At 40.7% G+C, this 63,379-nt stretch overlaps 1 protein-coding gene across 1 annotated transcript; it reads left to right on the top strand.

The window, feature by feature from the left end:
* Positions 1-13,829: 13,829 nt before the first annotated feature.
* FBLN5 (fibulin 5) lies at positions 13,830-56,357 on the top strand. The gene is made up of 10 exons (XM_066552354.1): positions 13,830-13,872; positions 16,259-16,310; positions 17,592-17,834; positions 43,181-43,303; positions 46,074-46,190; positions 47,121-47,240; positions 49,999-50,121; positions 50,668-50,794; positions 53,651-53,846; positions 55,669-56,357. The coding sequence occupies exons 3-10, from the start codon at positions 17,636-17,638 to the stop codon at positions 55,828-55,830; spliced, it is 1,167 nt and encodes a 388-aa protein (XP_066408451.1). The 5' UTR covers positions 13,830-13,872; positions 16,259-16,310; positions 17,592-17,635; the 3' UTR covers positions 55,831-56,357.
* The last annotated feature ends 7,022 nt before the right edge of the window (positions 56,358-63,379 follow it).

Here is a 63,379-nt window from a genome sequence, read left to right as displayed (position 1 = left end):
CTTCTTTTCTAGGGCTCATTCTACAGGGATATTGGTGAGGTTTGATGCTGGGTTACAAATCACCTGGGCTCTGTGTTCCAGGCAAGTACTTTTGTGCAGAAAAATATAGAACAACTTCATTATTTTGTTTCTTTCTTCCTTCTGTGAATGTTTCACAGACCATTACAAACATTCAAGCTTTGTTTTCATTGAATGATTAGTAGATATATTTTTTCCTCTAATTTTTCTTCTGTGTTGACTTTGTTCTTGATAACCGTTCCATATATAGTTGCCTTACCAGTTTCCCACATGAACATACGTGACTCATGTAGTCTGTCCTGTTGATTGTGTGGGTTTTTCACACAGCAGCATGAGGAAAAAAAATCTTTGGAATTTATGAACAAGGTGCAGCAGCTGAAATTTTTCATTCTTTCATTTAACGTAATTGTTTTCTGTGGCTTTTGCAATGAGAAAAAGGTGTCTGATTCTCCTAGTTTTGGTCTAACAAGCTGTCAGTTATCTTTAGTTGTAAGGTTACAAAATTCTAGTAATAGATTTATTTTGCAAGCTTGATGTAAGGGGGGAAAAATGAAGGTTAGGGTTTTCCATTCTTCTCTTTAGACTTCCTAATTTTTTTGCTGTTCTTTGCTTATCCCACATTCCATGCACAGAGAAGGAAATAACTGCTTGATCTTTCTAGTTGCCACTGTAAAGGAATGCACAGTGTGGGGTTTGGGGGTTTTTAAACTTTCCTGCATCACACCAGCCAGTCACCACAATAGAAATTCACACATTGTAAGGACCAGTGTAGAAATAACTGCGTTTTTTACCAAGTGCCAGTCCCCTGCATTTTATTATTGTTTCTTTTTGTCATTCTTGACTGTTTTGCATAAGTAGTTACCACTAAGGCAGGCACTCTGGACTATGTGTTGGAGTGACTGATGGCTAAAGCAGAAGAGACAGAATGGAAGATGCTTGCCTTGTAAGTATTTCACATTATTACATATCTCATGAAGACTTTTCAGTTAATTAAGGTCTTATTGTTTGTGCTGATATACTGCTGGGTTTTTGGTATTTTCATAGAATCATGAAAGGGCCTGGTTTGGGAGGGACCTTCAAGATCATCCAGTTCCAGCTCCCCTGTCCCCTTTCACTAGACCAGGTTTTTCAAAGCCCCATCCAGCCTGGCCTTGACCACTTCAGTGAGGGGATCCACAGCTTCTCTGAATAACCTGTTCCAATGTCTCACCACCTGCACATGGAAGAATTTATTTTTAGTATCTAATCAAACCCTACCCTCTTTCAATCTATAGTCTGTGGGAAAAGTGAAAAAATACTATCATATTTGAATTACGGTCAACTATTATTAGAAGTTTTTGCCTGTTTTTGATAGAAGAGAGCTTAGAAGCCATGTGGCATTGCAACAAGCAGTGACAGGCCACAGACCAATGGTATCAGGGAAACAATTTATACCCATGTTTTGTGTTTGTTAACAAAATGAGTGAGCTGACCCTTGTACCAACAAATTGGAATGTTCTGTCTCCCTTAGTGTAAAGGACACTCTTCAGAGAGCTGCCTGGATACTATTTGAATAATCAGCCACATTTGAATATTACCACAAAGGTAAAGGGAATCTTGGCAGTACCCTGTGGTTTACCCCAAGGTTTTCATTTTTGACATCAGATGCTGCCTGCATTTCCCCCCAGTGAATTTCTAGATGGTCATGCAAGGTGGATTGAATTGCAGCATGATCAGATATGGGAGTACAGACCAAGGAGGTTTTACAGATTTGAGGCAGCTAGGAATTATTTATTTCATGTCACTTATGAAATAGTAGCTATCAGCCAGCACTATAGTACAGCCACTTCTTATCTAATTTTTGTTGGAATAGTCCAAGGGGTTAGGAAAAATAAGTGTTTAATATGCTCCAAGTGGTGCATGTTTTGTCATTTGGCAGCTTTCTGCTAAGGCTCTCCTACAAGGTGAGTAAAGTCAGATGGTGGATTTTTAGGTAGTAAAAACTGACCAATGGTATCTCCTGACTCCCTAGAATGGAAGCACTGTTAAACAACCCTCTGAGAACAGAATGCCCAAGAGTTATAATGCTTCAAATCTAACTTTTTGTAAATCAGGGGGTAGAGAGCTAAAGCTGTTTTAAAGTTTTGAAAATTATTTTGACCTTTTTAAGGCTGCAGAGAAAGACAGAAGCCCACATTAAGTTTGGTGGAGGCAGCTGGATTTTTAGAACTAAATAAAGCTACCCTCATTTGTACAACTTAGGTAGCCTGAATCCATGAGTTTCCTGTGCAGGTTGTGTAGTATGACCAAAAAAATATATTTAGCCTAAGCCACAAAGTGGCAACTGGATGTAAATAGAGCAACAGTTAGAGGTAGTAGCAGTTTGAGGAAAATCAGGGATAAGAAGTTGGATAAGAATATTAGTTCCTAAATGGGAGCAAGTATAAGAGATGCAAGCTGCAAACATTATTTCACAGAATCCATTAGGTTGAAAAAGACTTCTGAGATCATTGAGTCCAAGCTTTGACCAAACATATCTTGTCAGCTAGACCATGGCACAGTGTCATTGCTTGACAGCCCTTTCTGTGAAGAAATTCCTCCTGATGTCCATCCTGAACCTTCCCTGGGGCAGCTTGAGGCTGCTGTCCTCTCATCTGGTTGCCTTGGAGAAGAGATGCTGACTCCCAGCTGGCTGCATCCTCCTTTCAGGTAATTGTAGAGAGTAATAATGTCACTTTCTCAGGAGAATAGAGATCATGAGAGTGGTTCCAGACTGTTTGGGGGCAGATGTCCAAGAAGCTGCATAGAGAAAGGGAAATAAGGGATCCAGGTTTCAACTAGTCATGGAGAAAGCCAACCACAGATTGTAAAATTAGCCTTTATGTAAAACTGTTTCCTTATCTCCTGCAGTACTTTTCCTTATTGTTATAAGAAGTCATGCTTTTGTTTGTAATAAAAGGGTATTTTCAGAATTACAAGCAAATTACCAAGTTGATTCTGGTTCACCTATGTGCATGCCATAGCATGGATACAATGCTAAATTGTATTAGGAGTAAAACTATAGTAAGGAAAGTGGTTTGAATGGTAGACTGGAGCATTGAAAAATAGTAATTAAAACTGAAACTTTTTCTGGAAATAGATTTGGAAAATATTTTGACTGCACTTCGCTCTACTCTTAAGTAGTGTGCGCCAATAAAAATGAAGGCAAACAGAACACTGCCTTATTTTTGACAATAGGAGCAGTAACAGATGTAACAGTTTTTCAGCTAACTTAGAGAAGGCTTATTATAAAACTACAAAAATTTGAGGAGTACAGGATTGTAAAGAAAATGAATGAGTCATAACTAGGATTGCCAGATCTGTCTGGACCCAGCTGCAGACTGAATAGCACATTGTCTGCAGAGTGCTCTGGATTAAGGAGCTGCAGAGTGCCACTGCAGGCAGAAGGGATGCAGGTGGTACCTCTGTCCTTACTGACTCTGAACAGAGTGTGCTTCCCAGAGCCTGCCAAGTAGGCAGGGCTGGAGATTCCAGGAGCCTGCTGCACTCTGATGTTCTTCTCCTGAACTGAATCAGTGCTTCCTACTGCCTTGTACTTAAATTGCCTGATGCTTTGCTGGCAACCTGAAGCCTTCACTGTCCTGGCCAAATGGGGCTAGGCAATCTAGTTCATAAAAGGAAAGATTTTCACTGGAAACGCAAATGGAGTTGGCTAGAGCTAGTTTCAAATGCATGGAACTAGAGTAAATGCAAAAATAAATCTCTACACCTCTATATGGAGCAGAGCTATTTTTCTGAGATATGTAGTTCTTAAGGATTTTCTCCAAGAAAATCTATGCCTAAAAGATCACCAAATCATTAAGGTTGGAAAAGACCCTTAAGACCATCAAGTCCAACCTTTGATGGATCATCACCACATCAACTAGACCATAGCACTAATGACACATCCAGTCATTTCTTAAACACCTCCAGGGATGGTGACTCCACCATTGCCCTGGGCAGTCCATTCCAATGCTTAGTAACCTTTTCCATGATGAAATTCTTCCTGAATTTCACTCTGTGCTGTGCTACTGATCTCCAGGTATTTTTGGGCTTACTGTTCTGTATTTTATTGACCATTGTACATAAACTAATGAAATACAGGATTGTATTTGGTACTTTCACTTCTTCTGGCACCAAGGCACTTTTGTGAGAGATTGCAATTCAGATAAACAATTCAGCTGTTGCAAATGGTCATATTAAATTCAGTTAACGATACTTAATTTCTAAATGTCAAGTGAGTTCTGATTAATGGTTTTTCTTCATTTTCTTGATTTGTTCTACAACCTCTCCTGCTGGCATTTCAATTCAGACATATCCTCCCAAACTGGATTTGTTTTTACTTCTTTTTTTTTCCCTTTTTTCCCTTTTTTTTTTCTTTTTATTCCACTTTGGTAATCTCTTGAAGTTTCTCTAGCAAATGCAGATAAAGAAGAAACATTTCACTTTCTACAGTGATTTTATCTTTTCTAAGCACTATTTTTATACCTTGTTCATCTGTTGGCTTTGCAGACTGTTTGGCAGTTTTCCTGCTCTTGGTGTGTCTGAAAAAGAATTTATTATTAGCTTTTATGCTTCTTATGATTTGTTTCTCAAACCTTCTTGGCCTGACTTTCTGTTTTTCACATTTAACCTGTCAGAGTTTTTGGTTTTTTCTGTTTTCTTTATCTGGCACAATTCAACTTCTTGAGTCTTGTTATGGAACTGTAGACTGATTGATTTATCAGGCTCTGGCAATAGACTCCATTTGCAGTGCAAGTGCCTCTGTTGGAAGATGGGTCTAGTTCCACTGACTTTTCATATGGCTGCTTGAGGTTCTGGTACCCGACAATTCCTGAATGGATGGGAGCCCTGGGCATGGCCAGGCTGCTTCTGCATGGGGAACTCCTGGTACTGCTCATTTCCTTCTGCTGTGGCAACCAGTGCAACTGAAGGCAAAAGCCAGCAGATTAAAAAAAAAAAAACAAAACAAAACAAAACAAAAAAACCAAAAACAAAAGACTGTGTTAGAAACTGCATCCTGTTTCAAGACTTTGTAAGTTTTGCAGCACATATAGCACAACTAGGAAATGGGAGTGCCTCCCTGTTCAGTGGAATTTCTGCGTTCAGCATGCTAAATTGCTGCCTTACAGCAGCACTTGTTGCTGCAGAGCAGTGAATAATAAGTCTGAATACAAACAGACAACACACATCATGTTTACCACCCAGTTTCCCAGCCAATTCTTATGAATGGTATGGTTAGGTCACAAAAGTAAACAGGTAATTTGTGAAATGGTGTCATCCCTGCTGTGGGAATAAGTAAATTAAATGTAGTAGTTCTTACATCGAAGAAAAGTTTATAAATGTCTTCTGGGGTTAGGAAAGCAGTTGAGAAAGTATAAAACAGTCAAAATTATTTCTCTCCTTATAGGGAAACTTTCTGTTACTCCTGTGTTTGACTAACATATAACCTCAAAGATCTTAAGATAAGGAAAAGACCCAAACATGTGCCAAGTGTCTTATTGGAAAAAGAAGCCAGGAGTCTTATATTGTATTCATTCACCTATGAGAGTGAAGCATGTTTAAAAAGGGAATGTTTTCCACCACTTGGACAAAGAGAAGCTCTGGAAGAAAGGGTTGATGTCAAATATTTTCTACTCTGGCTTCATCACCAGGGTTCTGGCAGGTGCCCTTAAAAAATAGTGCACATACTTGTGAACATTCAAACACCCCTGTTGAGAGATGGCATTTCCACGGACTTGTTTGGGTTTATTCAGAACCCAAAGTGTTTTAATGGAAAACACAGAATATGCTCAATGCTACTGTGGCTGATCTTTTGCTCTGGATCAAAACAAAGTGAATTGCCAAAGCAGAATAAAAAGAAGAAAGGATGCCCAACTAAATCTGATTTTTAAAGAAACCAACCTCAAACACAAAACCCACCTAAAATATATGTTCCATGTGGTGGAATAAAGTACCTGGGAGCTGAGGAAGCACAGAGGAAGCTGATGTTTTACTGGCACTGATGCCCAGCAGCCAGGGAAATCTGCCAGGTTAACCAGTAAAGGTGAACCACTGTCTCCAGTCAGCTGCTCTAAGATGCCACCTGATCCTGCCAGATGTGCCCAGTGTGGTGCTTGTGTTAGTAAAGGCCTTGGGAAACTGCAAAAGACTCAGCAGTCCTGAGGCATTTTAGCATAAAATAAATCAGTCCAGAATATTTCTAAGGAGGGTTTTAGTACATACTTCTAACTGTCTGGTCGTAATTGGAGCCCAATGGTTTATGTATCCCAGGCACTTGTGAAGACTGAATGTTGGCTTGCTGCAACAGTGAAACAGACTTTAGTCTTGGTCCAAAAGTATTAAGAGTTTTAGGTCTTTATTTATGGAAGGTCATTATTAGCTGAAACAGGCCATAAAGAATTTATGCTTGCTGTTAAAAGGAGCTGGTAAACATTTTGTCACAAGATTAAAGAGCATTGTTTTCAACCACATTGTCTAGACCATTTGACAAAAATGCAGAGAAGGCTACAGCACAGTTTATGTACATGTCAATCTTATAAAATAAACAAAAACAAACTAAAATATCTGTCTAGTTTCAGGCAAAATGTGAACTGCAGTTACCAGAGCTATGCTGAGATTCAACAGAAAAAATAAAATATGAACAGGGGGCTGGGGGACCTTGTTCTTGGATACTCAGAGCAACCAAGGGGGAGATGAGAGTTCTCAAGTGCATCTTTTGTCTTTAGGTAGAGGATGATGTTCCATACACTTTTTACAGGAAAATATTTTAAAAGTACAAATGTCAGTCATCTAAGGATTGAAAACTCAAGAAGAATGTTGCAGGCTGTTGCAGACTACTACCATGAATAATTATTACTCTCTGCTGAGAGTTGTCACATACACCAAAAATGCTGTGAAAAGCTCTGTTTTTTTCCCGAGAAAGTTATGGTAATAATTTAGTTTGCTTGTTTACCTTACTTTTATTTGGTTAAAAACCCCTGAACAATACTGAAGAATTCTTCCAAGAATATTACTCTTTTTTGCCTCAGGCGTCTTCTTAGACTGTCCTAGAAAGTACTACAGCTAAACAGATGGTCATGAACAACAAACCTGATCTCACTAAAGGGAATATTCCTGAAATGGTTCTGTCTTAGTAGATGCAGTTCACTGGGCTGTTTTAAACTGTTTGGGTTTTGGTATGTACCTGCTAGATCCTAATACTCCTTATCCAAAGGGACAAGAAAGGTTTTCAAAGCAGTAAAGTGGAGTCAGATATTAGTCCATGTTTAGAGTAGTTGCATTTCTGAATGGGTACAGCGATGCCTGGGCTTTCCACTGGTGATTTCTATCCTGAAAGAAGCTGGCTGTTAGAAACTGGTATCAGAGTGACCACAGACCTGTAAAGAGAATACAGCTTTGGAGTTGTGTGGTTTAACCCCAGCTGAAGCCAGGACAAAGATGCAGAGTTAGAGTAAACCAAGGATTTTAAGGTTTATTCCAGTGCTTGGGCACTGTGAGACTACCTGGTACAACACTGCAGTGGGGCTCAGCCCGCTGCTCTTTGGAAGCAATGATATCAGCAGTGTGCTGTGCCCAAAGGAGCACTGTGCCTCAGACAGACAGGTGACATCCCTGCACTGGAGGAAGGAGGGGTGCTGTATTGGCTCTGTTTTGCATGGATATCTCGTGCAGGTGGGAGCTGTTGAAGCAGCTGAGCCTCAAGAGATGGCAGCACAACAGGAACTGTTACATTTTCTCCTTCCTCAAAGTTGTACTGTGAGCCGCAGGTCAACACACCACATCTCAGGGATCCTACATTCCCAGTACATTTTAATTAGCACTACTGATGTCTTTACAATGGCATACTATGTTAATTTTCACTGTTAATTCTAGCTTGTGTTATGTTTGGCTAGGAAAGGAAAACATGTGTAGCACTGTGCTTTTGAGCTTCTGGCCTGAGCCATCTGGAACAGGTTATTTCATCAGTCATGTTATGAGATGGCAATTATAATTCAGACAGTGAGCAAAGCAGACCTCAGCTGATAATCTAAGGTAGTCTTTGAAAAATTATAGGCAACCCTCCCCAACACCTGGAGTTTGCAACTGATTCTTTCCTGGGAGGTGAAAGAAATGAGCCCGACTCTTTCTCAGGCAGAATTAGGGTTTGAGACCATGTTTCCCCTGTGGTGCTATTCAAGGGGCAGTAGGGTGAAATGTGTGTGTCAAATCACTGCCTGTGTTGTAACATCAACATGTGACAATATCAAAAGCTTGCTTACTTGGCAGTCTCCAGGAACACTTAGATCAATCTCCACATCAGGCAAAAGCTCAACTTGTGAATCTCATGAAGCTTAGATGCTGTCAAGTTCTGCAAGTGCCAATAAGTTTTGCTGGTTTACCATTTTTGCTGGCAAAAACATTTGGTTCCATAAGATATGGTAGGAGCAAAATGAATGTTTTTAGCATTTAAAGCTTGGACATGTAGGGCCTAAAGTGTCAGTTATTGGAAAATTCCTTTAATGAATTTAGGTCTGTGTGGCTGGGTAAAAGATGTCTATGACTTGGCACGTTGAATGACTTTGGGCTCACAGATCTACCACCATACAGACTTGTATGCTTTGACTCTTCTCACAGTTTGAAAATTTTCTTGAAAATGTTCAGAGTGGAGGAATTTAAAAAAATTACAAGAACATCCAAGAAGGGTGTTTGACAGATATGGTTCTGGAGAAATGTAAGAACAAGATCAGAGTTAAAAAAAGAGATGAAATGTTATGAAACTTAGAGGAAGAAGACTTGTTTCTGCAAGGAAGATTTTCTGTTCAGGGATGCTAAGTCTAATTAACTGTTCCTAAATTCTCTGATCTATTTACAGCTTTTGTCTTAGCATTTAGAATCAGTCAGATTATGTTCTCCAGTGCTGAGGGCTCCTGTTCATCCAGTGCTGTGCTTTATCTGCAGGAGCATAGCTCGATTCACATGTGCAAAGAGAGTAAAGTTATACAATACATTTTATGTCCCCCTTACTATAATATATATTACACAATTTTCAAAATCCAAGTCTTAATTGGAGATATGGTTTCAACCCCAGCTATGCACAAAGCAAACTTTGAGAACATAGTTATTTAACAGAGCCCCATTTTATACTGGGGACAGTTCTGCACCTCCCCATGAAGACAAAGACAATGTCAAGGTAATCTAAATAAAGTCATGGATTTTATAACTCGGGGATATTTGAGACTATTGAAGTGAGAGCACCACTACATATGAAATTTAGCCAACATCTTAAGCATAAATGCTGAAGGTGTCAGCACAGGGTGTTGAAAGGTGCATCAAATTGTTCATTTTTATAGGATGAACAAAAGGGGGCTTATGCACCACAAAATCCTTCCTTTATACAACTCTTCATACAAAACAGAATTATGAAAAGGCTGTGGCTGCATCTGATTGTTTTGTGACTGATGATGGTTACAGAAAGGTACTGTAGAAATTCCACTTAGCCAGAACATCAAATCCTTTTATTTTGGAAAAAAAACAGTCACCAAGCTGTAAACTAGCCCAGGTTGTGGTTTGGTACACTTTTTAATACTCTGGTTTTTATCCACTCCAGCTGTCAGATGGAGACAGGAAAAATCAAAACATTTGTACAGTATTTCTTCTTAAGGGAGCCCCTTAGGTGGTGAGATCTGGATTCACCTCCCGTCTCCAGGGCTGGAGCACCTCTGCCAGTTGGCTGATGGATCAGAACTCTGAGGCAACTATCTGGGAGCAGACTGGTGCTGCACTCATACAGGGATTCTGGCATGCATGCAATGATTTTACCATGTGATTGTAGAAAAATTCAGTGGGTTAGCAAGTGAAGTATTATCAGATGAAGCAAGCTCTTTGTCCACACAACTGGATGCACAGAGCATTTGCTTTCCTGTAAAGCTGTTTCTCATTGCTTCAGTAGATTTTTCACACTTCTAACATACAGTAAGCACTGCTACTCTTAGGTCTGTTAGCTCTCCAGGTTATTGAGTATATCGAGAAACTCTGGTGGTATGGAGCAGTGAGAATACTCAGAGTTAAGCATTTGCTACAATGAAAATTTTCCTGGCCTTTGCTTTCTATCCTCTCTTGTCTGTTCTCTGATCCATGAAAAACTTCACATGTACCCTGCAGCTTCTTCAGAAGTCCCTTGTGCAAGTTTTTGTTAGGCTTTTGGGAACTTTATTAGAAGTAAGTTAATTGGTACTTATCTGCCAGTGTATAGACATTGTTTGAATGATTCCAGGTGAGTGTTTAATTTTCCATGCAGTGCAAGTGATGCAAGCAAGTCACTGAGAGATAAACTGTCAGAAATGGCCTGGAGCCTCTGGTGCTGTCATTTTTGAAAGGTAATTTGGACAATTACAGCCAGTTAACAAGATACAGAGGTCTTGAGCTTCCCTTTGGTTCCAGTACAACTTGTGGGGGCTCAGCACCTCTAAAGCAACTCAGTCCTTGTATCTCAAGCTGGATTTTGAGCCTTAGAGGCAACTTTTATTATTATCTGTTATATCAACTGTAGTTCTGTTTCTCAATCTGTTACACAGAGATGTATGATAATAATTTCAGGTTCCTTAGAAAGAAAGGGTTTTCTCAAATGGGACACTCAACAGAAATTCAAAGTAGTTGTTTAATGTCCTTGTCTGTCTTTCATTTCAGTGTTCATATTTGAATCCACTATAATCTTTGCTGTGTCTGATTGCTTACCTTTCACATCACATAAATGTTCTTCTTGACCTACTAAAGCTCTGCCTGTGGCAAAGTTGCAAAACACCTGAAAAAGTACTTTATTTCCTTCCTCTTCAGTCATAACTGGAGATCTGCAAGTTATGCTTTTCCTGAAGAAATATTTCATATCATAAACTGCTCCCTTAAGCATGGGGTCAGTTTAAAAAGAGCCAGTGTTTGCAGACAAGCCATTTGTTTTCCTTTGAATGTTTAATTTGTTTATTCCTGTTTTCAAATAATCCCCAAGCAATATAGTTCCTGTAGCTGTGATCATCATGAATTCGAGTTATTCACCTCCCAGAGGGTCAGACCTTTCATCAGTATGCCATTGGCACAGAGCAGCGAGTGTTGCATATTCATTGTCCAGGACACCAGCTAGAGGGCCTCCAAAAAACCCTGACGTTTTTTTTTGTTCTCAGAGCAAGGAAAACAATCCCTTCCCTTCTCCAGTCCCTTGATAAGGCTTTCTGTCCAATAACGGTGCTCTCTACTCTGAGGCACATTTAACTGTGAAGTTTGCAGCGGGAGAGGCTTTCCTTCAAGCTGTTAGTGTTTTATCCTGGCAGGCTCCTCGAGGTTGTTGTGAGGAGTCTAGCCAGTTGGTGAGCTTTGTAATCTAAACCAGCTGTCCCAGGCTGAGGCCCCCATTTGCATTGTTTAACATACTTAGAAAATGAAGTGTTCATTTTTAACATTCCTCCTCCAATTGGTTTAATGCTGAATTACAGAAGAGAACTAAGCAAAACCAGGTGCTTTCTCTGTATTCTCTCCAGTGTCTGAGGAGGTACAGACGGCTCCCGATCTTCTCCATTACTTGCCATTTCATTCTTTGGACTATAAATGACAGAGGAACTGAAGTGCTAGCAGAGGGTAATGTTTGGAAAACTTTCTAGTTATTCATCAGCACAGACTCTGGGTTTTTTCCACCTTTCCCCAACGGTTTTGGACATGCAAGGATTAAGAAGGTAAGTGGTATGCATGAAACTTCTTTGCTTACTGACGGGAAACCTGCTTGTGGAAAATAGCTGTGGCAGGGACACGTTATGCCAATACACTTGCAAAAGCCATTTGCAAAGAGATGGGATCTCAATGGTCAGAGGTGGGGAAAGACGATCTGCCTGTTACTAAAGCTGTGCTGTCTCTGACGAGTTCCTTCTTGATCTGTGCTTATACTCTGCGCATCTGCGGGAGTGCTGAACTGCAGCAGCCACGATCCCACTGGCTACAGTGATTGATTATAGTTAATTAGTTACTATTGCAGAAGTTAATTGCTAGTTTAAAATATTTTGCCTGCTGGGCAAGCTACTGTGACCAGCTGCATGTAGTGTTGATTGGTTGTGCTGCATGTCTGTTAATAATTCTTGAGGGGATTTTAGATCTAAAGTAACTAGCAAATTGAGATCATGGGTGCAGACAGAACACGTACGAGGCAGTAAGGTCACTCCCCCACCAAAAGGAAAGAATATATCATCTTGTAGTAAAGGAAACTAAAGACTGTCTAAAAATGTTTGAGTTTTGTCTGGCTGTTTTATGGGGGATTTTGTTATCGTGCACTGTCCTGCAGCAATGTGCAGCACAGCCCAGTTGCTGCATATGTCAGTATTCTGCTATAACCTGTTGTATTCCTTCCCAATGCTTTTTCTCACTCCATGCAAAGTGAGTATGCAGTCTTTATAGAAGTGTACACTTTAAAATCTCTTCAAAGAGATCTGAGGAATCAATAAATTAAATGCAACCTAAATGGACAAAATTGTAGTTTGAATGTTTTACATTGGACTCTAAGGAAAACTCTGTGCAGAATTTGCCTTTTCTTGTCACTCAAAAGTTGCCAATGAGCACAATCTGTCTCCACAGCACTATGAACAACCATTTTAGGGTTTTATGTTTACTTTTCAGAGCTTGTTAAATTTGTTGTAATGCGTCGGTCATTGTGTGTGGTTTTGTCTGATGCATTTGTAGGTCTTGCTCAGCAGCTCAGTTTGCACGCTGGAAATCAGGGACAGCTCTAAGAGAGAAAGTTGGCAGCTCACATGCGTAGCAGAGCTAAGGCTACCTAAAATATCCCCTGCTTCCTGTACTGGTTTTGTGGGAATGTATTGTATCCAACTGCCATTTAGAATTACAATCCAAGATAAGCAAGGTGTGGATCTAATGGTACTAGGAAGTTTTATATAAATCAGCAGCAAAAGAATGAAATCCACAAGACCAGAAAAAAGTAATTTCTGACTGTGCTTTCATGGTTTTCTATCTGTTAGTAAATATTTGGAGGTGGAAGGTTACTTGACCATAATTTTTATGCTCCAGGTAAGGAGCTCCAAAAATAGATGTAGGGCTTTTTTAGTGAGGGGGCCTTGTCTTTCAGTTGCGGTGGAGAGAGACCCAGTAGGGAGCACTAGATGTGAAGATGATGTACCTGGGGAAGGCTCCACTGAAGATAACAGCTTCTGGTTGCTGATGACCTGGCACAGTGTGTCTCCTTCAAGACTGAGCAAAGGGACAGAATCTGGCCCCAAGCAAATGGATTCATCTCAGATAGAGCCTCTGGGGATGAAATGTGGTTTAGCAGTTGGAGCAGCTGGCTTGGATTCAGGACCTCCTGCGTGACATGTCTGCAGCCCTGCCAACACTTCACGCTGTGAGCTTAGGCAGGGCCTTGCTTGGGTTTACCCATCTGTAAAACATGCACAGCGTGCAAGAGAAGCCTTCATTTTTGCAAAAGAAAGGTGTCAGAGAGGGGGAAAACCACTTTATTGAATATTGCACACTTGTTCATTTAACAGCTGCTGCATGGGGTGTCATAAAAATCAGATTAGTCCATAGACATTTGCAGTCTGGTTTCAATCCCAGTACCATCAGAGTCACTGGTCTGAGACCTGAATCTTGCCCACAGTTATATTACTCCTTCTCCAAAGGCCAAATTCACGTTAGCAAAACTGGAATACATTGAAGTGTCACTAGAAATTCATTTGTCCATGTGTATTTAATTCTACGTAACAAGCCTGGATATCTGAAGGTTTTCAGCCTATTTTCTATGCACATTACAGGATACTGGCTGCTTTCACACTGGCTGTCTGCCTTTCAAGCCCTGGAAAAGCACAGGTGAGAGGTGCATGCAGAGATGTGTGTACTGGTTTGTACTGAAGTGCTATATGGCACGAAAGTTAACTGGCTAGCAGGTGGATAGGAAGCTTTGTGGTCTGGGGTTTACATGGAAAGGAAGTTGTGTGGTCTAAGGGTTTAGAGGGGAGAACTTGGAGCCAGCAGGATTCTGGAGTTGAACATGGATTGAGTTATTGACTCATCCTTGCCAGCTCAGCAAAATATCCCTGTAGAAACCTGGACCTCACTGAAAATCTGATTCTGCCTCTAAACTGAACACTTCTGGAACAGGAAATAAGAAAACCTATGCCATGAAACCAGAGACTGCTCAGTTCTATTGTGAGAAACATCCATATTTGGAGAATTCATTCATAGAAATACATCTTTTTTGTGTATAGCAGGATCAAGTCTTAAGACTGTTTCATTTTGGACTGTGATCCTGAATGACTGCATCCCAGTTTTTATTTTCACTTATGCCCAAACCCATTTCTGTTCAAGAGAGTGGATGGAAGTAAAGCAGTCCAGTTCTTGAAATAGCAGAATCATTAGTTCTTTTTATGCTCAGGCTCCAAGTAACTTTAAATTGGTAAAAACTGTTCCTAAATGCATGTTGTTTGGATCTCTAGTTAATAGTCCAGATATATTTGGTATCTAGAGCTGTGTTTCTGAATACCTTTGCCAAAAGCCTCTGAAATGTAGTTGTTTTTCTTCTATTACATTGAAAATTTCCTGCACTGGTCATGCTTATTGATATTTTTGTGATTATTGGATCTGTATGGGAAATGCTTTTCATGCCCCTGGAGAATTTTTGAGATGTCTTTAAAGGTTTGTTGCTATAATTTTTAAAATATTGTTTACATTAGAATTTTTATAAAAACATCTTGTAATATAAATTGATTTTTGAAGTTGCTTTGAAAAAGGAACTTGAAGCTGAAACAACAGCAATGACTTCTTTCTGAAGATACTGAAACTGGTAATTTTGACAATATTGGAATCTTTTCTACAATAAAGTTATAGAAAGCTGTTGAAACCAGTCCAACAATAGTTTCAGTGTTTCTGAATCATCATTTTTTGACCAAAAAAAATGTCTTAACAACTATTTGAGCTTTTCCAGCTAACCAAGGTGTAGCGTATGTACACAAAAAGAAGAACAAAAGGTAGAGTACATACATTCTTTAAAACATGAGGGTGATTATACATTCTCCCATTAGAATATCTTGGCTTTCCACAACATGATACCAAAATATCTTGGAATGCCAAAACAAATGAAGGCAGAATTCCTCCATACTTGTCTGACACTTCTAGCAGGGGTTTTGTGTATTCATATGTGCAAGTGGCAGGTGCAGTCCAAACAGTGCCATGTGTTTCACTTCAGTCCTGTCCCTGGTTCCTGCAATGACCCACTTCCACTGACTCACCCCTTTAACCTTTTGTCTCCCATCTACAACTTACTACTTTTCCAAACATCAATTAAGTACTTTAATCTTCCACTCATAAAGTCCAAAAATAAGTGTCTTTATCATTAAGATATGACAAAAAAGGAAGGATCTTGAGCACACTCCATCCCTCTGCACTCTGGTGGCTTCGGTGGTTCCTGTTTCCTGGATATCTCTTGCATACATTGCCTAGTACAACCCATTTACTGGAAGATCCTGTGCTTGTGTCAATTGCTTTGCCCCTTGCTAAATAGCTGGAGGCCCAGTCAAAAACTAGGAAGAGCAGAAAATCATTTTAACGGGCTTTGAAACCATTATCACCAGGACTTTCACCAATTTAGAGATGCTGAGGTCACTGAGGAGGTATTGAAGACTCAAGGCTGCAGCCCTGATAATGGCCAGCAGAATGGGAATGACCAAGGCTTCCAGTAACCTTGAATGCCTGTAACATGTTGTATAAAGGTTTGGTGGAAAACAAGAGATTAAGCTTGTTATGTTTCAACTGTGGCTCTGGATCAGTCAATGCCTGATGTGTTGTGTGCTGAATGGGCTGCCTGGGGAGCTTCAGAGCCTGTGGGAGATGCAACAAGGACCTTCAAGATGAACCCCCCTGTTCTGGCAAAACCAAGACCCCAAACTAGAAGACTGTAATTCTGTGCTAACAACCCATAACACATTGTACCCCTCTTCTCATAACTCATTGGTGGCCCCTGGGCAGAGGAACAGCCTGACACTGCCATCACCTGAGGGTGCCACTCCTGAGCTAAGGGGCTGGAACTTCTGCTGAGGCCTTAGGGCCATGGCATGCTGACTGTCCTCTGGGGAAGGAGCTTATTTAGATGTACTGTACCCTACTGAACAATTGTACTAATCATAATAATCCAGATGAGCATTTGACTCTGCAAATCTCTCATTCACCATCACTCAGTGTCCTTTTTTTCTCATTTTAGCAGCAATGCACTAATGGGTTCGACCTGGACCGTGCCTCTGGGCAATGCTTAGGTAGGACTTTGATTAAATCAATATATTGAAATTTGGGCTCAGAAATCCTGAATTTATTGAGTTAACATTGTGGGGCTCTTACTATGTTTTAGATGAAAAGTTCTTACTGTGTAACAAATATGTGTGTTTATATACATGTATATACAACAAATATGTGTATATATAAATATATGTGTGTGTGTCTTTACATAGCATTGATCTTTGAGATTGTTGAGATACTAACAGGCTGTCAGGGCTACTCAAACAACAATGATGCATTTTGATAGGAGCTCAGTGTAGCTGCCAAAGGATGAGGGTTGTTCACCCTCCTTCTCCTTCAAACTCAGGATTTATTGTCTTTGTTCCCCATCTCCACCTGCAGGCTTAAATAAAGCCTTCCATTCTCACAAACTGAAACTCCAAGTAAACTGAGCTGAGGTACTGAAAGGAAATCTGCACTTCGCCCAGCAGCATCTTTTTGTCAATGGCATTCAGTCTCCAGGGCAGCATCTTTTACATGCCATAAAGCCACCAAAACAGAAAGGGAAAAACCTGCAGCAGACTGTTTGTCCTCCCATAGCCTACTGTTTCTGTGCCAAGAACCAGGGGAACACTCAATTTGGCTAAACCAGTTATATCTTTCTAAATTTAATTCAGCCACAATCTCAGTCAAAGCAAGAAAGAGGCCTGAACTGTGTCCCCAGATCCGAGCATCCGTAACTTAGAGGGAGGGAACTCAAGACTTCCAAAGCAGGATCCAAATTTCACAGCTGGGCAGACCAAACCATCAGTTTCTGAAATCCTGATCTGCATGTTGTGGTTTGGACAGACCCTCCAGCAGGAGCAGGCAGTAGCCTGCTGCAGCCATGTGTAAATCAGTGTTTAAACCAAACTTCTATGGAATAGCAAAGCAGGCCTTGTCCTCTCCCTCTATCAGTATGAGTACTCTAGAGTACTCATACTATTAGAGAATGGAAGGATAATATATATCATATTATATCCTCTAATACTCATAGTATTAGAGGATATAGTACTCATAGTATTAAAGGATATAGTATGAGTACTCTAGAGTAGTTTTACTACTCTAATAGTATGAGTAGATCACAGGATATGTTGAATATAAGAGGTGTTTTCTGTTTTAGTGCAATCTAACTTCAAAGTGAGGCTCCTCAAGGAAGGGTTAGCCATTTGATGGAGAATATAATTTTTTTTTGTAATGTTATGCAAAAAACACATGAACTATTTTTTGACTGGCCCCATTAAGTCCCATTAACTCTTTACACCTTTGCAATTTCATTGCAGATATTGATGAATGTCGGACCATTCCCGAGGCCTGCAGAGGAGACATGGTGTGTGTGAACCAGAACGGGGGCTATCTGTGCGTGCCCCGCACAAACCCCGTGTACCGCTCGCCCTACCTGAGCCCCTACTCCAATGTGTACCCACCACCCCCAGCCCCTGGCCCCGTTCCCAACTACCCCACTGCCACCCGGCCCCTCATCTGCCGCTTCGGCTTCCAGCTGGATGAAAACAACCAGTGTGCTGGTAAGCACTACAAATCCTTCTTCTAGATATCCATTTACGTTAAAGCTTGTCTGACATTGCAGAAACAATTGTCCTGTAGTTGTCCTTCAGTTAATGCAGCAGTCAAGCCCAGTATTTTGAAGTCAAATTTTTTTAAGGATACAAGCTGTATGCTTCATATCATTATTCCATGCAAACTAAGATGTTGCCATCTTATTTCAAAAGTTCCATACCTTCTCAGTGATTTCTCAAGTGCAGCTCTTCACAGCACAACCAACAAACTCCATCTCTCTCCTCACCCAACTAACCCACTCTTTTGTAGCACTCTTCTTCTTACTGGACACAGCTGTGGCCTATTAAGGGCAGGTCTGTTCCTAATCTTTGGTGATTAGTGCAGCTGCAACTCCTCAGGTGTGAGATTACCTTCTGCACTATCTTTATTTTCTTACATTCTATCCCTCCACACTAAGATATGACTCAGTCCTATTATTTAAGCAGGAAAGCCATTTTCATGAATGAAGAAATGTTTTTATGAGATAAACAGCCATCTGATGGCAGCTGATTTGTCAGTGCATCAAAAGAATGCCTTTTATGCTGATGATTCTGTCCATGAGAGAGAAGGTGGCCCTTCATTTGAAGTGTTAGGTGGAGCCTGGGGAAACTTCATTCATCTCTTGGCTGTATGTGAGCTGGTCTTTGACAAGAAAAAAAAAAGCCTAAACCATGAAGCCATGAGCTTTCAACAGAGAATTTTGCCTCTCTTTAGACTAAAGAACAGCACTTACTTCAAAACTGCTGCAGAAAAAACAAGACCTAAAACTGACTTGTCTTTTGGACTTATTCTGCCCTATTGTCTGAAATTTCTGGCAGGACTTCGTTGCAGATGATGCATTTTCTTTGTTTTCCTACTAAGGAGACCACAAGAGCTTCACAGGAGCTTTGAAAGCCTAGAGTTAAATTCAGCTAACATTTGGGACACATTTTTTGTATTTGAATCATTGTCCTTTCCAAGGTGGGAAAAAACATATTTTCTAACCAGCACTCACAGTAATACCGACTGGAAAATAAAAAAAAAAAAACAAAAAACCAGACACAAAGAAAAGGAAAAATCATAAACCCTGGGGTTTTTTGAAGAGTTCTTAAATCCTGGGATCACTGAAGAGTTTGATGTAAAAATAAGCATTTTTGCTATCTGATTCTTTGAAAACAGCCTCTAGTCCATTTCATCTTAGCAAATTGATCAACCTGTTATTTTATTTACTGATTTGTAGATTTCCAGGAGTGTTTTCATTTGACTCACTTTGCTTTAGATGATTCAGGAAATGGGGTAGTTAGTAGAAAAGAAGTGCTGAAATGAAAGTGGAAATGAAACCTCTGAATGATACTGTCTGGTCTGCTCCATGCAAACCAGAATAATCAAACCAGGAAGATTTAGGGAACTTTTAAAGTGAACTTTCCAGCCTCCAAAGGGCACATATGTTCCTATTTATGCTGGCAGAAATGGGAGAACTTATACTTTTTTCAGTCAAGCTGTTCACTTCAGTCATTTTTACTTTCAAATATTTGGGATTTAATTGTAAAGAAAGTTTGGTGATGAGAGACATTAATGAGAAAGCATGGGAAAGGACAGGCTGCCATTTGAGCACCACAGCAAACTGGGAGCAGTTTTTGTAAGTCTACATCAGATTTGAATTTAGGTAGATGATGTGACAAAGGAAGTAAAACAGAACTAAAAGAAAATGAGACCTGTCAGGGGTTTCTGCTGGGTTAGATTTCATTTTTTATTTAGTGAAATTCTCTGGAAATATTCACTACCTTGATGCAGTACTTATTGTTGTATCTGAGTGCGTTTTGTATCTGTGTGCCCCAGGATGGAAAATGTGGTCACCAAAGGGAGTGATTTGGTCCAGGTCTCACTGTGGTGATGGTAGAAAGGCCTGATCCCCTGTTTCCAAGATTCCTGGAGCAGTTAACAAGGTTATGTGTAATGCCTTGCTTGAAGTCCTTGGAGGCAAGACATCAGGGAACCTTAACAGGGTCCTCAGGAGCAACCAAAATTTTACCAGGTCATTCAAGAAAGTCTGACCCACAGGATCATGGCATCCATAAGCCAATTATAAGCACCACTCATGTTAATGGTATTTCAGTCGCTCTGTGCCTGCCTCCTTGTCCATATTCAGCATGTTCTTAGGATACAAAGCACTCCAAGGGCTAATTGTGTGGTGGAATGGTTGAAAAGAATTAACTAGAAGTAATTTTGCCCAGTAGCTGGGCCACTAGGTAACAGGTTTGTTATGTTGGTGTTCAGACACCACCCTCTAGCACCTTCTTTCCAAATAAAATTAGTCAAAGGTATTTCCATTAGAGATAATGAGATTTTCTGCTATTGACTGCAGGGGAACCAGAGCTATTCTCATGCCAATGTGTCTCAGCAATCTGCAGATTTTAACAGAGTACACATTTTTGTCTGGTCAGATATGGAGTTACAGATCAGAGTCATATTTTCTACTGCTAGGACAACAGAAAACTTTACTTTCACTTTGAATGTCAGTCAAAACAGCTTATTAAATACAGGAGCATTTTCTGGGAGACTGGGAGATTTACAGCCTCATCTTTGAAGCACTGAGGTTGTTCAAGAGACTTCCAAAGTGAAACAGGACAAAAATTTGATCTGAAAGTTGTGTGAGTTTTAACAAGCTCTTTCTATTTTTTTTTTCCAACCACTCCACAAAATGTAGAGAGGCTGCAAGAAGGTTGCTCTGTTCCAGTCTGGCACCTGGCCTGCCTGCCAAGGCCCCACATTCCTTGGCTCTCAAGGGAATGTGCACCCCTGGCTGTTCACATAACATTCCCCCTCGTGGGGCTGATATGTTTCCATGCAGCAAAAAAAGAGATATTATCCATTCTTCTCCCTTTCAAGATTTTTGGCCTCATCTTTTCTGGCCTGGATGGTCACAGACGGGTTAAGTGTCCTCAATCCTTCCCTATCCTGGTCACCATTCAGTCTTGCCAAGATTCTTTCATCTCCAGATCTTGTCCTTTATGAAAACAAAACTTTTACTGGTTCAAGTGCCTCTCAAAGACACCTGTCCGTGATAGCTTTGCCATCCAGTGTCTTCTGTGTTCTGCAGAAGTACCTGTAGCCATTTGTGGTAGCAGACAGAGAAATGTTTTAATGATAATTACTTCTTAAGTCTTCTGTGGGTTTGATTCCTAATACATGGTATTTTTTACCCCTGGAGTTGCTGAGTGCTTTATATTTTGTGTATGTAAGTGGTCTGTGTTTTCAACAGCACAGAGTTTTTGTAAATCATTCCAAAGCAGGTTGGGAATGATTTATAACCACAATTAATGTTGGAATAAAAAATCACATACAGAAAAAAGCAAAGAACATCTAGTGCAAGAGCACTGTTTGAACTGTTTGTCTTCTAACATTACTTCTCTATAAATACAGAATGGGTTAGTCATAATAATGACTTTTTGCACAAGGAACTTAGTCTAGTAACTGTTGGCTCCAGATTACTGGAGTGAGGGCCTGTGTTCTTGCTTTATACATTCATAAGCTGAGAGCTCTTTCCAGTTTCCTTTCACTCCACCTTGCTGTTTCCTGATTTACAATGATCTTCAAAACATGCCTCAAACACAGATCCTTCTGGGCATTGTGGAAAGAACTGTACTGGGTGGGCTCTTATTATTGCTTTCTCTCCAATTAATGCAAACTCACAATGTGAGGAGATGATGGGGTTGGAGAGGGTTGAATAGAGAGTTCAGAGAAAGCACACCTCAAAGATAGAGAGGCAAATGCTAGGAAAAGTATGAGCATAAGTTCAGATGAGTGTGACCTAGATACACAGAGAAGGGAGGAGGGCAGAGGAGGTAATTAAAAAAAAAAAAAAACAACAAAACATAATTGTTATTTTTAAAGTGAAAGGTTAAAGGAAGAAGGAAATGGAAGGATGCTGTCTTCAAGTACAAGAGAGAATTGTTTTTCATGCCCCATTTGTGCAGTAGTCATTGCTTCAGCTTTCCTTGTTTCTCAGAGATTGGCAGGACCTCCTCCTACATTCCCCACCTATGGGTCCCCAGTCCTACATTTGTGGAGTGAAACTCCTTCCTTCAAAAGATTACCTTTGCACAGATGGGTTTTAGATCATTATCTTTATATTGCAAGCATACCTAAACCCCACATCCAAGCCTGCAGTTGTACTGCCCTGCCTTGTGCCCAACCTCATTAAGAGCAACCTATGTCTAGATGAGTTTTCAAGCAAAATGAAGGAACCAGATGTTCCTGTGTGGGGAAAGGGGAGGGAAACTGAGAGACAGAGAACTGAAAGGAGGTGCCCAGGCCTTGCATCAGGCTCATGGCTGTGCTGGGATAGAGCCCAGAGTTCCTTATCCAATGGCTTAGCCATCAAGCCAGACTGCCTCCTCCTAATGACTTTCCTAGTGACCTCTCAGTGCATATAGAAACAGGAGGAAGAAAAGCAGGGAAACGCAGCAAGGAGATTATGCCTTACAAGGGTTTGTATAAAGTAAATAACAATGGAATCCACTCCCGCCTTTTCCTTTTTTAACCCTATTTGGGTCAGCTCTGTGCCTTTCCCTTTTCCTCTCGGTCTGTGAGACAATCTCTTTTGCTGCTCCAGAGGGCCAGTTCCTGAAGCTTATGCATGATCACTATTAGGGAATGACTGCCATCCTGTCCAAATTAACCAGAAAAAGAAGGAAAGATTACATGAGAACAGATTCTGTGAGAGGCTTAGCTCAGACTTCTGAAATTATAGGCAATTGTTGACAGTTCCTAATTAAATTAAGGGCCATGATGTGTAGCTTTTACTTGTAGTATGGTTTTCTGATGGGCTTTGTAGGAGGAAATGTGAATTGAGACCTCATGCTGCCATAGCAATGCAAAAGTTTCCTCTCAAGCATCTCAAGAGTTTATAGCTGGTGGCTAAGGCTTGGGTTGGAGGAGTTTGTGTTCAGTTCCTGGCTTTGCCATAAAGCATGCCATTCCTGGAGTCAACACCCCTGGAAGTGTTCAAGAAACACCTGGATATGGCACTCAGTGCTGTGGTCTATGGGACAACATAGTCAAAGGTTGGATTCAATGGTCTCAGAGATCCTTTCCCGCCCAAATGATTCTGTGATTCTGTGATTTGGTACTGGATATTTTGGGGCTAAAGTGAAATAATATTAATTTTCAGGATGATACCAAGATTAATTTCACGAGGGGATGATAGGTGTGGAAGTGACTTCCAGGGAAGTATCATGTAAAGATAGACAGACAAGAGAAAAAGGTCCAGTTTGATAATTCTACAGCAGTGAAGCTCAAGGTGACACATGTGACACTCAGTTACTTCCCCAGTTGTCCTTGTTCCAGCCAGGACAGGGTTCATTTCTTGCAGTAGCCGGTGGGGGCATGGCCAGGGCCCAGAGGTTATTCTGTACCCCCTCATATCATTGCTGGGGGCAGGCAAAGGGACTGTGTCTTCCAGGAAGAAGGGATTCCTTCCAGCTGAGAAAATTCACCTAGGGTTGTTTATTGTCCAGGCTGCAATGAGCTTTTTTGTGTGTGAATCACTCTCTTCTGTACACTTTTGTCATTAATATCGTTGCTGTTATTGTTCATTTTCTTATCTCATTGCTGTTTCTGGTGTATTGTTCTTATCTCAACATGTGATGCCTTTTGTGCCTCCAGTAAGAAGGGGGAGGGAGAGCAGCTTGTGGTTTTTTTAGTGACAGTACTAAATTGGAAGGTACCATCCCTAAGCCACAACAGCAGTGCACTAACCTGGCTGGAATTCAGTGGCCACTTTTGCCTATGTTTCTGCATAGATCAGGGAAGAGGGGAAGTCCAAGCCCTTTACGTGTATCTCCAATTTGCTTCAAGGAATATCTGAGCTACAAAAGCTTTCAGCAGTCACTTGATCCTGGAGTTTTTCAATCATCTTCTACTTATGCTGTATTTGTTTAATGTTTTAGAACAACTCAAGATGGTTTTCCCTTGATTATTTAATGTAATGAGACTAGACAAGCTAGGTAAAATAAACATGTGGAAAATACAAACTATATACATTAAGGTTCAAGACCATATGTCAGGAGAGTAATGAAAGAAGGATCATTCACATCCTGGAGTACAGATAAACGTCACATAATCCTGTCCCATTGCATAAACCCACATTATACAGCTCCAGACAAACATAACTATAAATCTTTTAGATCCAGCTTCTGTGCTTCTGATCTGATGGCCTGATCTATTCACAATCCCAACAATCTTCATGGAGGTAATCATGAGTTAAGTATAAAATAATCACAGGTTCAAAGGTACATCTGAAAGCAGTCAGAGCTCCTTCATCCCTCAGGAAACCATTGCACCAGCACAGAGATCGGGCAGGGGCTGAGGAAAGGCAAGACTCATCCAGCCACTACAGAAGGGTCCATCAGTAGAGTCATTCCTACAGAAATAGGACCATCAGTAAAAGTATCCTGTTCAGCTTACCATGGGAAATGAGGGTCAAAATGCTGGTTTTCACTGAAGTAAATCCATTTGTAGTAGAGAAGTCAGCTTGATAGAAAAAGCTGCTGTACAAATCGATCTGTAGCATGGTAAACTGAACCTTCTGTGGCTTGGCTTGCTCCTGCTTTCATTCCTCCCTAAGTGCAGTGAGGGAGGAACACAGTCTGGTGGTTAAAGCACAGGCAAGTGCTTCATTTATTCATGAAACTTCTACTACTAACAAAGGAATGAGTAGAATGGAACCAAGAAATATAACATGCAAGCCAATAATGCTGGCATGTTATTAAGCAAACAGGCACTCTTCACTGGAATGAAAATTAGCAGGCTCCTGAGTATCCAAAAGGTAACACTAGGAGCAGGCCCATCATTCTGCATGTCAGTGCCCTTCAAGCACCACTCACTGACTGTATTTATGTGTGATGATGTGAAAAGTGAAAACAGAATAAATACAACTACAGAATAGCCACAACTGAACTTGAATGAACTACAGTCATACTCGGTAGGTAGCTGGACAACAGCTGGGGACAAAATCACTTAGACCCATGATTACAGTCCCTATTGACTTTGGTGAAGCTCTTAAAGCAGAAGTTCTTGTAGTGAATTTATTAGGTTTAAGTTAAGCTGTCTTGAACCTAACCTTAAGTATCTTATGGTCAGGCAGTCAGTTCTAGTTTCTTTTTTACTGAGCTGTGAGCCAGGAGGGAAGCACAGTGGCATACTGAAGGAACAGCTGAATGAGAACAGGTCATGTTAAAACATAATGGGTTTGTGTGCAGAGAAGGGGCAGAAGCACAGAAGGGACAGTGTCCTTGTCTTGTTAGATGTGCAGGCTACAGTCCAGACACAGGAAGGCTGAAATTTTTCTAGACTGTGACCTCTCTATCTCATGATGTGTTTCAATTTTCCCTCTTTCTTGGAACTGTATGATACTTTGGAATACAAAGTGGCAAGAACCCAGGAATCTCATCTCCCTTGAGATCTGTAGACTACAGAAGGAAAGGGTATGCAAGGAGAAGAAGTTCAACAGATACTCTGGTTAATGGCCTCCGTTATGCTTGGTCTCTGAAGTGGGGGTTTTTGCTCACTGGGCTCTGAGCCAAGCAATACACAGACTTCAGTTGTCACCCAGAGTGGGCTGGCAGGAGGTTCCATCTGACTCAACTCAGAGGAGCAGTAATCATGCCAGGCCTGCCATATCCTCTGGCATGTGCTGCCAGGGCAGGGCAGCACCCCTGCCATTAATCTCAGAGTGATTCCTTACACTCCCTGCCAGCACTGGTTTGATACGTGGGCCTTTGTTGCCGCCTTGCCTTTATTATGTCTTACTTCCAGGGATTTCAGCAGTGCCAAATCAGTTAAGGCCACTATGTACAGATTAGCTCTGTCTGCTCTGGGGTAGGTTTCATGAGCTTTCCTTTATGGAATAGCTGTCATGCAAGACAGTCCCACCAACTAGGCCATTCAGGGCTTAAAAGAAAATCAAGTCACTTAACAGTGCTGGGAAACTGACAGGTATCATGAGTATCCTGCCCCAGTCTGTCAGCTCTTTGGCATGTTTTTCTCTCATTTTCCTATGAGTGATACTTTCTCTACCTTCCTGTGGCATAATGTGCAGAGTTCAGTATGTGATAGTCTCCCCTCACATGGAAGGCTGATTTATTCCAGTGCCCTTCATAGCTCCAGCACCCTACTCGGGCATATGTCAATTTTTTGCATATATTTGCATCACCCACAATTCCTAGAGATGGCAGTGTTCTCAATGACTTAAAAGTCACTGTTTTTCTTGGCCTCTCCCTTACATGTTTTGGGTCAGTCTTGTTTCTTTTCATTTGGTTCCAGCCTGAAATTGGCCATGGTTATATGTCACAATATAGATGTTAAGCCAAAATATATAGAAAATATGAATTCTCTTCTTTGCCAGTATAAAGCAGCCAAATGGACCATATGTTTTGCCAGACTCTATAGAAAGTGATAATGTGCTGGCACTGTTCCTTTGTCCTGTCCTTAAAACACCAGACCCATGACAGAGCTGCCACACAGAAATAGAAGAGCTGCCTGGAGTAAGATGTTGCATGGAGTTTAACATGCTCTGACCCCTTAATCTGCCAGTTCTCTGCCTTCCCGTTTTACTACTTCAATGACATGAGAGAATTTTTCAAAGAAAATAAAGCTGCTAGAAGATAAATGTGAGTTACAACCAGCCCAGTTCAGGGCAGTTTTTTAACCGTTCTGCCACTTTTCTGGGATGTTCTGCCCCTTGGGGATGACAAGAAGTGCTGAAATCCATCTTCATTTTTAACACCAGCAAAACCTTCTCTTCTTTCAACTGTAGCTCACGGTTGCAGGTGCTCTGTGGTATAAGAGCACACTGCAGTGTGAGGAGAAGGATGGTGCAGAGGATAGGCAGCAGTTTAGGTGTCAGGAGAGCTGAAATGCAGGCCCAGGTCCCCAAAGCTTGGTTAAATCCCCTGCTCTCACTGACCTGCATCCTCCATGGGAGTTTAGTGTAGAAATGCCCACTGGTCTGGTCTGCAGCCTTTGTCAGGGGCTGACAGTACAGCCTCAGACCTCTTCACTCAATATTGCTTCCAGAACTCACTACTTCTCTGAGGAATCTCAACATACAAGAAATCATCTGGAAACCCTTGATGGGTCTGGGTTTTCAGGAAGAGACCTATAGCATTTACTGAAAGTTGGGGTGAGAACAGTGCCTTCCCTTGGGCATCTGCAAGTTTGAACATACAAACTCATAAGTCCATCTGGAAAATTATCTTGGTTTTCCTATGTATTAGCTCTATGTCAGTAACATGCAACTACAGTGAGAATAAATCTGTTTGTATTAATGAAGCATTCAGATACTGAAAATAAAAGTGCTTCAGCTAAACAGGGAGAGTCTAGGAGGAAAGGGAGAGGAATGCACCATAAACTTGCAGGGTCTGAAAGAATCCACAATCTACTGCTTGGTCTGAGACTGTGTTGTTAGTTTTGGGTTTCCTTTTGGTTTTTTTCCATAAAATAATTTTAACATCTGCTTTTTTATAACATTTTGAGCTTGGTTTTATTTTCTTTTTTTTTTTTTTTAAGTAAAATTCTTGTTTTCCTGAATGCCCCCTAAGTAAATGAGGCATTAACTTGTGAGTCAGTAAATTGCTGGTTGGATTAAAGGCATTAATTGGCTTTGTGGTACAACCAACATATCTGTAGGTAACACTGAATGGGAAGATTGTATAAACAGTAATTCACAGAAGTCTAGGAAAGCTACAATTGTGATCAGGAAATTAAGTGGCTGGAACCCAGCAGTAGGTGAAAAGATAACCTAACACAGGGTCATCTGGTGGAAGATGATCAAGAGAAGGCAGTGATATCAAAAGCAGTGTAGCACTAGGCAGTTTCTGACAGTGTTACTAAGACTTCTCATTCCAGAACAGAGAGCAAATAGTACTTCAGAATGTTCTATTGAGAATGGCTCCAACCTACTGCCATTAGGTGCAGGTACTTTACTACCAGAAAAATGTAGACAAGTTTATGGAAATCTCAGTATAGAGCAGCAGCAAGCTGGGGCCATTACTGAGGCTGACTTTGATTGAATTATTAAAGTGTATTACAAAACTTAGGGTAAGATGACAGTAACTGGAACTGTAAATGACAAAAGTAGAAGTTTGTATGGTGGGTGGCACAAAAGAATGATTATTGCTGAATAGGGTAAAATTTGCTGAAAGGAAGGAAAATTACTTTTAGACTGAACATAATAAAGCCCTTTATGGCACTGCAGTGTATCAGGTTATACAAGAACACAGTAGGTATTTTGTAGTGGAGGAATTGTACAAAATGTAACAGTAGAATCATTTAAAAGCTGCCTGGAACAATTTTTAGCAAGAAAGAGTCTCACTCAAGTTGGAGGTGCAATAAATACTGTCAGGTCTGGTTTGCTGTACTTTTGAGTCCTTTGATATATTGCCAGCTTCCAGTGTGCACAGAGGCACAAAAAAAGTTCCAGTATGTTTTATCTAACTCTGCAGAGAAAAGCTCATAGCATGGGTAAGAGCCTCCACCCATTAAACAACATTTCTGTCACTGTGGCTGAGCAAGGCAGAGCTGCGAGAGCCTGCACGGGTAGCCTGACATCCCCTTTCCAAGGAGGAATCTTGGAGCAGTGCACAGTCTGTTTGCCAGACTGCCACTCCTTAATCCTGCAGCAGGAACCAGGCCAGGGAGAGGAGATGTGATCTGAAAGCCATAGCATGCTGCTAATTTCCTGCTATTGCAAACCCTGTGGGGAATCCCAAACCCGGCACAGGCTGGAGCAGCCTTGGATCAGGCTCCTGTTCTTCAGAGGTAGACTGCAGCAGTATATACAACACTCATTGCCAGCAATTCACTAACCACTGCATCTGGAGCTTTATTTCAGAAGCAGATTGAAATTATTTTAATTAAAAGCAGGACTGACTTTTTGATGGAATAGCCCAGACCTGTGCATGGACAGCTATCAGTTGATTTCATGCACTCATCCCAAAAGACTGTAGCATGCCAGCTTTAGAAAGGAGGTATTTTTCCCCACTGAATCAGTGCTGTTTGAAGATACAGTTCTGTAAAACCTGTATTGTGGTTTTCAGGTGGTACATTGCATTTTGGGACAAAATTTTTTCTCGTTAACATTTTCAAGAGGTTTAACTAGTCATAGATGAAAAGTGGTATAAGAGAACTTTACAGGGTTGCACATAAGACTTCAAATACTGCCCATGAGTTTAATGGAAAGAAATAAAAATTTTATCTCCATGTTTCTCAGGCAATAAGCCCACATATAGATTTGAGTCCAGAGAATTATGGCATAGGTGTGTCCTATACAGAATAGAGAATGCCTCTAAAGATAATGAGTGGCTGACAATTTGCAGTATATCCATTAATGGCCCAGCAAGTCACATGCATTCTGGAGCTGGTAAATTCATCATCTAAAGATACAAAATACTATCATATTCTGCTCCACAAAAATCATAATCTGACATCTAGAGAATTGGGACATGAAACTGTTTCATAAATACATGATCTATCCATGGTTCATTCCCTTTGACCTGGGGAGGGACATGAAATGCTAAACTAAGCACTATCTGCAGTATCTGATTGGAGATGATTAGAAAGACTGTGAATTGTAGAATGTAATCATGCTAAGAATTTGCTAGGGTTGCTTCTGTCCTGGACACTGTGCCTTTTAAAATGGAACTGTTCCCTTGCGTGACTCAGTATGACCTGAGACCTTGTGGCAATAAGGGTTAATAAAAGAATGTACCATAAAGAAAAAAATGTAAATTAACTTTCCCCTACAGCAGGCCCACATGATGGAAAATTCACTGGGATGTACCTTCTAGAGAGTAAAAGCAGGAGTTTGGTCCAGGAATAATCACAGAGATTAAATGTTCCTGCTGGTTGGGAACATTGTCTCTTCTGTTTGTTTATTTATTTACTTTTCATTTTTTTTAATTACCCAAAGAGAACATAGGGCTTTTTTCAGGCCAGGCCACTTGAAAATGAACTGTTTAGCTTGGGAATGCTCAGTGTGAACATGTCTTTCTGAGCTTTCATGGATAATGTGAGAGCTGGTGGGACTGCCTGTGACACTGCTCATGTGCCCAGGCTGGTCAGCTTGTAGCACTGGTCAGGAATTTCTGAGTTCTGGTATAAGGAAGGTTGGCTTACCTTGGAGATCTGGGGACAAATGTGTGCAGGTCTGTGTTTGTGAGTAGTGCAGTCTGGTTCTGTTTGTTCAGCATCCAATGAAATGGTTCACCAACCTCAACAGTTGCTACTAAATTAAGCAGAGATTCACATTTTAATTATTTTCTCTTAATACCTCCAGGGGAGAATTCAAATGCAGTCAATTTCTGTTGCCTTCATAGGCACCCAATTCTCCCAGTCATTCTGATTTCCTGGCATAAAAAAGACCTGGGCACACTGAAGATATGCAGCAAAGGACCACTGTGGTGGTTAGAGGGTGGCAGCACATGTCACACAGGGAGAGAACTGGACTTAACCTGCCTCAAGAACATAAGGCTTCTCAGGGAATTGTACTGCTTGCTGCCTTCCACTGTCTAATGTCAGTGTGTAGAGAAGATGAAGCCAGATCCATCTCAGAGATGATGTGGACAGGAATGGGCAAGAGTTGCAACATGGGAAATCCTTATTAGATATCAGGAGAAATTTTATCACAGTGAGGTGGTCAAACACTGGACCAAAAGAGGTTCAAAAACTTTGTAGCTAAAGGTCATACCCTTGGAGAAATTCAAACCTCACCTGGAAAAGGCCCTGAGCAGCCTGACTGAATTGTCCCTGCTTTGAGTGGAGACCAGATGATTTACAGAAGCCAACTTCAACATGCCTTGTGCCATGGCTCTGAAACTGCAGTGCCTGAAGTGCAGTAGCCTGTGTCTGATACAGGTTCAAGCCTTTAATATATTGAAGGCTTCCATAAAATGAAAGTGATATTCTCTTTGTCACATGGACTATGACTTTTAGCACTGATTTTAAAGTGCTGTCAGATCTTTGAATGGAGTGGGGTGCTTTTATACTTGCTTTGGAGGCTCTGTAGAGCAGACCAGTTAAGTGTGACTCAAAACTTACATCACAACCCCAGGGTCTGCAGTGAGAATTAGAGGTCCTTCTTAAGATGGGAGACCTTCAGATCTATGCCCATGGCAGCAACTCCTGCCAGCTGCTCCAGAAGCTGTCATGATTGACAAAAGAGAGTGTTATCCTTGGCACTAAGGGCACTGGGATCTTATCAGGGGAGAAAATTGTTTTTCATATTTCATCTGAGTTTCAAATCTGTCCATGTGTTAGCATGTTTTATAACAATCTCAAAAGTGCCACAAAGCTAAGGTAATTCTTGCATAAATGTTAGGAACTTTTGGGCTCTTTTATAAGCAAAGAATGGGTAGTGGAATAAAGCCAGTGGAGAAGAAAAATCTCTGCAAATACTGGCTTCCAGACTCAGACAGCTGTGTCCTCATTACTCTTAATAGCAAAGAGCTATGAATGTTGGGCAACATTCCCCCCTGAGCGTATACATAGCAAGCCATCTATTTATTTATTTCAGTGATGGTGATCATTGGAAAATGCCATAAGCCCTGCTCAAATAACTGGCTTTAACTCAGATTTGGCATTCACTGCTTTATAATGCTTGAACCACATTTTCTTGCAATGTTCCAAAAACTACCGCCAGCCAACCAAGTTGCAAACTGTCCTGGATAAATGAAAACTGTGTGGATATGGGAGGTTTACTTTGTTCCAATTAGTGTGTGATGTGGATGTCTACTGGCAGTTTTCCTGCTCTCCTTACTCTCAGTTCATGGCTCCCTGGAAAAAGAGGTGTTTCATCTCAGAGGGCTTTTTCACTCTCTCCCTCTCCCTCTCTCTGTCTCTCTCTCAGTAGCCCCTTTCAGTAGGGGCCTGTAGGGCCCCTGTAGGGCCTAAATTAAGACAGAAAATTTCTAGATTTGGGAAATTCTGATATAGTAAGATCTCAAAGGAGATGTGCTGAGCCTTTAGAAGCAGAAAGTTGTGTTTTGTTTTGCCCCAAGAACTGCCAGTTTTAAGCAGGACCATGACCAGGTTCTAGATGGTTGCAAAATTCCCAAGCAGGACAAGGTGTGAGGCTACAACTGCATCAAAGAAAATTTCTAATAAAAGTTACCTAACATTTATAGGAGTCCTTTTCTCCACCTGTCAATCAATAAATCAATTGAGATAAGGGCAGATCTTCCTCTGTATTGATCCTGGCATAAAACAGAAGTCTTCATCTGGATGGTCTTGACTGAATTTTCTCTCCATGAAATTGAAGATTCATTCCACTGAAAAACTGAGAAAAAAAATCCTACATTTCTGGTAACTGTTTCTACTTCACTATAGGAACTTTGAGACACACATTCTGCAAGCCAGGGTCTTTTCCCTGGTTTAGTGGCTATGTTAAGGGAATAAGGTGTTAGCCTCTTGGAGAAAGTCAAAGTGCCCATTATATGTGTGTCTGACTCATGTAGCTTCAAGTGACATGAGGCAATCTACAGCCATGCCACCTCCAGCTGGTGCCTCTTTGAGTGCTCAAGCCAAGCAGTTTTGAATCCAGTCCTTTACTGAATAAGATGCTGGTGATTATTGCTGAAGCTTTTGTGAGAGCTCAGTTAGTGACAAATCCCATACAGGGGATCTCTATCATGATATTCCATGACAGAGTTCCCTTGTTGTCTTCTTTTCATATATATTGAAGATTTCAAGTTATCCTGTCAGAGTGACTACAGCATTCATACTGAATTTTCACTATGGGTATGTACATATTGCTCACCTAGAATCTCACTTGTTTTTTCAGTTGTTTGCACAACACACTTGATGTTACACATCCAAAGTGGCTGCATTTTAGTGGAAGAAGCAGCCCTTCCAATAAAATTTTCTGTTATAACCTGCAGGTGGATATTTGTATCCCATTGTTTTCACTGTGGCTTTAATTTCTGGATCCATTTGGATCAATTTCTTCTGCCATATTAAAAGTCAGACTGTTCTCTTCTTTACTAGTTATTGTGGTTTATTCACAGTCCCAGACCTCTCTAGCCTGCCAAAACACTTGGAAAAGGAGCTCTTAATGACTCAGTTAAAATGTACGGTCAAGAAGTTCACTTATTAGAGGAAATATAAACTGACCACCAATTGGCCAAACCAGCTGGCTGGACTATTTGTGCTTGAGATTTCTCAAAGCTCCCCAGGGAACGAAAGTGGGAATAGCAGTTCTCTGCTTTTAGTTCTCTCATGTTCTGTACCCTAACAGAAAAGTCTTTGAAAAAATTTGTTGGAGGAGAAGCCAATAGCATTTGACCAACATGTTTTAAAGCTTTATAAATAATGCTTTAAACACCTATAGTTTTGATATATTCTTTCTTTCAGGTCTTTTTTAACTAACCCATAGTAACGCAGAGAACATATACAATTCAGCCATAGAAAACTCATTTCTTCACTATTAATAGTTCTACACCTCTTTTGTAAAGTTTTATTAGCCTTTTCTAGAGATTCTTGCATGAGACTATTTCATATCATGCAGCAAACTGATGATTGTAAGAATCTTTTTTCTTATTTCTGAGCATGCATTTCCTGGCTCTGACTGCACATTTTTGTTTCCATTGCAATAGAAAGTGCTACTTAGATAACCTCCCAGCAGCTGGGAGCATTCTTAATAAAAGCTCATTGGCTCCTCTTACCACTCGGCCAGCAGATCACAGTGTAGCATACGGTCATACAAAATAGGTAATTTTGAGAAACCACAATAACACTTCATTTATTCAGCTGAAAATATATTTCCTGATGATGAAGATAAAACCATGCTGAGCAAAAACTTCTTTGTACCTCCTAATTCAGCAGGTTCAGTGTCATCAGTGGAATGGCAATCTGTCTACCTCACTTCTGCAGGGTACTTGGGTCACTCTTGTTCTGCTATACTGCAGCTATTTGACATAGAATAAGTACAGCAGGGAAATAGCTGAGATTCCCAAATCACATGCACTGGTCATGCATGTGCAGAATCTGCAGCAGGAAATCATGAATCAAGAGAATACAGTTATGTTCCAGCCCACGGAGTTTCCATCTTTTAGCAAAGCTCTTGGTTGAAATTAGTAGCTTGTCTTTTTTTTTTTTAATTCCAAAGTCAGCATACTGACTGTGCATTTGTGCAAAAGCTCTCATGGGACACCAGGAATAGTCCACACAAGTGGCTGTGATCTTGTCCCAACAGAGAGCCCTGGGAATTGGTGGGAGTGAGGATCTGTGGTCATGCAGGTGATGCCAAGTGTATGAACCATGCACAGGTCTGAGCAGAGAGGGGAGAGGCTGCTGTCTCTTTAGTCCCCTTGCTATGCACTTCTTTGCATGGCTGTCCTGTAAATCTCAGCCACAAAAGCAGGACTAGAACTGTGTTCAAAGTCCTTCACAGTTTAGCTGCTGTTTATCATTTTTGAGTAATGTGTAAAGTGCTCTTGCTAAGGAAAGGCTCAGATAGCTGGCAGGAGACCTAGAACCTGTGACACATGTTGAGCAATTTTCATACCAGGCAGAGGGAGCAAAATTACAGATTCATGCCTCACACTTATTTAGTATCCATTCAGACTGACCCTCTGTGTGAAAAAACTCACTTTAATCCTTGTTTAGCCATCAGCCAATAACCTAATGCATATGGGATGCTGATAGAAAATTAATTCAGCAATCAATGGCCAGTCCTCAGACAGTGAAATATGCAATTAAACAGGTGTTTAGAGAGTTGATCTTGGATTGTGTCCAAGCTCAGCAGGGTCAGTTGTCCTTGGAAAAAACACTGACCCCACACAGCAGCAGTTTGAATTTGGCTTCAGTCTGCACTTTAGGAATGTGGCATTGTTATTTCTTCCCTTTTCTTATCAAATGTAATTATCTTGAGAAAAAAAAAGTTTTGAGAAAACATGTGATTTCACTGAGTAAAAATCTACTACTGAGGAAATTATTTTTCAGTGTCCAAATAAGGAGTGGGGGAGAAGTCTGGGGAAAGTTCTCTGTTCCAAGTAATCTTGGACTTGATACCCATGTTACTGAGCTCGGATGTTTAGTCCTGGCCTGCAATTATGCCTATAAAAAACAGACATCCAATCTTTGTATTATTTTAAAATGGAGCCCTGAGGGTTATAAATGACTGAATGAGCTTTAGTGTTTGAGCAGACAGAGATTCTGGAACGAGCTGTCAGCTTTGAGGCTCTCTTCCAGATCATTGCATCTTAGGAGCCGGGTTAGCTCCTGGGGTTGTGACAGTAAAACAGTGGGACTAAAAGACAGACAGAATAAAATAAAGATATAGGGCCCCAAAATCACCCACACTTCCTTGTAAAGGGGGAAGAAGATTTTCCACGGTAAATGTTTTCCAGTCTACAAGACCTGTGCTCTCACAACTGTCAAATTAATCTCCAGTATTGCTGTGTTGAACCCCATGGTACTAGTGGCTCTCAAATAGTCATGACAGCAAAAGCATACCCACTTTTGTCAATGGCTGACCAAAAGAAGGAAAAGCAGCCTTAGCTACTACTGTGACCCACAGAAATTTGTAGCATGATTATCAGAATTCATTACTTAAGAAAGGAAGTCATGCATGCTAAATATGTTCCAAAGAGAACAAAATGTAACAGTCCATCTGCGAAACAGAACACATTGCCAAAAGCATTGTCTTGGAAATCTGCTGTCCACATTGGCTTCCCCCTTCATCACAGAGTCCAAGCAAAGTTTCACTTCTAATTGTCATGGTCTCCAAGAGCGTGGTTCTAGCTCAGAGATGATAAGCCCACATCCTTCCATGACAGCTCTCTGCTAGTCCTGTTATCCCACTGTCAGCCAGCTGGGAAAGGAGCTGTCATGGGGGAGTGGGATGCTCACAGTGCCCCAAGCACAGACCATGCCTGTGGAGGGATGAGAGCAGTCACCAATCCCACCACTCACCACCCCTGGATGCATTGAAGGACAATAGTCTCCCTTGTTCCTGTTGGGGCAGGTGCAAATCATCTCCTTGGGATGGAACTCCCCTGGTAAACTTTCCACTCTCTGCATTTACTCAGTCTTGTGGTATTTAACCACATGCCCATAAGTACCAAGATTTTTTTATCCTTTAAAAGTAGCTTTTTGTCAGGAAAATCTTTCCTTACCTAAAGGGCTCTGAAAAGTCTCTGAACTAATGAGTTGCTCTTAAGGACTTTGTTTCCTTCTCCATTCTTTAGTGCATGAAGTCCTGTTTATGCACAATCCTCTTTTTTTTCCTGAGCAGAAGAAAGGCAGTGTCTTTGCTTACAGTTTTTGAACCACACCTTCCAGAGGGCAGGTGCTCCCAGTTCCTAAATACTTCTGCTCCTTCTCCTGTTGTCTGCTGGCTTCTTTCCCTGGCTATCCACCTCGTAAAGTTACTTTGATTGCTGAAAAATCTACTGTTTCCTGCAAGACCACATCCTCTAACCTTCAGTTGAGTCCTCTTGAGGGTCTTTGACTCAATGAATTGTCTGTGGTAATAACTTGGATTCTTCCTCTTTTACTTGGTTCATCCTTCACAAAGAAGCAATCACTCTGTGTACTGAAAGGAAGATGGTTGGCATGCCCAGCGTATTTGGGCTGATGACTTAACATCTTCTACCACAAAAAATGTTATTAACATTTTCTATGTTTTCCACATATTTCTGAAGTTATTAAAAGAGGTACAATTTCTTTCACTAAAAACCATTTTTATTGATTAAAATACAAATAAAAAATAAAAAATGCACACATGTACATTTAAATATTTGCAAAGGAAAAGTCATTTGGAAGATCTTTTCAAATTCCTATTCTCATTTTCAGTACTTTTCCTGGCCCAGTTAGATTTCCTAATGGCCTAGGAAATGGAAAATGAGGTAAGGCAAACAGAAAATCTCAGGCTGTGGATATAGACAAAAATAACTAAACATTGAAAGGTATTAGATTATTCAGTGAATACTTTAAGACACCATTTTGACAACATAATCTGTCTTTTTTGTGACCCAGGACATAGAACCTTACCCATCAAATGGTGTTTTGAAGACACAGTTTTTTGCTACAGCTTGTTTGAAAGAATAAATACTGTTGAGGTGTAAGACCCTAAAGGACAGGAACAATCTTTAGCATCCTAGTTTTTTTCATATGTAATTTCACAGCAATACTCACAGTCCTATCTGTAAGGGTAAGAAGAAAGTGTGAAAACCAGATAATTATTTCAATTTGCTACTGACTGCATCAATAATTCTCTTTCTGCTTCAGTAACTACTAGAAACTTTGAGGTTCCATGCACCCTCTAGCATGTGTTGTATTATGTTTTTCAGATGCTTAATCAGAAGCACTAAAGCATGTGTCTTATTTTTATTTTGTATCTGTCTTCTAAACACTGAATTATATCTCTTTGTCTTTTGCTTTAGCAACCATCTCAGTTTCCATGCAGATGCTTACAGATCACAGGCAAATATACCTTGAACCTTTTCTTAAATAGATTACTAAATGGAGCATTATCTTGCTCTAAGATAAATTTTTGTGGCTTGGAATAACTCTTTGGAATCTCTTAGTATTTCTCTGCAATATTTTTTAAAATATTGATGCCAGAAATGTTTTTCAGTAATTATTGCACTAATGCAATGTACAGTGTAAGAACAATTTCCTGTGTCTACTCAGTGTGCTCATGGTAATGCTTTTCAGCAACATGATGTCAGGAAAAGTTCATGTTCAAGTGATTACCTGTAACAACCCCAGAGGTTTTTTTTTGACCTACGTTTTTTACTCTTGATATATGACCTTGCATTTGTCTGTCTTGAAAAGCACTTTCAAATGTGCCCACCATACCTAGCGAAATACTTTCATATAAGACTTCATTTCACATTTCAGTTCTTTACTGCACCAGCTTGTGATCCTCTGTATTTTATCACAAATGTGGAAAACAGTGGGCCAAAACCAGATCCTCAGAATTCCACATTTATGATTCTCTCTTGAGATTATGGAACTCCTAGTCTTAGTCTCTTTGAAAAGTACTGAATATATCTGGTCCTCATTCAAAGGGTTAGATTGTTGGTTTTATTTTTATGCTGTGATTTCTTGCAGTATTATTAATACAAATAGAGTGGTCTCAGTTCCTGTGTTCTTGGTGAACATGAGTCAGTGCCATAAAAAGACCTCCTGATAAGAATTAGCCTCCCTGGTGAGATGTAGTGTTGTGCTGCAGTTTCACATCTAGCTTTCCTTTCTATATTAATATGTTGCTCCATTTTTTGTGCATGCATGGCTTTTAAATTATTTATTTTTTCTTTAATTTATGAGCTGTGAATTAAAAATTTCATTCATTGTTCCATGATGTGGCTAAATTCTAAAGAATCCACTAATACCTATTAATATTAGCTTTTACAGATAATAAAACACAAAGCCAGTAATTTGCACACTAAACCCCATGAGTTCACATATTTATTTTGACATTATAAATGATATCTATCCAGTCACCAGGCATCCTGCCATCCATTAAAAATACAATTTGTACCAATAAAAACAAAGCATCAGCACATCACATCCTACAAAAGGCAGGCAGCCAGCCAGAAATTAAAAAAAACTTTCTCCACCCTTGCAATCCCCAAATGAAATCCCATTGCCCCAGCCACCTCACCTTTTGTCAAAATGTCAAGTAAAGACAGCATCACACCCCAGAGCTGCTAAACCAAACCACCACAGCCATAATTCTTTAAGGCAGACACACTGATCTAAGAGAGAGGGATGTGGCTCATTTTGGAGTGTTCAGGCTTCGGCTCTTTCAGCCCATGTATCCTTACAAAGGGATATGGAGATGTCACCTACCTATTCTCTCCTTCTGTCAGTAACCCAGAGATCTCTAAATCTCATGGCTCAGAGCCATGAGGCTCTGTTCATTGTTGGTGGTATTTCTTAGGAGGCAGAGAGCAGTGGTCTCCACAGGCCATGTGGTTGCTCTCAGTATTCATCTGGGAACTAACAAAGTAAATTGTTCCCACTTCAAGTCAGATTTTAATTTGTCTGGAGTCCTGCCCAAACTTCTGCCTTTGGAATTAGCTGTGGGAGCAGTAATGTGAAAGATGGATAAAAGAAGTGAATACAACAACTGGAAGGATGGGTGAGAGAATATAGATGACCACTAATTTAATAGCACACAGCAGGATACTCAAGAGCTGAAACAACTAGAACCAGCTTTGGCCAAGCATTCCTTGGCAAGAGAAGTTTTGAACAGTGATCCATCTATCCTGCCTTGGTTCTCTAGTGTGCTTACAAAGTGCTGAACAACTGCTCTCTCAAAGGAGTCACCCAGGGCCACTAGTCATTTGGAAAAATCTGAATTTGTTCAAAATTATTAGGTATGACAACCTTTAACATCCTCACTTTTTTCATATGTAATTTCACAGCAACACTCACAGTCCTGTCTGTCAGGGTAGGAAGAGGTATGAAAGCCAGATTACTCTTTTAACTTGCCATAGACTACATCAATAATTCTCTTCCTGCTTTGGTAACTACTGGAATCTTTGAGGTTCCATGCAATATTAGGGTGGAACAACAACATTCCATAGAATTTAGCTGAAAGAAACTTTGATGCTTCCAAGGTCCTCTAGCAGAAAACAATGATTGTTAATCTTTTATTTTAGATCTCACTAGCCAATGTAGAGTCTGCACAAAATTTCTGAAAAAGTGGTATCTTGAAATGTTCATAATAATAGGTGCAGGTTGTACATGAGAGACTACAAGACAGAAAGGTCTGTCAGCTGCTCCTGTTTCTGTTTTGTTAAATGCCCTATCCTGAAGAGTTTTAGGTGCTAAACAGTGAGGGAGACTGGACTATAGCAGAGATAATGGATTTTCATGGATTTTGTAATCCCTGCTCTTCAAATAGGAAGCAGGGTGATGGAAGATGAAAAGCAAGGAAGAGTTCCCAAAAGATAAATTCTCAGCCCACGAGCTACAGTGTGGTCAGTGTATCTGAGCTGGCTCCTTGTCCTGCACAGTAACCACTAGGTTACTTTAATCTATCTTCACTGAGGAGAGATCTAATTTGTATTTTCTTCCCAGTCCACCTCATGGCAATTCTGCTCTCCATCTGATTAGACTTTACCTTGGGGCTCAGGTGACAACTCACTGCAGTATTTCTGTCCATGGTGAAGACTGTGACATAAGTTGTGCTGTGTCAGACATACTCTTCCAAACTTCAGGAAAATGCACCTCAGGGATTTCTTAGCCACTTGTGCTATCCTTACATTGAGTAGGCCTTGCAGTTTTTTATTCTCTGAATTTGTCTTATCTGCTTTGAACCTACAAAACTATTAAAAATCTATAATCATGTGCAATTAGATTGCTCAGGTATTGTGTATGACCCATCAGAGAGGCAGAAGTAGTACAAATGGGCTTTGAAGTCCCAGACCATGAAGACACCTAAGATTTATACTTGAATGGGACAGAAATAAGCTGTGCAACCAGACAGAGAAATTATTCATGCCTTATTGATGGATTGTCATGTTCCACTTGCAACCTCTTGCAATTTTCCATTCAAACAAAAATGCTCTGGAACTGTTTTGATGTAACTTCTATGTCTATCCATTATAGGCAATCTCTTGAAGTTCTATGGCTAGTTTTCTCCTCAGTGGAAATAATTTGGGATTGTTTGGGGTTTGTTTTGTTTTGTTTTGTTTTTTGTTTTTCCTGCCAAATGTCTGGTTTTGACTTTACCAACCACATCTGCTCTTACTGTATTCTGCACTGTGCAAATGGGCATGACACCCTATGTCTCCCAGGTCTGATATCCTTTAAGAAGATACCTAATGTCTGGCCAACTGTTGCACCAATAGTTTTTTCAGTGCACAAATATCTGCTCTCTGTGAGCCCATATAATGTGGATTAATCCAGGGCAGACAGCCTGGGATTATACTACCTGTTTCAGCTGTGAAGGCTGCTGGCCAAAAATACTTTATTTGATTGTATTGGCTGTGTCAGTAAGAGTTTAATGGCACCTCATGGTAAGGGGCAATCTTAGAGAATGCCAGACATGAAACACAGAACTGGGTGTGCTCCCTCAGGCCCAACCAAAAAGATTTGCTGCTACCAGTAAAGCTGTTTACACCTGTTGGTTGCATAAATCTTCTTTAGTGAAGTCACTAAGGTACTGTTCAGTGCAAATGTGAGGAGTCAAGGTGTTCTGCATAGACAACTTCAGGATCATCAGGTTTTCTGGCAGAAACTCCACAGGAGGCCTCCATTGTAAAAAATGTTGTGCTCAAATGGAAATATGCTTCCAAATACTACCACAAAAGGTGAAGACTGGGAGTAAGCAAATAAATCTGATTGTTATAAAGCAAGTGAAAGAGGATCAACGTTTTACTTCTCTGGAGTGGAGCCCAAGCAGTGGCTACAAGGATGATTTGGGAACAAAACCAATCCCATAGCCACCTGTTGCTTAAGTGAAAGATGTTGTATCCCTGCAAGAAAAATGCCTCACAAAAGAGTGGAGGATCTGTTGTCTTCAAACTGTCTTGCTACCATATGTGGTGAGACCATGACCCTCATTTTGTTTTCACTTTGCTTCACCTATTAATATTACTGGAAGCAGGGAACATGGAAAATTAAAATCTCCTTTTTAAGCTTAGTGCAGACTAGAAAAAGCAGAATTGGCCAGATCCCAAGGTACCACTCCTAAAACAATAAGCAAGCATGACAAATAGAAAGCTTTTTCATTTAGAAAACATTAATGTCATTGTTATTAAATTTATGTCAGATAAAATCTCTGTTCAGATACTACCAATTATGTGTGATATGCTATGAAGGGAGGATCCAAATTTTTTAGCTCAATCGCAGAAGCAATAGCTGAACTGAACAACATATTTATGGACCTATATAGTCTAGACTTGTTATCTTACCCTTTTCCCACTTCCCCCACCATTTTGCCAATCTTCATCTGGCCAATAAATACATGGGAACCGAATTCTGACAGAGTTAATTACCTCTAATTGTGCCCTTCTTGTTATCTTACCAGTTTTGACTCACCATAAATTGCTCCGATACAGATGTTGGCAAGATAAGAACCCTAGACTCCCTCCATATGTACAATATGTTTGTATTTGTTTATGTATCTGAGCATGTTAGATATGCTGCTGTGGCAGCCTGGATCAGTTATTTCATGACTGCTAGGGTTGTACAGCTGACTGGCTGTGCTTGCTGCCTTGGGGCAGGTACAGAGATGGAATTCCTGCCCTCTGCTGCCTGCTCCAGCCCAGGGCATTGGTGAGACACTTTCAGTCATGACCTAACAAAGTCTGGGTTAATAAGAATCAAGGGAGTAGCATTGCTAGGATGACATAGTGCTTCAGCAAAGCACAATATGCTGAAATGAAAAATAGTTTAGGTATCAATAAATAAAACATAAAAATTTAGGTTGGCTGGGGAAATGACACAATTTATCTTTTGGCATTTCTATTTCTGACATCTAGAGGCAAACCTGATGCCTGAAACACCAGGAAAGATATTGAGCAAGGCGTGATTCAAAATGAATTTCTGACTCTGAAAGGCATTTTTAATCAGTTAGGTTCCAGGGTCCTGGCTTATATAAATGTAAGAATGCTATTCACCTCCCTTGCAAAAAAAAAAAAAAAGGGGGAAAAAATAAAGCCCACAACAAAAACACCCTAAGGGATTGCAATAAAAACCCAAATACATTCAACCCAGTAAAGATGGCGAGGTGGCGGGGTGGAAATTAAAAGAAAATAGTACTATTGTCAGGAAATTGATTCCAGGGAAGTATACATTTTTTTGGTCAAGTAAAGGTTGATTTTTGGTTGAACTTTGTGTCTGAAAAATTACAGTGAGATGGTCTGCATTGGTGGGGGTAGGAAGTATTTTTTTTTTAACGTCTCTGAGTTGTGTTTGTACATCTCTCAAACTCCCCTTCATCTCTTACTTTTCAATGGGGTTGCACAACCCTTTCAGCAGCCTCTCCCTAGGACTGAGCACTGCTCTACAGCATGGAAATCCCAGCTCAGTGACAGCAAATGTGGAAGTTACAAAAAGTTTGAGATAATGAGAGACTTTCCTTGAGGAGAAAACCAGAAACACTGGGTCACCTGCAAAACTGAGAGATTTCATGTGCATTCTCATAATAAATGCCCTCAGACATTTATTAGCGTGATTTTCCTTCAGATTATGGTCATTCTCTCTACTCCTCCAAACTCTGATTCCTTGCACAGAGGCAGTGTACACACTGTACAATATAAACAATCTTTTGTTGTTGCTATTTCTAACATTTTCCTTCTGTATTTCTGTGTTGTAGATGTGGATGAATGCGCTTCAGATTCTCACCAGTGTAACCCCACCCAGATCTGCATAAATACTGAAGGGGGCTATACCTGTTCCTGCACTGAAGGCTACTGGCTGTTAGAAGGCCAGTGTTTAGGTAAAATCCTCAATTGCTACAGTATCTGAGTATCTGTGTATGTGTACCTGTTACTCCCTGAATTAAAGTCACTAAGCACTTTTGCCAAGGACACAGTTAAACCTTCAGCTATGTGGAAACTCTTTTGTCTCTGAAAGTGCCAATGAGGTGTTTGGCAGAGAGACTCCCCCACGGAACAAAACTGTAGCTGGAAATGCCATATGACTAGCATCATAATAGTGTCATAACTGGGCTTTTCATATTCCCAGTCTGAAGGATTCCCTTTCATGTAAGATCAATTGCAAGCATGTGTGCATAAAGATTTTTGCCCAAACAGACCTGTGCTTTTGTTATTGTGACAGTGTGGACCTGAAGGGATCTGTGTTTGATACCAAGAAATGGGAATGACAGTAACTCCCAAGTCAACCAATTCTTTTGTTTGGGAGTGAGAAAAAAATTACCTCTGAACTGGGTGCCAATTCACAATCTTCCATGCAGTTTTATTCCAATTTTATTATTTTCCTTGCAGCAATGTCCTGTTCATCCTTTTAGTTCAGTCCTGTTGAAAAAACATCGCTCAACAAACAGCACAGGAAAACAACCCTTCCATCCCTCCTCTTCTCCAGCCCTTTCCCCTCACTTGACATACACACAGGATGATGATGTAGACGTTAATTTTAGGTCCACAGGTAGGACCTAGGAGTCAGCATACAACTTTTTTTTTAAGAAAATTTATCCATTATTAGTTTTTTCCCTGCCATGCAGGCTGTTTGGTGCCAGCTCTGCAGAGCTGGGGCATCCTGTCACATCTCCACTGGAAGGAGAAGGGCTTTCCCTGCCCATTTGTCCCTGGAGCATCTCCAGTTATTTTCCAGCTTTCTCCTCCCAAGTACCAATTCCATGAATTCCTGGCTGCTTTCCTTACTGCTGCTGTGTAATTCACCTGGCAGGCACCAGGCTGAGCTCTGTCCAAGCTGGGGACTGTGCAGCCACAGCCTCTTCAGGGAGTCACTGTCTTGCAGTTTCCCTGGGATAAGAAGTCTCCAAGGCCCCTGCTCCTTAATCTGTGATAAATCAAATTCTCAAAGCTTGTGCTGGGGAATGTACAGGCATATGTGATAGCATGGGGATGAGGGAGGGAAGAAAGGCAGATTCTGCTCTGCATCACCTGTTCTGTTACCCATTTACTTCTCCCAGTTACAGGCCCAATGAAATGGTTGGGTGCAGCATTCAGGATTTGAGCACAGATCTAAAATACTCTTCTGCTTGATGGTTATAGCAGAGGACTGAAATGGCTGCATTGATGAATTGATTTGAGTACCTGCTTATGCTATCTAAAATAGGGAATAACATCCCAGTATTGCCCATTAATTAAGTAATCATGGGGTGGATTATTGCAAGACAATGTGAAAAAGGAAAAGCAAATTGTGTTTAGAATTGCTATATTTTCCCCTAAATTTCAAAGTCTCAGTTTTCCATACTTTATACTGGCTTTGGAGAAGTGATCTTTGCTGCCATAAAGCAGTAAAGTAATACTTACTGTAATCAGAGGGCCAAGTTGGGGTTTAGAGACAAATTTTTTTGGGGCACTGTTAACAGTGCAGTGGAATTCAGTGAAATTACCAATTACTGTTGGTAAATCACCATTACAAAAACCTACACTTCTATCTGTTGCAATTATCCTGTAAAGTTTACACAGAGAAGCCAGTGCAGCATATCCACATGACCCAGCCACAAGAAGCAGCCCTGTAGAAGTCCTTATCCTCAAATGTAGCACTCTTGAGATAACAGTCCTGACAAAGCATGTACTTAATGTAATGCATTGTGTCAGTGAATGAGGTATTAATTTACTTAAAATCCATGTTATTTTTGCAGGTTTTGGTGAAGCCTGCTGCTGGTGTACTCATCACCACTGATCTGACCTTTACATTATCTTACTGACTGCATATAATATACTGGGTTTTCTATTGCATAAATTTAGCTTCAAAGCTTTAACACAGCCATTTAAAAAAGTCTCCATAAATCAAAAGCTGGTTGATACGAAAGGAAATGTTAAGGCTTTGAAAGGACAGCTATTCCAGGTGTTTCATTTTAGTTTTTAGTTCTGAGGCAAAAATCTGCCAGCATTTACCATCTTACATGTCTTAGAGCATTTTCTTGTGCTCATAGCACTCACTTGCATGCAGTGCCAATGCTGCAATTCAGCCCAAACTGCTATTTTGGCATTAAACTAACTGTTTATACAGTCTGTAATTTGTCAGTTAAAAATTCATATAAAAAGAGAATGTGACTATTTGGAAAAAAATCTTTCAAAAATATCCTCACTCAAAAAAGAAGCCTGTAGTAACAAACACTGCTGTTCCAGTGAGCAGCTTTGGTATATGTGGAGGCAAAGAAGGTTTCTAATTTGATTCTGCCAAAATTTCGCTGCAATGTTGGCTGTGGTTGTGCTGGCAGCCTGTGTCAGCTGTCAGGTATCCTTTGAGGGAGCTGCTTAAAGGAACAAACTGGGCTGCCTGATTTAACCTGAAGGTTACAGCAATGCCAATCAATTCATCAGACACACTGGTAGATGCCAGATGTGGATAACACCACATTACCACATTCTGCTGGGGAGAGGAATATTTCAACTCCAACTCCATGTCTGAACGCCTGGAAGTTTGGCTGTGACACCATGACCAGTGTGCTGGGGTATTTCTGTGTTATCAGCACTGTTGGCTCAGTGTGCTGGCTGCTTTGTATGTCATGAGGAGATGCAGAGCACTCCAGTTTCCCTCCTTTTCCCCTGCAGACATAGACGAATGTCGCTACGGCTACTGCCAGCAGCTGTGCGCCAACGTGCCCGGCTCCTACTCCTGCACCTGCAACCCCGGCTTCACCCTCAACGACGATGGGAGATCCTGCCAAGGTAGGGCTAGGGTCAACCAGGCCTGAAATCTTTGGTCCCCCCTCAGCCAACCCCTTAAGACTTCCTTGGTTTTTAGAGCACAAGTGACCTTCCCAGCATTGCTTTTGAAAATGTTCACAGGTTGGTCAGACAGATATTTCTGGAGTTTCACAGTACCTCAAAGGGATGCAGGTGCAACAGGACTGCTTTGTCAGAAGAAATATGCACAGAGGCCCAAACCTCAATTCACTCAATTCAGTGGAATTACCAAGTGTTCAGGCACTGAATTTGTTATTAAAATGTGAGGTTGTGTGACCCAACTGAGACAGGAAACCTTTGTCAGATCAGTAAATCAGAGTCTCCAAGGTTCCAGACTGGAGTTCTAAGCATTAGATCACCTTTGCTGTGATGTGCTACCTCAAAGTCAACACAACCTCTTCACAGTCTCCCTAGCAAAGCAGAGAGCATCTTCCCACATGCTGCAGGAGGAGGTCTGTGCTCATGATGAAGTTGTTAATGTCCTACAAGGAAAAAAATATTGCTTTTGCCTTAGCCCAAGGTTTCCATAAAGACCCCTCATCATTGCATTATCTTTCTCAGGAAAATCCTGCTGCATTTTTCTCAGATCTGTTATGACAATATTGGTTCAATGGTTTTCAAATTTCAGGATAAGGACAGAAACATTTATAATAAAAAATTCATCCCCATCTTCCATGTTATTTTTTAATTAAAGTAATTCCCAAAATACTTCACTTCCACACATGTTGTTTCCAACATGCTATTCCCAGGCATCAACCTGGATCCAAATAAACAACACTGAATTGGTTATATTTTTTCAGAACAAATCGTTCTGACTGTACAGCTAATCTCTTTGAAATGCTCTGCAGAAAAAAAAAATGAAAATGGTGTTTGGGGAGAAGTCACTGATGATTTGGCATTGTTTTCCCATAGATGTGAATGAATGTACAAGTGAAAACCCTTGCACTCAGACCTGTGTCAATACCTATGGCTCTTTTCTCTGCCGCTGTGAACCTGGCTATGAACTGGAAGCTGATGGAGTTAACTGCAGTGGTAACTCTTATTTACTCTTTTACTCTTTTGGTTTCTTTAATTCTATTATGTGTACTTTTTCAAAGGCATTGTTTTTACAAACTTTTAAAAAAGTTTTTTGCCTTGGTCCCGATGGTAGCATCGGGATAGCTGCAACTCATATGATCTTCTTTCCAGCTAAAGCACTCAGCAAATACCCAGGAAAACTCCATGGAGGAGGGCCACAAATGGTTTTAAAGAAATAAGCTAAATATTCAAAAGCTCCAAGGTAACAGCAAAACAGAAGAAAGCACTCTGTAATGCTGAACAGCAAGCTTTTTTTGAGCAAGTAGAGATAGCCTCAGGACATTCCTCCATGATTAAAGAAATAGTTTATAGAAAGCACTTTTCCATTTGTCTGTTGAACGCATGTACTTCCCTTGCTCTTAAGGACTGCTCACTTCTGCCTGAAACTTTCCCCCATTTCCCCTGTATGGCTCTGGCTTCACTTTAAAAACAATATATGATTTCTTAGTACAGTTATTGCTGACCTGTTCAGCACACAGCAGAATAAATTGTGCTTATGTCACTGTAATTTTTCCTTTCTGGAGTTTGTTTTTATTGTATTATTTTATTTTAATTGAAGGCAAAACTTATTTCTTTGCTTATTGTACCATCAGACTGATAAAATTAGAAAATTCAGACAATATGTCTTGGAAAAATGCACTGGAAAATACTTGAGTTTTAATTTACAGTAAACAGATGTAATATGCTGTTTCTGAGAGAAAAGACATGTGAGATGCAGTGTATATGATTAGTCTTTCCCAAGATATTTTCCCTGCAAATCTCCTTGTTATAAGGGGAAGAACAAATATTAAATATGTACAGAGTCTTAAGAATTAAACACCTAACTTAGTGTCCTGCATTCTGATGGATTTTCTTCTTCTCAGTTAGACTCCTGAATGTTTTGTATGTGTTCACCTCCTGAGTTACCTGGGGGTCTGAACCAGATAAGTTCATTGCAATGCCCAATAAGGTGGTGCTTGAGCCTCATCCATGTCTCAGATCTGAGCCAGCAAAAGGGTCTTTCAACATCCAGATCCAGAGCAGAAAATCTTTTCCTGACAATCTTGTGCAAGAGATGTTTGACAAAGCAGGTCAAGTTTCTCTGGATGAGCTTCTTCCACTCCACAGCAACCACTAGACATCTGAGGCTCACAAAGGGAATGCCTGGTCAGGGGCACACTCTTGAGAGACACCCAGGATTCAGATTTATTTCAATAGGAGTGGGGTTAGTCCATGGCCTAGCAGCCAACTTACCTTGAAGCTGGAAGGCATTCTCGCCCCAATTCAAGGAGAGAGGCAGAGATTTCAACCTGGCTTTCCCAATATCATCATTATTTTCTAATCACAGAGGTCTTCCAAGTGCATTAGATGTGCTCTGAAATGACAACCACCCTGTTGTCTGCACACAGGCAGCCAGGAGAATGCCAGGAGTATTTAGGAACACTGTGGGCCCAAGAGCAGGAATGCAGGGCTCTTGGGGCTCCAAATCCCTCAGGACCTGACAGCAGCCAAGCACCAGTTACACAAATCCAGTATGCTGGAGGTCTGGGCTAGGATGCCAGAGGGTGGCTGATATCTCAGCCACTTTATGGAGTCAGCCCTCAGTCTCTGGAGCTTCAGGAAGGTGTTTGTTTCCGTGAACTCATTGGGGAAACTCACACAGTAACAGGACTCTGTAGGTGTAGAGTTCCTTTCATCTCCCTTTTGAGAATCTGATTTCAGCCCTAAAGCCACTTGGATATATTTGGACTTCAAATACTTTCCAATCCATTTGCACAAAACACCAGAAGTGAATAAATGGACTGAGCCCAATTTAGAAGAAAGAGAAGAAGAGTAAAAGTGATTTGCCTGGGAGAGTCAACATGTCAGAGCTGGGAATAAGAACTTGGGAGTTCCTGGCTGGGGCTCTGGCCTTTGTTTCTTTCTTCCCCTGAACAGGGAAATAAGGAAATGATTAGTGGCAGCCTCCCTCAGCCTCGTGCCTTTGCATGTGTTTTCCCCTCAGTCAGCCATGGCTCCATGTGCAGCTCTGAAGTTCATCTTTCTCACTTGAGCACAGCTCTGCAGAACACAATGACTGGTCAATTCATGAGAGCAAGGGGCAAAGAGCACAGTTTCTGCTTTCAATCAGGATTTGACAGACTGCCTGGCTTCCCATGTATCTGTAGGGCTGGGCCTTCCAGTGTGTCTGACCCAGGCTGGGATGTGCTCTTGGAGTCTTGATGGAATGACTTGGAAGTAACTGACTAGAGGCTAAAAAATATGAAAGAGACAGGGCTGGCTGCAGGAGTTCTGCTGGAACCCATGTGGCTGGAACCCTGGGAACGTAAAACTTGTTCTCCAAAAGAAGGAAAAAAAAATAAAACAAAACTGCTGCCAAGTCTTTCCTTTTAAATTACAGTTGCAGCTTTGTTGTCAGAGTATCTATCTCTGACGTAAAACAGAAATGAAAACATGGCCAAGTGGTGACAGGTATTAGAAAAGAAAAAAAAATAATTAAAAGCCAAACATTGTGTTCAGCAGCAGCTTTGATTTCCTTAGGAAAAAAGTGTTTAATGAAGAAGTTGTTGTATAGCATTTTGTCAGCTTGCTGCAGAGCTCTAGGGAGCTGGAGAGTGCCAGCCTCCAGCTGAGGGAATGGGCAGGTAGTGTGGGTGGCCACCTGCCTGCAGGACTGCTCTTTTGACAGTAAAGCCAAAGACAGTAAACTTTGGTTTTTGTTCTACCACTGCAGACATGGATGAGTGCAGCTTCTCAGAGTTCCTCTGCCAGCACGAATGTGTGAATGGGCCTGGTTCTTACTACTGTACCTGTCCTTCAGGATATAACTTGCTTGACGACAGTAGAAGCTGCCAAGGTAACATTCCTGCACTGACTGAAACCCACGGGGACCAGAATGTAGATCCTGTGTCTAGAAAGAGGTTTTCAAGAATTGAGATGCTTGGTCTTGGCATTGCACAATGAAATACTCGTAGGGGCCAATTATGCAATTCTGGTAAGAATGTCAGCACATGAATATTCCTGCTGAGGTGAACTGGTGTGTTGTTTTAAGTAAGACTTTATTGGATAGGAAACAGCTACACAGGAAAGACCTCAAGTGCTCTCCCCTCTGCTGTACATCTCTACTTTTCCCATTCTCTAAGGTCAGAGAGTTTGAGCAGCCAATTCCTTTCCTTTTTTTTTTTTTTTCAGCATTCAGCATGTGGGAACACTCTAATTAGCAGAAGTGGATGGAGTAAAAACTGATCTTAAAAGAGGGGGGCAGTTATAAAAAGTCCACCTCTCACAGTGCAAGAATTTTATGAATTTTGGGGTAATTCTTTAAGATGGAAACCAGTTTGTAGGAGTGGTATCTTGTACATATTTCCCTGCTTCAGCCATTCTCTCATTCCTTGTGTTTTAGATATCAATGAATGTGAAATCAGAAACTTCACCTGCACTTCACAGCAAACATGTTTCAATATCCCAGGAGAATATAAATGTTTAGACCCAGTACGATGTGAGGAGCCTTATCTCCAGATTAATGAGAAGTGAGTAACATACCCACAGCCACAAAAGCAAATTCTGTCTGTGGAAGTTTTATCTAAGTTCTATCTAACCAAAGAAGCTGCAATTTTACAGTACAACCATGAAGTCTGTCTAAACAGCTATACATACATACTGTTGCTAAATTTACCACTGGTAAGCTTTATAAAAATAATAAATTGCAATTGCTTACCAGGTCACCGGGTATGATATGATATGATATATTATGATATATCATACTCAGATGTATGTAAAGTTAGACTGGAAAAACAGCTATCAGTTGACAAAACAGCAAGGCTTGTGATGTAGTAAGAGACATTTACTTACATATCTGACTTCATATATGCTCAAATGCATCCTGTTTATTAGTAGGAATATTTCCTGCAAATGGTAACTAGTTTATGCCTGGGAAGTGCTTTAAAATATTAGATGACAGAGCAGCATACAAATAGTTTCTTATTGCCTACAGGTTAAAAGTTCTGAATAGTTCACAGACTGACCCACCTGGCCCAGAAATTGGGTATGTCTAGATGAGGCTGTTAGTACTGTCACTGTCTCAACTGGGAAACATTTGAGCAAGCAAACAATAAACCCTACCTTTCTTAAAACATCCTGTTTCTTTTACATTTGTATGAATTTTCTGGGGCTCAAAATATTTCAGTTCCAGACAGATCTCAATATACTGCAGTCCACATTATTTCATCCACAATGTTTGCACTAAACCTAATAATCTGGAATTGCTTGGTAGCTGAATATATTTTATAGAAAGGCAAAAGATTAGTAATTATCTTCTTTCCTTTAGAATTTATGAGTGTATTTGCATTTTTTTCTGAACTAGGGCAGCTGAAGAGTGGACACATAGTGTCTGTCTAGTTCTGGGTTTTCCTACATTGGTGATAGAGTCTTAGACTGGAATTTGAAATAACTGAATCATCTGCATCTAAATTCCCCAGAGCCCAGATACAGAGTCCTTGCAGAGCAGCTTGCATCAGAACACAATCTCTGAGCTTTGTGTTTGGTGGCTTTGGCTCATGTCTAGATGGGCCTGCACTTAATTAGTGACATATGTCCAGAAGTGGTCAGATAAAAGCCAAGTGAATTCCTTGCATCTGTGTTTTCTGTGGAAGGAATTGGGTGATCATAATGCCAGGAGCCTCTTGATGGGGGACATGCCAGATGCACTGTCTGAAATTGATGTCAGCAGTGAAGGTTATAGAAAAATAGTCAAAAAGACCCTTGCCCAACAAATTCCCCCAACATGGCTTTTATAAAGGGATATCCTGCTTTACAACTTCCTTAGAGTTCTCTGAAGAAATCAGCAGCATGTGGCTAGGGTACAGGGACTGTTGCAGTCTGTTTGCATTTCCAAAGGCTTCTGAAAAGACCCTCACACAGTTATCATGGACATGAAGCAGTCATAAGTAACAGAGAAAAGTCCCTGAAACAGAAAAATAAGAAGCTCAAAGATAAAAATTAAACAGTGGATAGTATTAAATTGTCAATTTTCATGCTGAATTTCTGCAGAGGTCTGAGCTGGACCTGCTTGGTCCATCATAAGCAACCTGGGGAAAAGAATAAACCATGAGATGGGCAAAGTCTGGAACAATATCTGAAGACAGTAGATAAAAATGGGTAGAAAAGTACTACAGAATAAGCCTCAATGACTGTGCAATAAAAATGGCAGATGAAATTCCGTGTAGATGAATTTAAAGTAAAAAGAAAATCCCAAATTCACAAATTAAATAAGGACCACTGATCTGATCATAATCCATGCAAACTGAGATTTGAGTGGTCTAGTTCCATGATCTGCAGTACTCACTAGAGGTCAGAAAAGCAATCTGGATTCCAAATGTTAATAGGTAGAGAATATCCTTGGAGCACAAGCTATTGTGCACCAAATCTTTAAGACTGTGCAGCTCCTTCCCCTCCTGTCAAAAGAAATACAACTGGATAAAGGTTCATAAGAAGCAATTAGGATGATCACAAGTATGAATAGCTTCCTTGTGAGTAACAGCCAAATTAGAGCACTTCAGCCATGAACAGGGTCAAATATGAAGCCCTGAGATGGGTGAGGAGGATGAGCAGGGATTGACTGGCTGCTCTCCTTTCAGGTAAACAGCTGGGAGCACCAGATAAAGTCAGAAAGAGGCCATGCAAAGAGAGATGAAAGGGGCTGTGGGGCTTCTGGCCACAGGGGGCTGTGAATGCCAAACATTCATGTGGGAAGCTGGAAAAGCTGATGGATAAGAAATGCATTAATAGCTGACGAATAGAAAGAAATTTTTGTTTCAAGGATTCCCTGAGTCACAAACAATTGGAGACTGTTGGTGGAAGTGTCGCATGCTTGGCTTGCTATCTTCTTCTTCTTCCTTAAGGCTCTGCATTTGATGTTAGAGCTTTGGTTTGATCCAGGATGTCAACTATATGTTTCCATGTAGTGTACAAAATATAGTGAAACAAAAATTACTACTGTTTATGTAGTACTACCAGTGAAATTATCTAATAATATTCTGGGGACAGTTCAGTATAAATTACTATCAGAATAAACATGTACAGAGTATTCTACACTTGCAGGGCTACTTCAAAGAAAGTTCACATTTTTGAGTGATCTAAGGAGAATGCCAAGGTATTTTCACCAAGAAGACAAGAAAAAAGAGGCAGGATATAAACCAGAACAGCAATACAGAAAATGCTAAAAGTGAGAAAATGCATTACAAGCTTCATTGATTCTTTTAGCTGGCCAACGGCATTGTTTGTTTATTTATTTATGCACATTTATTTATATAAATAATCAAATATTACAGCAATTTGTAACCCCTGCTGACAATTCTATCTCTGACAATCCTCTTTCTGGCAACCAGCCGCTGCATGTGTCCAGCTGAAAACCCTGGGTGCCGAGATCAGCCCTTCACCATCCTGTACAGAGTGATGGATATGGTGTCTGGGAGGTCTGTGCCTTCGGATATTTTTCAGATGCAAGCAACAACTCGCTACCCTGGAGCCTACTACATCTTCCAAATTAAATCAGGGAACGAGGGCAGGGAATTCTACATGCGGGTAAGTCCAATGCTCCCTGGGGGAAACATGGAGCATCTTGTTGTTGGCTGAACGTCCTGATGGCACAACTGAGCTTCCTGTGACTGTCACTTAAACCTTCAGTATGAGGCATTTTTTTTACACACAGATGTGCACAGCAGTGTGCTGATCTGCAGGAACTGTTGGATCTCTCAGGAGAGTAACCTACCCAAAGCAAACATGCCTCTCCTATGAGACAGCAGGTTTAGGAAAACCCACAGCTGTACCCATGTCTAAGAATAGCTCAGGTTTCCCAAGCTCAAGAGAAACTATTGTGCCAAACTGTTTTTTATTTGATGGACAATCAAAAGTGTAACCAAAAGACTCAATGCTTCTTGTCTGTTTTATTAAACCTTTTCATTGGAAATTGAAAAATGTGAAAACCAAAAAAGTAAGCAAAAAACTTACCCTAGCCCTTTTTGCCAACAATTTACTTTCTGGGTTCTTTGCTTTCATTTGTTATGATTTTTTTCCACTGAGAACATTCATTTTTTGTAGACACTATTAGAGAAAATGTAATTACCTGAGGTTTTTTAATTTGTTTACCTCAGAAGATCTCTGTGTTCCCCAGTCATCTTTGCCACACAACCAACATGCAGAGATTGCAGGGGTGTCTGCAGAGAATGGGGCACATCCACAAGGACGGTGACTCGCAGGAGGTTGATTTTCAGCCCCAGGCAAAACCTGGCTCTGACATTCACATTAAGTCCTGTTCTGTGGCTACTGAAGGTTCCCATCCCTCATGGACAGGGGTAGTGGGATAGATTCCAGGACATATTTCTCACAAGAATCTCAGATTCCCACTGTAAGAAAATGAAAATGTTTCAAAATCCTGAATTGACAAGCAGTTCCGCTACATCTCACAAGAACTTTCCTGTTGCAAAGTCACCACTGATCCCCTCATCTGGGCCAATCCAGCAGGTGCTGAGGCCCCAGCACCCACCTCCATTGCCCGAGCTGCTGTTCCAGTGATTCACCCCGCAGCCATTCCCTGGGCACTGGGAGGGCATGGGAGGGACACTGTGCCCTTGCTGAGGCACCAGGACCCAGCCTGGCACAGACCAGGCAACATGCCCAGCACCTCCTCATGGCTGTGTCAGCCTTCTCTGATCAAAGGTAACAAACACCCAGTCTTGAGGCAGAACTGGACAGGTAAAGCAGGACCCACTGTGCCTATGTAAGCTCCTGATGGAAAACAAACTGCAGTTGGTTTAAACATCAGCAGATCTGATTTTTAAATGCACATAATCCACTGTTCTGGTCAGATACCACCAAGGTCTGCTTCCATTGAATAAAGGACTTGTTTTCTGAAGTGCCATTGCATATTCAAAGTGTAAGGTTTGTACAATTAACCTACACAATGTACCACAAAATCAGACCCCGTTCACACGGGAACACCTGTTCTCCAGGTTCTTTAACACAAGCCCTTCTGGGTGTCTGCTGCTTCACAGTAACTTTACATCAAACTAAAGAGTAGTTCAAACAAACAAACAAAAATGTATAATTACTTGTTTATACCCTAAACCCATGTTTTCAATTTTTTCTTTCTTGGGCAATAGCAAGTGTCTGTGTTCAATAGCTCCTTTAATGTGCAGAGTTCCCAAAGGCTTTACAAACTGTAGAAGGTGACAGTTCACACTGAAAAGAAGCCAAATGCTGAAATGAAACTCTGTCCCATCAGTTGCAGTGGTGTCAAAGAATGAAACAGAAAACACCTATTTTAGCTGCTTGAAGACTAGTGAGAAAATGGTTTTGAAGAACTAGTTTTGGCAATCTCACCTGCTTTCTCTTGTTTCATGCACAGCAAACAGGACCCATCAGTGCCACTCTGGTGATGACCCGGCCCGTGAAGGGGCCGCGCACGATCGAGCTGGACTTGGAAATGATCACTGTAAACACAGTCATCAACTTCAGAGGCAGCTCTGTCATCCGGCTGAGGATATTTGTATCACAGTACTCCTTCTAAACCTCCAGTCTGTGCCCTGGAAACATTAAGCCAGAAGAGACAGTTCCTCCTCTGCACAACTCTCTCCTCAAAAGCCAGTACTATAGAAGCTCCGGACCAAATCACCATTTCCACAGAGCTGGTGACCTATGTGTGTCTAGAGGCCTCTTCATGCACAGTCCCAACTAGGATGCAAACATCTGAAGATCCCATATGATTGTCTGTGTGGTCATGTATTTTAAGGATCCTTCTTCTCACTGTAAACACTTCTAGGGCATGAGTCTATGTGAAAGACTGTGAACCTTTGTAGCTCCAAGGCTGCTTAGCAGAAAGCACCAAAAAAACTGAGGAAAAAGCTGGCTTTTGCAATCTTGCCTTTTTAAAATTTTTTTTTTCATTATAAATGAAAAGCAGAAAAACAAGCAGAAACAGAAACAAAAAACCCACCTATTGAAACAAGGGACCTCAGGAGTCCCAGTTTGCATTCCCAATTATCTCTGGAATTACCAGTCAGGCACTTTGTTTCAATTCACCCTGCATTTGTCTTAGTTTCACCTGTTTTTTTCATTCTATTTTATAGTTAAAATTAATTGTAAATTCATTCCAAAAAACATGTTGTACTATGTAATCTTTTGCTTTCTGACAAAGTGTCACATGTTTGGGTTCCTTTCTGTATTAAATCTTTCTATATAACAGAGTTCATAGAAATCTATCACTGGATGGTGTGTTTTACAACATTTAGGATTTTATGCTTATTTACACTCAAGATTTTTGACACAGGCCTCCACTGCCAGAATAGTGTCCAGCATAAGTAGAGGCTTTAGAGCAGATAAGCATCAGAATTTTATTTTTCCCTGTTTTCCTGAGTGTGATAGTTGCAAACACTGTATAATGGCTACAAGGTAATAATACTAACTCTGTAGGTATAGCTGCAATTAATCTCCTGTTCAAAGACCACTCAGGTCAGACCTGTCCATATTCCTTCAGAAAATATTAATTGTTTGGTTTTTTTTTTACTTGCAATCTCTCTCCTACACTTCTAACATGGGGGAAATAGCTGAAAAGGACTAGGAACAGTCTTATTCATGCAGACCAGAGTATAACAGTACCCCAATCTCAAACAGTGGGGTCCCACAGTTTTCATGGGCATTGTCTTCTCAGGTATAACTGCTGTAACAAAAAAAAAAAGTTTCTTCTAAAGTCTAATCTGAATCTCCATTGTAATCTGTTGCTTTTTAGCCTACTTCCAGTAGAAATTGAGAACAGTTTATCTTCCCCTTTGCAGCAGTCTAACGTGTCTGAAGACTGTTGTCATGTCTCCCCTCAGACTGTTCTTCTCTAGTCTAAACAAACCCAATTCTTTTGGTGTTTCCTCATACACCACATTTTCTGGATCTTTGATCATTCTTCTTGCTCTCATCTGGATTCTCTCCAGTTGGTTCACATCTTTTTTGAAGCACAGTGCCCAAAACTGTGAAAAGTATTCCAGCTGAAGCCTCTCAGTGCTAAGCTAAATCTATACATATGTTTAACAGTTTGACAAAAAATTAAAAATTGTATAGTTGGAAGGTATAATGCATGTTGAAGCCACCGGCACTTTGGTCTTTTATTTTAATAGGGATGAGGGTTTATATGCCTTGTTCTTAAATCTGTTTGAAACAAGCTCTTTAACTTTGCTTTTCCTTACTGGCTTTTTGGCTCTCTAGCATTGCTAGGACAGGAAGGATAGCCTTTGCTTGTCTTTTGAGAACTGGAAGTGCTCAGTGCTACTTGGGAGAGGTTTACAAAGATTGTAATGTGAGCAACTAGGAGCAGAGTAGCAATGTGAGGTCTTCATTAAAGTGGAGTATTAAATGGGAGAATACAGACTTGGAAAGTTATTACAATACAGACTGCATGATACAATCAGAAAACTGCCTCTTGTTCCTAGTAAGATTTGTAAATTAGTAGAAACTCTGCTCTTTTTCCTTGTACTCAGCTTGAAGGAAGCCCTGATGCTCTCAGCAATGAAACACTGAGTTTAACAGCTTCTGTTTCTTAATGGTTTAAAGGTTTTCTCTCTGCTGCTACAACATCCCAGGATGCTGTGGCTCAGAGCTCTGTCCTTTATTGTAAAAACAAAAAGCCTGGAGACTGACTCCAGGGTTTAGTGAGCCAAGCTGAAGGCAGAAAGCCAATGAGTTTTATGAGCAGCTGACTTGGAGGAGATAAATGCAGAGGAAATGGGCAGAGAAATATCAGAAACAAGAATTTGTTTCCTGAGTGTATCATGGCTCATCAAGTACCACAGTCTTGGAGGGAAAAATAGAGATGACTGGGAAGGAAGAATGAGAATTTGTAACCATGGGACTGAAAGTGCTCCTGCTCCAGAAGGTGGAAATAAAACATGGGAAGCATGCAGGTTCTGGTGGACCAAATAGCAGCCGTGGGGCAGGCACGGTCTTGCACTGAAAATGTCCAACTCTTAAAATGCTGACAGCTTTCCCAGTGTTTAAAATCCCCTCTTCCCCCTTTTTGTGCCCTTATGTTATGGCTCCTTCATGCCCAGTTGAGGAGTCCTCTTTTCCTGCCACCACATCACCTCCTGGAGTGGAAGCACACTCTGCTAGATATCAGACAGTTTGTCACTTCTGGCCTGTTCTCCCATGGCCCCCACATACCAACCTGATTTAACCCTAATTTAGAAACATCAAAACCCAGAGGAATTCCATAACAAAACACTTTGTTAAAAGAGTAAAGCTTGAGTGCTTGGTTTTAGCAGGGTCCAGCAAATACTCATAAAACAATATTACACTTTCTATATAAACATTCTGCGCCTTAAAAAAAAGTGAAAAGTCTGGAAACAAAGGAATTCAGCCACTTCTCAACCGCCATAACATCTTTCATCACTCACTATCACTCCAGCCAACTTAAACTTTGCCAAAATATATGCCAATCTCTAAATAATAAATTACTAGCAGTTTATAACATCTAAACTCTCTATTTCCTAGTCAGGGGTCTGTTTTCAATACACCACTGCAGACTCAAATATTACAGCAATTCTCACCAAATAAAAAAGCAGACTACGCATGTCAGGTTTTTACAGCATGAAAGCTAAAAATGTAAACATGCAACTGTTTCATATATTCATGTTCCTCTTTGAGGCCAGAACTCCTCAAAAGCAGACAGAATTCTGGGTCTGCTCAGAAAATGATTCTTTATTCTAATCCACTGCTGATGATTTTCTAACATGAAGAGTTTTGCCATATGGTTAATGGCCAGTGTTGTGACCAGCACCAAGGGAGAGCACAGACCCTGCTCTGGGTCTGTGGGGCTTCCCTCTGGCTTTGCTTGCTCAGGCTGGCAGGGAAGGGACAGCTCTTTGCCTCTCCTGCCAGTCAGCTGTCATGTCTGTTTGGACCTAGGTTCTCAGCAGAAAAACTGCCCTCCACTGTGTATACAGCACCTATTGGCAATGCAATAACTGGAATAAAGGTAAAAGAAAGCAGATATGGCAGTAATCTTTGATACAGATCACAGTAATTGGGAAGGAGAAGCTGTTTTGATAAATGAAAAAATTTGTTCATGCTAGTTGGGTTAGGTGCCAGAAGGAGTAGAATGAATCCGATCATCTGCTTATTTGACTTTGAGATATTTTTAGGGAATTGACTTTTTTGACACAGACAACAAAATGTTATTTCACCCAAGAGTTTCCTGGATCCCACAAAATCACTTTTCAACTGGTGATTTTCACTGACTACAATAACTTTGTTTAAAAAACTCAACTTCTTTCAAGAACCTGGTCACCCACCACCACTGAGTGTCATATCCAGGGCCATTCATGTGAGCTCTCTCCTCTTCAGTTGGAGTCCTGTATTCATATTTACTTTTTTTTTTTTTTTACTTAGCCTTCGGAAGAGCCAACTTTTATTGTCTCATAAACATGGTATCAGCATCAGTAGAACTTGTATAATAATTTTTCTCTGTCTAGAGATGGCAGAACAATACAATCAGTACAATTTGTGGTCATGCAAGTACTCCAGTCTGGCTTATTCACAGAATATGCTACTGAATATCTTCCACGGCATGTAGCTGTATTAGAGCATAAGGAAAATATCATAACATAAAGATATTTTTAAAAAAAAGGAATAAAAGTATGCCCTAATATTATTCAATCCTGACAGGCACTATTGTCAAAATAAATCTCTATTCTCTATGGACAAACCCCTCAGGTGGTGTCAATCTGCATGACTGATGCTTTTCAATGAAAAGATAACAAGCATCCTTGGAATCTTCCCTGTATTTGTGTAAAGCACTGTACGTGTATCTGTATACAGGAGAATTTACAGAAAGAACTCTCTAGAACTACTCAAAGAAAATGCGAAAGTAGGTGTGAGCCTTGATCAAAGACCTACGGTTCTACAGTCCACTCTGGTTTATGTGGCCTGATGAATGAGGGCATCAAGGGGCTGCTTTTCCACTGAATGTGGTAGAGAAGCTTACAGAAGATACAGAAATGGTGGTGTGGCTCTGCATTTGGAAGTCAAAGAGCTGTAAGGCAACATGGCACAAGCAAATTCTGTTTCCTCATCTGACGCAAGTCCAGACAAGTGTTTTAAACCCATTACATTTTGTTATTGTAAGTCTTTGAACCAATTTTGAATAGCTCAACCCCAAAGCAGGTGCCGTGCATGAAGACTGAGGATGCTGGCCATAACTAGACTTTTGGAGACTCTGCAGAAAGCCCGCCTCAGAAAGGTGACATGTGCCAAAGGGTCAGTGCCACAGGGAGTGTAATGGTCCAGAGGCATTTGTGTGGGGATGTCAGTGACAGCTGCCTCTGCACCTGCCCCTGTCCTCACCTGTGTCAGCGCAGAGTGTAACTGGAGATTTTAACTGTGCACATCAGCTGTGGAAATCTCACCTATTCCCATGCTTAGCTCAAACTTCTGAGATGCCTCTAGAGGGTTGCAAACTGATCCCCCTGGGTAACTCAACAAACACTGGTGAAGCCACATGAGGGAGAGTTTGGGTACAGCTTTTACACCAGGAAGTAAATAATGATGCAGTAACCTCATTGTAAGAATCAAGGAATGTATCTGAGTAAAAAAGGGATCTGTAGGAAACACTACTGCAATTAATAATTCCTGAAATATTCAATCTTTTCCAATTCCCTTTCTCATATCCCTGAGGTCACTTATTTTCCTTTTCTGTTTGTCCTGGACAAATGATCTCATTATGCTCATGCACATGCTGAGTGAACTCCACTTCTTCTCTGGCACTTAACAGTTGCTTTTTGGAGATCAGTTGTAGGCTATTTGCCTTTTCTAGGGCCTGACTGACCTCAATTACTTTTCTCATACCCAGGGAAGATCCATTATTTTCCCACCATGTTATTCTGCAGCCACCACCTGTTCAAGCTTTTCATGTGTTTCACTGGAGATGCAGGCACTGCCATGTTCTAAGCACTCTTACAGCAAAGTATTAGCTGGGAATGGCTGAAGGGATTGCCCAGCCTGCTGGTAGAGCCTGGCTTTATGAACAGGATTTTAAAAACCCCACAATTGCTCAGTTTTGAAGATGAAAGATGCTCTTCTAAATACAGATTTTCTCTGGAAATAGCATCTGCTATTGTGTTGGCTTGTTAGTCTCGGGGTGTTTTAAGAAGTCTGATAAGGACATGCTAATGCAATATACCCTTGGGCTTTACAAACCTTGGATGAGGTTTTTCCAGTTTGCAAACAGAGTACGTGGCCCAAGTCAGAGTTCAATGTTCTCATCACTGTGCTGAAGTCAGTGATCATTAAACTCACCTCAAGTCTGGCTTTAGCCCAGTTTTATTTTAAGTCTCAAATCTCAGTGTCAGTGGCATAAATGTAAGCAGATATGTATTATTTTTCGAGTACAGCTGAAAGCTTCTTTCCTGTGAATAAATAATAGTATGATTGCAGTATCTCTGTGGGCACTATCTTTGGGTTCTTTGTGATTTCCTGAGATAATCTTTAATCTTCAAAATTTCTTCTGGTATTTCAAGACATTCATTGATGCATTTCCATCAATGATTCCTCACTCCTGCTTTTCAAAGGCCAGCCCAAGCACTAGATTCTGTTTTGTTAAAACATGAAGCTACACCCAAGCCTCTGCATAGTCACCTCATTGATAGGAATTGTTCCTCTCTGTAATCTATGAGGGATTTTGTTGACTTCCTTCAGATTCTGCAGCGTTCCATGCATGTGTTTGTCCAGACTGGGACCTTAGTCTGGAGATTGTTCATCAGCAACTTTCTGCACATGTTCTCCAACCAGCATGTGAAACCATAGCTACAAAGGTTAGTTTTTGACAAAAATCTTCAAAGCATGGTGTTTCTTGGCTGCCTACAAATAATGCAAACACAATTCAAAAATCCAGGACCAGAGTTCCCAGTTCCCCAGTCTTCATGAGAAATTCCTGTTTTTCAGAAACATTTTGGTCAGTAAACTTGCTTTGTAGATTATGTGAAATGCAAACAAAGAGGAAGAAGGCCTGCCAAGATGACACAGATTTGTTATTAAAATCAGTATCCCCAGGAATATTGGAATATAATTCATCATTTAAAAATATTCCTTTGGACCCTGACATCTGATGCCATTCAAGCAGAGCAGGGGGACAGAAAAACTGACTGCTTCCCAAACAACAGCAGCTGTTCAACAGAGATCCCTGGGCTCCTACAGTGACCAGAAACACCAGCTGGCCAAAGTCTGCACACCAGGTTAGTGAGGAACAAGCAAAGCTTATAGAGACATAGAGCTGAAAGAGAGGTAATTGCACTGACTTTTGAATGATATCAAGTGCAGATTTACATCATAATGTCTATAAAATTTCTCACTGCATTTATACATCTGCATAAATGCAAAATTTAAAATTACCAAAATTAAAAGGACCAAGCTGTTACCTACCACACACATAATACAGGCAGGAAGCTCTAGTGTATCCCTCTGCCTTTCCTCAGGGTTGTGCTCACTTGGAATTACCCAGCCTGATTTGGTGCAAGTTAACAGTGGTGTGACAGAATTTGGTTCACAGCAGTGTAGTCATATCCATGGATACAAGAGAATTACAGAGGGATACCATTACAATTGAACCAGAAAGTTAATAAAAAAGAGCTTGCTGATTAGTTAACCTTCAGTGCTTTGGTAATGAAGTCATTGACATGGACAAAAATATTCAACCAGAAACACAAAATATTAAAAAGGAGATTATCTCCTTAGAAACATAAGTACCCATGTAGCCTATAAATAGCTCTGAAATTAAGACATCCCAGACAACATCTGTAAAAGGAAGAATTCACTCCTTGACCTTGTCTCCCACAGCAGGATTAAGAGTAGTTGATCCATATCAGGACACAGACACAATGGCTGTTTGATGGTCGAGCCAAGAAAGAGGCAGGCATGGCCAGAGGCAAGGGGGAGCCACACTAAGATAATGTAAAAATCCTAAAGAATGCTGTCGGTGTGCAGGATCTCTGAGACAGATCTCTCTTGCTGTATGAAGCATTTTAGCTCTGCTTGGGAAGTACAAACAGTCACTTCAATTAAAAGGGGGGGGCAGGGCA

Source organism: Molothrus aeneus, chromosome 6 (genome assembly GCF_037042795.1).
Source record: "Molothrus aeneus isolate 106 chromosome 6, BPBGC_Maene_1.0, whole genome shotgun sequence".
NCBI lineage: Eukaryota > Metazoa > Chordata > Aves > Passeriformes > Icteridae > Molothrus > Molothrus aeneus.
Note: the sequence above shows the minus strand (reverse complement) of the source record. Positions and strands in the feature narration are given on the sequence as shown.

What these genes read in the sequence shown, in the direction of transcription:
- FBLN5 (XM_066552354.1), top strand. Translation starts at nt 17,636, where the DNA reads ATGGTGTGTGTGAACCAGAACGGGGGCTATCTGTGCGTGCCCCGCACA. An exon ending in CGATGGGAGATCCTGCCAAG is followed by an intron (nt 46,191 to 47,120) that starts GTAGGGCTAGGG and finishes GTTTTCCCATAG; the next exon opens with ATGTGAATGAATGTACAAGT. An exon ending in CGACAGTAGAAGCTGCCAAG is followed by an intron (nt 50,122 to 50,667) that starts GTAACATTCCTG and finishes CTTGTGTTTTAG; the next exon opens with ATATCAATGAATGTGAAATC.